At 39.6% G+C, this 72,089-nt stretch overlaps 1 protein-coding gene across 1 annotated transcript; it reads left to right on the forward strand.

The window, feature by feature from the left end:
- The first annotated feature begins 239 nt into the window (after positions 1–239).
- Positions 240–27,505, forward strand: TMEM182 (transmembrane protein 182). The gene is made up of 5 exons (XM_069876783.1): positions 240–587; positions 978–1,077; positions 2,377–2,475; positions 14,400–14,537; positions 26,333–27,505. The coding sequence occupies exons 1-5, from the start codon at positions 447–449 to the stop codon at positions 26,554–26,556; spliced, it is 702 nt and encodes a 233-aa protein (XP_069732884.1). The 5' UTR covers positions 240–446; the 3' UTR covers positions 26,557–27,505.
- The last annotated feature ends 44,584 nt before the right edge of the window (positions 27,506–72,089 follow it).

Below are 72,089 nucleotides of genomic sequence, written 5' to 3' on the forward strand. Positions count from 1 at the left end.
AGTGTGGTTTACGTAGATGGGCAGAGCTGTGGCATTGCATGCAACTCCATTGCCATCTCCACTGATGTTGATGCACCAGCTGCAATAATATTTCAAGTCAATCCCTGATTACTTAGGGAAGGTCAGCTATTTCTGACTGGCCTCGCCCAGACAGAGCAACAGAATGAACCTCTGCCATCAGTGTCCTAAAATAGAAGGTTCTTTTCATCTGTCAGTCTTGAATCAGCCACATGGAACACAAATTAGGAGACACAAGTCGACTCACAGGGCATTGGGAAATACAGGCAGAAAGTCAAAGGAAGAGAAACTTCTCCAGATATGAGCTGCATTCTCCAAACAGCTTTTTAGTCATTTTCCCCCCAAAATTATTTATTTTACTGGTTCTTAAGTAATTAAAAAAAAAGTGGTTCCTTTTCCTTTTTTTTTTCTTTTCAATAATTTCAATAATGAAACTGAGTGTGGGGATATTTTTTGGAGGCTTCTTTGCAGCTCTGGGAGTTTTTCTTTTTTTGCTGGCATTTGGAACTGATTATTGGCTTCTAGCTACAGAAATAGGAAGGTGTTCAAAAGCGCCTGAAGATGCTGGGGTTAGTACAGACATTTTTATTTATAATGAGAATTATATATGTAGGATTCTTGGATGTGTTTGTTTTCTAAGAACTTAATTCATATGGACTTTTGAATATGCTCATTTTGACCTTCTGGAGGCTTACAGGACTGCTTCAAAACCTCTTATAACCATTGTAATCAACTATAAAATTAATTCATATTTTGTGATGCTGTTGTTGAGAAATTACATTCTTTCAAAGAAAGTATAACTGTTCAGATATACTATAGCTAACGTAATATTCAGACAAGCTGTGCTTCATTATGATGATGGTGTGTTTTACCTCAACGTCTAATTTCAGTTAAAATTTATACTTTGAGCGGTTTAAAAATTGTAAGACAATGGCTTCTTCTTTATTTTTTCTCCATAGGGAGAACAGGCCACTTTCCATCATGAAGGTTTCTTTTGGAGGTGCTGGTTTAGTGGAAATGTAGGAGAGAATAATTCCAGCATGTGGAATTTCTGGTATAGTAAGTAACTTTTTCCTTTTATGTTATCTGTAGTAGTTCTTAAAAATGTTGTGGGTTTATTTTCTGTCTTATTCATCACTGGATTTCATATGACTTCTTTTGTGATCAGGTTCTTCAGCTACCCTAGAATAAATTCTTGACAAACCTTTTTGTAATCTGTACTAGAGGAAACCCTGGGACAAAGTCATATGTGTTTATCAGCTTACACTGTGAGTGTTATTGCTGTCCTGTTAACTTGAGTCCATTCGTCTCGGGACAATATTTTGCCACTTATTGTTAAACAAACTGTTTATTTCTGCAACATAAAGAAAAATAGCTTAATGGTTAGAATAGTCCATATATTTTTGCTAGGAGAGTTTCTCCAACTAGTGCTACAAGTAGGTTAAGGAGGCCGTGGGCAATTCCATCTCCAGAACAATTCCTCTACTAAATTCACAGATGACTCTTGGCTCTCTTTCACTATATGCCAGGATTCTGGAAGATCAGGTGGTATTTTACAACCAGAATCTTCCATGAAGATGATACCAAGCTTCTTTTCCTACCTCTGAGGTACAGAGCTTCCTCTCCTTAGTACAATATTTCTACAATTCTTGTGAAAAGCAGGTGCCATCATACAAATCTGACATCCATAGCCTATCTTTTACTAAAGATATTGTTTGGGCTCAGGAAGCAAATGTAATATTCACTGTAGTTAATTTCCCCTTGTTAATTTGTCTGGAGAATTCTGCTGCCAGGATTCTGAATTTAAATGTGGTTTAAGCTGTAGTCAGCCATTATCTTCTGCAAGGAAGAAGGTGATGGTTTATAAGCATTTAATATAAAAGATGAATTAACCCTTCTCTGGGGATATTGCTTTCATAGACTAAACTCATATTTGTGAGATTGTAAACTTTCTGAAGTAGCTTGATATTTTTTGTTGTTCTTTCACAAGGGAAAAAGTAATTTCCTAGGTTTGTTTTTTTTGCGGGACATGCAACAATGAGACGGGCATAATTAATCCTCACAAGAGAATGATATTTATGCCTATAAAAGCATCTGTATGCATTGCATATAAATTGCAATGTGCCTTCAGGAAGGCTGCTTTACTGTTCCTGTAGTACAAATCTGTGTTGCCCTTTAAGGAATATCCTTGGCTGGATATCAAGAATTGTATCTCTTACCAAACCAAATCTGCTGTCAGCTACAGCCTGGGAAAGAACCTGGAATCTTGACCTCAGTTTACCCATTTACAGAACAGGCTTAAAATATTTTATTGTTAAGGCAGTATAATATTAATCGTTAGCTTTCTTTCACTTTTAGCTAATCAGTCACCTTCTAAGAATTGTACACATGCTTACCTGTCGCCATTTCCTCTTATCCGAGATGAACACAATTCAACCTCCTATGACTCTGCGATCAGTAAGTATTTTTTTGTCTGGAAATGGATACATGCCTATAGTTTCAAGAAAATATTTTGGGTGCTTCAGGATAAAACAGCCTTAACTCTCCACACAGTATAATTTATAGAGTTTTGGTGCTTCATACTTCTCATAATTTTATAATATGCATATTTAAGCCACTGTTTAGAAAAGCACTTAAATAAGTGCTTGGCTTTAAGTACGATGGTGAAATGGCAGTAGTTTCTAAAGCAAGAACTGTTTCCTTTTTTTGTGCTTTTTTAACCAAACGAAAAGTGCCTTCCTTGGGTTGAATACATTAGACAAATACTTCTCATGTATTCTAGTAAAACTGTTTTTTTGTTAAATAAATAATCACATGTGGAGATATTTTGCATTTTTACTTTATGAGGAAGGCGGAAAAAGGTCTTGATACTGCCTAAGTTTATTCAACTAACTCAGATATGTTACATTGACCACTGTATGTGCCATCCTCTCTCCATTGTCCCTTTAGAGAGCTGAGGCTCTGCAATTACTCTAAACAATGTGTGCTGTACACAAATAATGTATCCTAAGATTGTAGCAATGGACAGTTTTGTTTTCTGAGCTAAGCTCTTTTAAAATATGTATTTTTCTCTATAATAGTTTAAAATAATTACTATGTTAAACTGCAATATTAACATTAAGCAACTCTGTGCAGTAACAGGGATAAATATGTATATATATTAAAGGTATGCAGTAATTGAAAATATTATGTTTGAATAATGCCTGGAAATCTGTTTTTATAACTCCACTTAAAAACATTGATCACATTTCGTTGGATCAAGGGCTTTATGCAAATATATTTGAAGTAAATCACTTCTGATACGTATTTCATATGACTCTAAATAACCAGCAATGCGTGGATGCTGCATATCTCTGAGCCTGCTGACTCAATGATTAAGTGATCCCTTCCTGTCCTGAAGCTATAATTATGCCTTTGCTAACTTTGAAGCATTTTCAGAATCCAATTTTTGTGATACAGATGTGAAAACAAAATTATTTGGACTGATAGTGTTTCTGTTAATCTTTAGAAATATTGAACTGTTTGTCCAGGCAGAATTCAGACCTCACCATTACAAGCTCTGATCTGTAACTTGACAGCACATCTAGAACAGTTTATCATTCCATTTGAAAGTGGAAGAGTCTCCAGCTCCTAATAATCTAGACAGAGTTTATATTCCACTGTTCACTCATACATTCACAAAGGATCTTTGAATTGTATTGCATGATTACACAGAAGTGGACAAATAAAGAATAAAGAAAGGAGAAGGAATATCATCAAAAGTTTAATTAATTTTAGTTAATGTTTGCTGAAAGAACCACTGCTCAAATATAATTTTCCTATCTATATTTCATATTAGGAGATTAAAAATAGACAGAACTGTGCTATAGATGCTGGCCCAGGTATAGCATATTCAGATCCATTCCTGCTATATAAATAGATACAGTTGGATTGCTTTTGAGCTCATTAAAACTGAAGAGGGTGTTTTTAAATGTCTCCAGTTCATTTTCAGCATCCAAGCTGAGTTATTTACTGGAGCAGGTATGCTTCTTCAAGCCTTTTTCACAACTTTTTTTGAAGGAGCTTATACCACGATCTCTTCTGTTAGTTGAAAACTCATTTCTCCTTCAGTCTAGTTTGAACCATGCCCATGATATTTGGCAAACAAGTTTTTAAAATCTTGCTGCAACTGCAGTTGCTAAATTAAGAAATACTAGAAGGTTATCCTCCTTTTCTTGATTCTCAATGGAGGAAATACTTCTATATAAAAAACAGTGACAAAAGCCCTAGGTTTGGCTTTATGAAGAACAAGATTTCATCAAAAATTTGAACATCCATTTGGCTACACCTAATACCTTACACCAACTAAAAGTAGAACAAATGGGCACCAGCAGAAGATTGATGTTATTGTCCCTTTTTTTGGTTCTGCTACTGTTTCTCGATACAATTTTACCATTTTCATGGCTCATACCTTTTTCAACATCTTTGCTTTTGAGGATTAAAAAAAGAAATCTTCCACACAGGTGTATGACTGTGTTTTTAGCGAGTCCTTCAGGTCCTATTTTAATTAGGAGTGGATAAGAAGAAATATTCTCTCATCTGAAAAACAGTTAGCTTGCTCTTTCATAGGAAATAAGCAGCTGAATAAAAAGATTTGAATTTCATTAGAAAAATAAAACGTGTGTACAACACATTTCTTTAACTTTCTGTTAACAGAACTGTTAGTTTTCGAACAAGCAAAACGACATGATTTCTTTTACAGAAGGGTTTAATAGACTTTGTGGCATTATCAGAGGAATTAGGATATAACTCCAGCCCCTGGTGGAAACACAAATGTGGTTTCTTGGTGGACTGCCATGTTACCATCCAGTTAGAAGGGCTCAGAAAAAGATAAGTTTCCTCAAGAACATAAAATATCTGATGATGATTTTTGAGTGCAGTTACTGGGCCAAATTACATGGTGATGTTACTCCTTTGGATTTAGTATCAGTAGGAATTTGGTTCAGAGCTTTTCTGAGACAGAATTCAAGAGAGGTTCAATTTATCCCCTCTTAGCTTATTTACATCTTTTTGTGAGTCTTCTGGTGTTTATGTGGTAGTTCACAAAAGACTCAAACAGTTATCTTCAAGTTTAGTGGTTTCGTGCACTTTCCAAAGTTTTAGACCAAAGGTTTCGTTCATCCTGCTGTGCAAACATAGACTATGAGCTCTTGATGTCAAGAATTACAGACTTACATGGAAATGTAAAGACAGAAAAGCCTACAGTGATGCTTATCTTTGGATCTGAATGCCTGTTTTAATGTCTCAGGTTTCTTTTCATCATTACTGTCAGGGTCATTAACAACTTCGTAGAACCAGACAGAACTGCTTTGAAATTACTGCTTTCTGTACCTTTTAATCACAATTATATTGGGTTTATTCATTCACTAATTCTTTTAAATATCTGGGCAGAGTGGGGTGGACTTCACTTCCCTGCAGCGTAAGGTGTGGTCAACAGCTCTGCTGACCATCATTTATGGGTCATGTGCGTAAAGAAATTTGCAGGCCACATTATTTATCTTAACCTGAAGCAGGTATCTGAATGAACTCAGGGAAAGCCTGTTCCTAGTGACTCTTTGTAATGGAACAGTGGTTTATAGTGACAGCTATTGTAGTATGCAGCTTATTAAGCAGACTTCAGCAGCCCCTCATTGTATTGCCAGCGCATTCATTTATATGATGATTCACAAACATATGTGCAACAAACTACAAGCTAGGAATAAAAAAAATGAAATGAGCCTATATAATAGAAGTGCCAGTGTAGTGCCTTCTACGTTCTAAAATAAACATACATTTGTATAATCAGATTGGTTATTTCATCAGGCTGTTTTGAAAAGATAATAGTATAGTACTTAAATAAAAATTCCTTGCTAGATAGATTAATGTATGCTGTCATATCATTAGGTCCTTTACACTGATATTCAAGGACTATCACAAATTTATAAAACTCTCTTTTACTATAGGACAATATTAGGCTTGTTTTTGAAAAAAAGGAACAAAGTCCTTACTCATATAAGTAGTCCCATTGGCTATAGTGAGATTATTCCTAAGAAAAAGAAGTGTAAGATCTAGCACTTACTGAAGTAATTAATTTTATTTTTGAGTTTCTTTTTTATCAACTTGATTTGGAAGTAAGCAATAGTTCCTTAACTGCTGTAAACTGCCCCAGCACCTTCTGAAGCTAAATTGGAAGCCATTTAATGGGGCCGCACTGACACAATAGTTTAATACTCTGACTTGTAGTTGCTGGTACCTCTGTTTTCAGTGGTCATCAGTATCTTATTTTGTCCAGTACTGGGCACAGTGCCAGCGTTTGATGTAGTGCCTAGTATAGAAAAGAGTACAGAATGTTTATGGGATTGGAGCAAAATTCTGGTTCAGCAACTATTACATCTTTAATGGTGTGATCAGATTTATTGGCAGGTTTGTTACTGGGTTGAAATTAACATAAAGTAATATTTTTTCTTCCCTCCTTCCAGTTATGGGTGGTGACATAGCACAGCTCAGATGGATCCAGTCAATTAATACATGGCTATGGCTCTGTCGCTGGTGCTACCACAATAACTTCGGGTTTTTTGATAACGGGATGGCCTACATGGCACTGGGACTACAGGCTTCAGAGAGATGGGAGCCACCTTTCTCGGAGGATGAGGAGGGTGTTTGCCTAGGAGCTTGCAGGGCTTGTAGATAGGGCTTTAAACTAGATACGAAGGGGGAGGGGGACAACATCAAGCTAGCCTGTAATGAGCAGTGGAAAGTCCGGTGTCAGGGATCAGATCTTAGGGAGGATACTTCTCTAAAACACCTTGTAGGTAACCAGGGATCCACTGGGAAGATGATGCAACCAGCAGCCCAACTGAAGTGCCTTTACACTAACTACGAAGTTTGGGTAACAAGCAGGAGAAGCTGGAAGCTACCATGCTACTAGAATGTGATGATCTAGTTGCCATCACAGAAGCATGGTGGGATGAATCCCATGACTGGAGTGCGGCTTTTGACAGCTACAGGCTGTTCAGAAGAGACAGACCTGGAAGGAGGGGTGAAGGTTTGCTCTCTATCTCAGGAAAGGGATAGAATGTGAAGAGCTGTCATTGAAGAGTAGCCACAAACAGGTTGAGAACTTGTGGGTCAAAATTAAGGGCAGAAGAACCAATGGGAACCCTCTGGTTGGTGTATACTACAGGCCACCCGATCAAGGAGAACCAACTGATGAAATCTTCTTCCTCCAGCTACAGGCGGCTTCACACTCGCAAGCTCTCATCGTACTCGGGGACTTTAACCACCCAGACATATGCTGGAAAAGTAGCTCAGCAAGCTGTAGGCAATCCAGGAGACTCCTGGAGTGCACTGAGGATAACTTCTTAGTCCAGCTGATAGAGACCCCCACTTGAGGAGATGCAATACTGGACCTTATGGTCACCAATACAAGTGCACTCATCAGTGATATTAGGATTGGAGGCAGCCTGGGCTGCAGTGATCATGCACTGGTGGAGTTCAAGGTCCAGAGGGATATGGGACAGGTGAGGAGTATAGTCAGGACACTAAATTTCAGGAAAGCAGACTTCCATCTCCTCAAGGAATTACTTGGTAGGATCCTCTGGGACGTGGTCCTCTGAGACAAGGGAGTGGAACGGAGCTGGAAAATATTAAAGGATGATTTCCATAAAGGGCAAGAGCACTTAGTCCCTGTACGCAGAAAATCAGGCAGGAAAGGACAGAGAATGGTGTGGCTGAATTGAGACCTGCTGGTTAAACTAAATAAGAAGAGGGAACTGCACAGGCAGTGCAAGTAGGGACAGGTAACCTGGGACGTGTATAGGGATGCTGCCTGGTTGTGTGAGGATAAGGTCAGGAAGACCAAAGCACAGCTGGAACTAAACTTGGCAAGGGAAGTAAACACTGCCAAGAAGGGCTTCTACAGGTACGTCATCAAAAGAGGAAGGTCAAAGAGAACATACCCCCACTGATGGTTGGAAATGGTGATCATGTACCAACAGATGAGGAGAAGGCTGAGGTACTTAAGATCTTTTTTTGCCTCAGTCTTCATTTATAACTGCTCTCCTCACCCCTCCTGGGTCGTGGGACAGCAAGATGGTGACCAGGGGGATAAACTCCCTCCCCCTGAAGAGGAGGATCAGGTTCATGACCGCCTGAGAAACCTGAACATTTTTAAGTGTATGGGACTTGATGAGATGCATCCCAGAGTCCTGAAGGAATTGGCAGATGTGGTTGCCAAACCACTCTCTACGATATTTGAAAAGTCATGGCAATCAGAAGAAGTCCCTGGTGACTGGAAGAAGGGTAACATTCTGCCCATATTTAAAAAGGGTAGAAAAGACAACCCTGAGAACTACTGACCTGTCAGCCTCACTTCTGTGCCTGGGAAGATCATGGAATAGATCCTCCTAGAAGACATGCTAAACCACATGGAGAATGGGGAGATGAGCAGCACGGCTTCACTAAGGGCAAATTTTGTATGACCAACTTAATGGCTTTCTATGATGGGGTAACCACATCAGTGGGCACAGGTGAACTGATGGATGCAATCTATCTAGCCTTCTGTAAAGCCTTTGACATGGTCCCCCACAACATCGTCCTCTCTAAATTAGACAGATATGGATTTGATGGGTGGACAGTATGGTGGATAAGAGACTGGTTGGATGATTGTGTTCAAAGAGTAGTGGTCAATGGCTCAAAGTCCACATGGAGATCTGTGACAAGTGGTGTCCTTCAGTGGTCTGTACTGGGACCAGTGCTGTTTAATGTCTTCATCAAGGATATAGACATTGAGATCAAGTGCTCCCTTAGCAAATCTGCAGATGACACCAATCTGAGTGGTGTAGTTGCCACGCTGGAAGGATGGGTTGTCATCCAGAGGGACTTGGTCAGGCTGGAGAAGTGGGCCTGTAAGAAACTCATGAGGTTCAAGAGGACCAAGTGCAAGGTCCTGCACCTGGGTCAGGGCAATCCCTGTTATCAGTACACGATGGGGGATGATGTGGTTGAAGAGCTGCCCTGCAGAGAAGGATTTGGGGGTGCTGGTTGATGAGAAGCTTGACATGAGCCAGCAGGGTGTGCTTGCAGCCCACAAGGCCAACCGTATCCTGGGCTGCATCAAAAAAAGCGTGGCCAGCAGGGTGAGGGAAGTGATTCTGCCCCTCTATCCCTCTCTTGTGAGACCTCATCTGCAGTACCATGTCCAGTTCTGGAATCCTCAACGTAAGAAGGATATGGAGCTTTTGGACTGCGTCCAGAGGAGGGCTACAAAGATGATCCGAGGGTTGGAGCACCTTCCCTATGAGGACAGACTGAGTGAGTTGGGGTTGTACAGCCTGGAGAAGAGAAGGCTCTGAGGAGATCTTACAGTGACCTTCCAGTACCTGAAGGGAACCTACAGGAAAGCTGAAGACGGACTATTCATAAAGGCTTGTGGTGATAGGACAAGGGGGAACGGGTATAAACTGGAAAGGGGCAGATTTAGACTAGACATAAGAAAGAATTTCTTCTCTATGAGCGTGGTGAGACACTGGAACAGGTTGTGAAGGGAAGTTGTGGATGCCCCATCCCTGGAGGTGTTCAAGGCCAGGTTGGATGGGGCCTTGGGTAACCTGGTCTAGTGGGATGTCCCTGCCCATGGCAGGGGTTTGGAATTAGGCGATCTTTAAGTCCCCTTCCAACCCTAACTATTCTGTGATTCTATGATTCTGTGATTCTGTGATTCTGTGATTCTGTGATTCTATGATTCTAATCTAGAAAATATCAGCAATGAAATCTGAAAAAAAATATTGTACAGTGAAATGTTAGCAGTAGCCTATTTCTAGGGTAAAAAAATGCTCTTATGTAATACAGTCACATAATTGTCCATGAGAGATTGTAAAACAGTATGTTTACTATGGGAGAACTCACCAGACACCAAGCAGTCATAAAGGAAGAAGTATTTAAAAAGCGATATATTCATGCTGTGAATATTGTATTTGTTTTACTGTTAAGGTTATTAAAGAAAAATTATTACTACTAAGGAGTAGTAAAGGGTACTGAGTGAAATGGAGAGAAGATTTGTAAGGTTTACTGTTTTGCCAGGTGTACATTCTACACTGCTGCTGAAATTCTGTGATCTTATTTACACTTGTTTATCTTCAGAGTAGATTTAGGGGAGTTCAGGCACTTGACCTTTCATTGTGTTTTATATTGTGTCTGGCATTTTGATACCTCTTGTCAAAAGCATTTTTATATCTCTTACATTAAATAGAGAGGTAAAAAATGACATGTTCAAGAAACAATCCTCAATCAAATCACAGGAAGTGTTCACTTTAGGATGTGAGCGTGTGGGTTAAAATTCAAGGCAACTTTTCCAAGTCATTTTGCCTCTCCTTAGTCATGTTTGTGCAGCATTGTATTCACATATACTTCAAAAAGTTTTTCAGCTTTGTAGTGCTTAATAATTTGTATTTGGTATTGAATTCAATATTGAGTAGCTATGGGGTTTTTTTGATAGGCCATAGAAAATGTATGGGCTGAGATTTTAAAACACTTGAAGTTGACAAGAACAATAAAAGGTGTGGTTTGGTTCCATGAGCTTGGCGTCAGCATCTACAGTTGTAGGTGGTTGTTGTATTGTGTCATTAGCTAACTTCTTCCTCAATAACCCGTTATGGAGCTTCTGAGGTGTGCAACAGAGCAAGCATACATCGCAGATGACACAGCTGTTTGACTTTGGCAAATATATTATTGCTTCTCTTTCATATCACGCACCAGTAACATCTTAAAATATGAAACTGTGGCTTCATTTTATAATAAATTCTGGGATCTATTATACTAGAAAAAGGAGCTTTTGATAGTTTCCATCCATATCTCCCAAATGTGATTACTTACTCAAACCTAGATACTTCTAGTTTTCAGATGATGTGGAAGTCTCCAGATGAATCTAAATGAGAATCTTAAAGGAGGAAAACAAGTAGCAATACAAAATTACAGGTCATTCTGTTTTGGAGGAATACACTCCAGCTATAATATTCCCACAATATACAGGCTGAACAGTGCAGAGCTCCAAGACAAGCATATCATGTGTACTCCTGTTTTCGTCTGTGTACTATCTTATTTTTAAACTTGCCTGTCACTGCCAAGGCAAATGTCCCCATGAAGGAACAGCTTACCAAGACAAGTTACAGAACCTTCTGTTTAGCATTCTTGCAACAGAGAGTAATGGTATCTAATGGTACAGAGAGGTTTACCTCAGACTATTTGGTAGCACATTTTTTTTTTTTTCTAGTGTAGGGAATACTTGGAATAATGCATGTACTTGTGGTAGCTAACTCAAATATATCTGTGAGGTACCATGCAGAAGCAAGGATACTCCTTGTGACCTGGACCAGAACATGGGCTATGTTATGGACAGCCTTAGTGAGACTTGAAATGGTGCAAACTTGTCTTAGCACCTTGTATAGATACACTCAACTATTATTTCTTGAAACAGACTGCTTGAATCCCCTTTTCATAGAATATAAAGAAGCATAATTCAAAGCAGCATCTCCTGTTAGTTTTTTTCTGTCTTGGATCACCTTGTTCCCAGAACAGCAAAGTCTTCAACTTGAAGAGTGAGCCCATTCTTAGGAAGTGTTAATTTCAACCAGCTCTTTTGTGTTCATCTTTTGATTCCAGATAAAGCTAAATTATAACAGTAGGGCTGCATAGTAATTTTGAATGATTAGCTATGCAGGAACTGATCTTGCCCATTTAGGCAGAGGAGATGGGAAATGTGGTCTGAGGAAAAAGGGTCTGAATATGATATAAGTCAAGCCTTCTTTGCAGAAAAATGGTTGCTTTGTAACTCCCTTACTAAAGAAAAAGTCTGAATGCTCTTAGGATGTTTCCTCAGATCTGTGCCACAAATGACTTTAATGACTTACTGTCTTGAAGATTAGAGATAGTCTTTTACTTGAAAAGTGGAAGATCTGGGATCATTGCAGACTTTTTACCTGTCAACTCAACTGTATTTTCAAATTGATGTTTAATGGCAGACTTAGCTGGCTAAACACATATTAGGATCATCAGAATTTATGATTCTTTAGAACAAATATTTTTTTCTAGAGAAATAAAATGGAATCTATTTCAGGTGATAGTTCAAATCAGTATTTCACATAGAGTACATAAAATAGTTATTCTGTTGGAGAACAGAAACAGCTTTTCTCTTGTATAGTTACAGAGAGGTTTTAAAAAAAATTCATCAGTTACATTTGTACTCTTTTTGTGTTCAGTTTCCAGGAATATTTGAAGAAATCAAGCTTTTCAGACAAAATTTCACTAAAAGCAGACTTCAAATCTTCCTATATAAAAAGCAGATAATGAAACTGTATACTAATTTTGTAATGCTGGAGAAGCTTGTTTCCTCAACCATTCAGAAAATAGAAACACTGCTGTATGACTTAGGTGACTGACCATAATGATATGAACAAAGCTTTTTCAAGGTTCATTTTGGTCAATGTGTCCTATTATGTAGCATGACTTTGAAGTACCTTGGGCCATCCATGTAAAAGAGCTGGGTGGTTATAGACTGATTTAGCAGTATTAGGTTTTAAATGAGGAAGTAATGTCCCATGGACTTGGGGACTGCAATGAAGCTTAGCAAAGTAGCCCCATGAGTAAAATTACATGAAATTGCTTTAGAGACCCAAGACTGAAGGACTTGGAGATTTACCTTTCTAGGTCTCCATTCACTGCCCATTTGCATGAAGTGAATCACCTAAGTCTGTGTTTACTTTTAAAAAAGGTGCCTAAATCCCTTAAGAAGTAGAGTACTTAAAGCAGATCACACACATAACTGCTTTGCTGAACCACAGGCTGATTTCTGACCTACTATTTCCATGTTTGTTTTTTTTATATGTGACAAGAAGACTTGTATTAAAAAAAACAAAAAACAAAAAACCTATCTGCCAGTTACTTTCGGATACACTGATCCTTCCAATACCCAAATCTGCCGTTATGTGTGACACAAAATTATGTCTATGAATGTTTGCCTGGATTAAAAAGGGTATTATTTAAAAAGTGTGGCTAATGTCATGTGGTGAAAATAATCTAGCTGATACATTTACAAGGCTGATAGAAGGAAGATAGCGTATACTTTAACATAGATTAAGGTGGTCAAGTTAAAAACTATAGATTTTTGGAACACATTAGTGGGAAGCACAAGCTGATAATATCTAGTGCACCTTCAGATTTCAGATGAGAGCAAACCCGAATTATTCTGGAATAGCTGGCTGCATGAATTTGAAATTTTCAGGATATGAATGAATATAATAGTTGCTAGTTGTGTTATGCCATAACAGTGAGTAGGTGCTGTCAAACGATAAGTGGCAGTTTCTTTTGTGATTCACTTTTCCTGGCTTGCCAGCTGGCTTATATGCTTTCCCTCAGTTGGGTGGAAATGTTTTTCACTGACTGAATTGTCAGTGCTTCAAGATTTTCAGATCTGATGATGGAAATCTTTGCAACTCATAATTTTACTAATGGGTTGTGTTAATGTACCAATTTTTAAATTCATGGGAGAAAATTTATGTCACTTTTGTAGCATTTGTAAAATGATGACTTTGTTAAATGGATGTGCAATTAGCCAGCTAAAAAATAATTGTTAGAAAGACTCTTTTGGCCAGAGTATGTCACAAAACTCTCGGCTCATTTATCACCAGCTGCATCCATTAATTCAGCACTGTTTGGCACTGTCTAACATAGGCTTCTGAGACATCACATTTTAAGTTTGATAAAATACAAAGAGCTTTAGAGCAGGAATAGTCTGTTTAAAATACTTAACTTTTTCAGAAACCTGGGGTTTTTTTGAGTTGTCCTCCCTCCTGCTTTAGATGTCCATCTTTTGAATATGATTATGTGCAAGGAGAATTATCCAGTTGTAAATTGCAGAGAACTTACAGATTGCTGTTGGTGATATGGTCTGAGCACTGAGAATGTCAAGATGTTGCAGGTCTCTGCTTCTCCCCCACAACTTCGGTAAAACAATTGTATCCTGTCAGTCCAATCATTTATCCCAAAGAATCATTGCTACAGGTTTTATGTACCATTTTCTAAGGAGTATAATTTTGGTCAAGTCACTATCTTACAAGTCACTGCTAAATATTAAGCAGACTTAATTCATGGTAATCTCTTTTCCATGATTATCAGATATGGACTGGCATTCAAACCTAATTTGGTCCACATGATATATAATGTATATGCACAATAGAATGAATGTGTAATTTGTTAATAAGGCAAGTGAGAAGACAAGAGGAAAAGAAAAATCTTTGTCAGCCAAATATGTCACTTGTTTAAAGTCTACAAACTTTTGTATTCTTTTTTTCCTTCTTCCCTTTCTCTAGTTTATCGAGGTTTCTGGGCAGTTCTTATGCTCCTGGGAGTGCTCACTGTTGTGATGGCTAGTTTCATCATCATCTGTGCAGCTCCTTTTGCAAGCCACATTCTGTACAAAGCAGGAGGAGGCTTTCTCATCATTGCTGGTGGGTATACTGTTTGCTCAGTCAATTAAATAATGGAAAGGATGAGATATATCTTCCATTTTCCTTGACTGAAAACTGTATTAACCATGGTTAAAAGAAAGAAGACACATATGCTTCTACCCTTTGGCTTGTGGAGTGCCTGCCTTGGAGACGATTCTTTCCACACTTATTTAGTCATGAAACTATTCTAAAAGCTACTTCGGGGTAAGATAAAAGCAATCCAGGACAAGTCATGGAATTACACTGCAATTCCAGTCTACATTTTTAGCAGGAAAAAGAATGCTGTCATATAGGATCCTCACAGAGCTATAGCTAAGGAGCGAGTTTTTTTAATCAGTGACACAAAAGATGATTATGGTGGGCACAAAAGAAGTTGGAAGACAGAGCACATTTGCATGACCAATATAGAAGAAATTGTTTGGATGTGATCGAAGTGCACAGAATAGTTGTCACATAGTAAGTGGGAGCTCTAAACCTCTGTGAAAGAAAGATAACTAACTGAATTCCCTCCATCCCCGTAACCCACATGTACTATGGCTATGGAGGATGCACTCTCCCAGGATTTGGCTGTTAGAAGTATCTCTCTGGAACACTGTTCTATTAACCTTGGAAAGTCTGGGAAGGCTTCACACCGGTGTGTAAGATACAGTTGCGTGTGATGTAAAAGGTAGTATGTGCTCAATCAGATTTCTTTGGATAAAGTCTGGTGAGAGGCAGCCCTGTGAAAGTGGTGGTTTTTTTACAGGGTAGAGCCACTCCTATCAGAACCAGAAGGCCTGTGCTTTCTTTCTGGTTTTGTTACTGACCTTTTGACCTTGCCTACCCACTTTAGTCACAGCTCTTCATGCGCAGCTAGTGATCATTATTGCCTTTTTAAAAGACCCTCAGTGAAGTGTAGGAAGTATTTTATATTTTTTTCTGAAAAAAAAATCCTGCATACTTGCGTTTGATCCCTTGAGAATTGCTGCTCCACACTTTAAAAAGTCATAAAAATATATTCATAGTCTAATGGAAATCCTAAGATATTTCAGTGCTTTTTGTCACTAATTTGCAGGGTAAGAGCCCATGCGAGTTGTGCTCTGTTTCTGCATTTGTAATCTGTGCAAAAACCGCTCAGCTGCCATGAGAAAGCAGCAGAGGCTGTCAGAGAGGAAAAGGGCACTTGAAAGACACCAGGAACTGATGTGCAGGGGATGCGAAGTGACATGTGTGTTCACTGAGTCAGTTCATCTGCCCTCATTTAAGCAGGAGAAAGTTAGAGGCCCAAGTCTGCACTAGTCTCCCTTGGCTTCCTTAGGAGGCCTGTAGGAGGCAATAACATTCATTGGCAGTCAAAACAGTAGGTATGTAAGAAGTTCCCCCAGCTGGGGATTCATTTCATCCTGAAAGAGGGGCCTAATTGGATCAGATGAATGTGCTATGGAAGAAACCTACCCCTCTCTTTCCTTTACTGAGAGAATCCAGAGAGACTAGTTTTTTATGTGTGTGAAGTTAAATGTGCTTTATTATCCTAGTGTGTAACCTTGGGCCCATCTCTTTACCCCTTTCACCTTTTGAACCTATAGAGCAGATTTTCTTCGAGGGAAGACCTGATGTTTTACTGTCTATACATGTACTATCTTCCAACTTCAAGACTGTTCTCAGTCAGGGCTTCAGAGGACATTTGTGTTATTTTTACTTTTACTATTATTGGTGTTGAAAAGCATAGATATTTAGCGAAATTTTGCTATGATTTGCCAGAATGTAGTAGTGTTAGCAGAGTATAGGACCCTGGAGCAATTAGGCTTCCACAAGACATTTTGGCTTGAGCAGGGGGAGATGGTTCCTGACCAAGCTCTTCCGTACCTACTTCCAGGCTCATCAATAGGGCAGGTCTGCTTGGTGAAGGTACTTACTATAAATATCATTATCTGATCCAACACTTCAGATCACCCTCAAAAACGTTAAAAATGTTTGTTGCTCTAAGCTATTCTCACAAGTACTCCTGTAGCCAATGTGAGGTTTTAATTATATCATGAATTAAATTCATGCTGGTGGGGATGACCATACTGACATATGGAAGACCTTATAAATACTTGGCGTTGTCAGTATTTAAAGCTATATACTGTGGGATGTCTTGAATGGCAAGACATCCTGTGGTGTTACTGATCAACAGCCCATCGTGTTAAACAAAGAGTAGAAGTGGTTCTTAGCCCCAAGGATTTAATAGCCTGGAATTGCTCTCCTTCTTTCAACAGAAGTTCCTCACAATAGTTAATATCCTAAATCTAGGGTAACTTAGGGGCAGAGCAAGATAAGGCACAACCTGATGCAGAAGAGGAGTGTTTTAGCCTGCCTCTAGGAGGCAAGGTGGTGTGCTCTACTGTGTTGCCTGCTGCCTTGACCCTTTCCTTTATTCATCTCCTCTAAGACTATCAAGCCTGTTAGTTTACTGCCTTCCAAAGATAAACAGGGTATCAAAAGGGAGAGCAATGAGAAGTAGTACATATTTACCACTCATACCAATGTGTAGTCAGGATGCAGCCAGGATGTGCATCTGTTTAAACACAAACCTAATGGGAAAATTTAAAGTTGTGATGTGACATGGATCACAGGTGAGGTTAAGAGTTCTTGTAAGACAGAAACCAGCATATTGAAGTAAGAAAGGAATTATATACATTGTTTTGAAAGGGCCTGGATGCTGTCTTACCACAAAGTTCAAGTATCACAGAATCACAGAATCACAGAATAACCAGGTTGGAAGAGACCCACCGGATCATCGAGTCCAACCGTTCCCATCAAACACTAAACCATATCCCTCAGCATCTCATCCACCCATGCCTTAAACACCTCCAGGGAAGGTGACTCAACCACCCCCCTGGGCAGCCTGTTCCAGTGCCCAATGACCCTTTCTGTAAAGAATTTTTTCCTAATGTCCAGCCTAAACCTCCCCTGGCGGAGCTTGAGGCCATTCCCTCTTGTCCTGTCCCCTGTCACTTGGGAGAAGAGGCCAGCACCCTCCTCTCTACAACCTCCTTTCAGGTAGTTGTAGAGAGCAATGAGGTCTCCCCTCAGCCTCCTCTTCTCCAGGCTAAACAACCCCAGCTCTCTCAGCCACTCCTCATAAGGCCTGTTCTCCAGCCCTTTCACCAGCTTTGTTGCTCTTCTCTGGACTCGCTCCAGAGCCTCAACATCCTTCTTGTGGTGAGGGGCCCAGAACTGAACACAGTATTCGAGGAGCGGTCTCACCAGTGCCGAGTACAGAGGGAGGGTAACCTCCCTGGACCTGCTGGCCACGCCGTTTCTGATACAAGCCAAGATGCCATTGGCCTTCTTGGCCACCTGGGCACACTGCTGGCTCATATTCAGTCGGCTGTCAACCAACACCCGCAGGTCCCTCTCCTCCAGGCAGCTTTCTAGACAGACTTCTCCTAGTCTGTAGCACTGCATAGGGTTGTTGTGCCTCAAGTGCAGGACCTGGCATTTGGCCTTGTTAAACCTCATCCCCTTGGACTCTGCCCAGCGGTCCAGCCTGTTCAGATCCCTTTGCAGAGCCTCCCGACCCTCCAGCAGATCGACACTTCCACCCAACTTAGTGTCGTCCGCAAACTTGCTCAGGGTGCACTCGATGCCTTCATCCAGATCATTGATGAAGACATTGAACAGGGCTGGACCCAGCACTGAGCCCTGGGGAACCCCACTTGTCACTGGCCTCCAGCTGGATTTCACACCATTTACCACCACTCTCTGTAGAGTAGTAGCTGTTATACTGCAAGATATAGTAAACTTCTGAGAAAGTAGTAAGACAAGGTGGTTGTTTTGTGGAAGATTGGAAAAAAAATAGGAAGGTCAGTCACTTTCCTCCTTACATATATCTTTAGAGAAAAATATTAGATGAAGCAGTTTTACTGTCTGCTATTGGACTGAAGTATCTGTATCTTCTTGCAACCTTAACTGATAAATTATATAGCAGATAAAAGTTTTGCTTCAGCTAAAGAAAACAGCTTGTAGAATGGTCTGCTGTGCCATCCTAGGGTTCAGAGAGCAGCAGAAGAAATTCTTGTAACTGGGATTCATGCCAACCATTTAGCCATCCAAAAACTAAGTGTATGAACCAACTAGTTAAACTTCTAGTGTCAGTTTTAAGAAACACACTTTCAGAGGGACAATTCACCTTACCTGTGCTAAGGCAGGTAGACTTGACTTCTGGAGGAGCAATGGAAGGACCCTAAACAGAGAACCTGAGTGACATAGAATAAGATTAGGTTGGAAAGGACCTCTTGTGGCCATCAAGTCTGACCTAGCTTTCCAGGCAGGGCTGGCTTCCAAGTTAGATCAGGCAGCTCAGAGCCTTATCCAGTCAAGTTTCAAAAATCTCCAATAATTGATATTCCACAGCATATTTGAGAACTTGTCCCATTTTGACCAGCTTCATTGTGAAAAATGTTTCTTTAACTTCTATCCACCTGAAGTTGCCTTGTTGCAGCTTGTAACCTCTGTATCTCATTCTTCTGGTATGCACGTCTCTAAAGAGTCTATACATATTGTCTCTGTCACTCCATTTAGAAAGATGGAGACTGTTTTCTGCAGACTGTAAGTCCCAGGCTCGGTTAGCCTCTTCTTACCAACCATTCCCCTAACCATCTTGATAGTCACAACCTTACTATTGCTATCTCTCTTTCACTGGGGGACCTCAAAGTGGACATAATATTCCAGACATGATGCCAAAAGTTCTGAGTAAAAGGAGATAATATTATTTCCAAATTGCTGATGCAGCTCTGTATGAGCTTAACTTTCTTTTCTGCTAGACCTGCTTGAACTCTTTCACACTGAGAGGGACCATTCTTGTGCTTTAAGGAAGTTTCCTGTGAGTAATGAACAGTCTTCCTGGGACCCTTTGCCCTTCAAGGCATCCCTTGTTCTTCAGGGCAGCCTTTGCCCTTCAAGGCAGCGTCCTTTGGGATCCTGCCTACCACTTCTCTCTGAACAGGCTGAATTCTGTTCTGCTGAAGTTCCAGGTTTTTATAATCTCCTACTCACCTTCCATATTCCTCCTAGGATACCAAACTTTGCTACTTCAGGGGTATTATAATCACAGCATGAACTTGAATTCTTCCTGTGTCATTCCTGCACTGAATTAATTAATTCATGCATTTAGACGGGCTTTCAGTTGTGCTTCTTTCTCAATGTAAGTGAACTAGCCTCTCTCATTGATCTGTCCTATGCATATGCTCTCCATTCCCTTCCCCCTGCTTACATGGAAGCTCAGATGTCCATCTGATAGACCTTGCCTCTCCCTAGAAGTCCTTCTACCTCAAAGAGGGTCCCATGGTCACAGAAGCCAAAGCCCTGCTCTCCACACTAACAACCAAGCTAGGAGCTGATGCAAGTTTAAACGAACTTTTGTACAGTTATCCTTTGAGCAGCAGGTTTGAGACCATCATCACCTGGACCCCCATGTCCTTACCTCTCACTCTCAGAGCCCTGTAATTATCAAATCAAGAAGTCAAAGTCTCTCTGCCAGCATCGCTGATGCCCATGTGGATGAACTGCAGAGAGTCTCCAAGGGCCAAAGGGAGCCTCAGAAGCCTCTACACAGTGTTGCATATCTGGGGCCCAGAATAGCAGTGAACCTACCTACAGGCCAGTTCTGATGTCTGGTCTGTGGCTGAGTCACACACTTTTCTTTTCTTCTTCCAGCCTTAAGAAAGGCTGTTCACTTCTCTTGAGTGATGTAGCTGAACTATCGCAAATGGAGGGGTACAGACAATTGTTAGTATTAGTGGCAGCTTACTGACTAGTAGCTTCCTTTATGACACTATGTAATCACATTAACTACCTGAGGCTGCAGGTAAAACTACAGATGCTACATCTGTGGGGAAGAAGTGCATTATCAGTTCAACGATAACACAGTCAGTGACTTGAGTGCTGTGGTTGCAGCCTCACCTCATTGCCTACAGTATCAGGTGATGGACCAAAAGTAGCTACAGTAGTGCAGGTGGTAAGAAGCCTTATAGTTGCTTCAAAGGTCATAGGAAAAGAAGGGAAAACTGCCATAAAATAATTACATAGTGCAGCCTTCAATAAAGTCCATAATTGCATTGGGCTTTCTGCCTGAATAGTGGGAAAAGCTGTCCTCTTGTACTCATGTCAAACAAGTAAGCCTCCAGGATTTGCACAGAGCATTACAGAATCACACCCTAGTGAAGAACCAAGATTTGAAGAACAAGTATGACTGCTGCTTCCTGCCAAAAGAGTGAAAAAAGCTGATATTTTATTTCCAGCTCCTAAATGAGGACAAAAGCTTGTCTTCAGAACTATATGCCAAGTCCCATAACTCTTAAGTGGGATCCTCGGCATGAACTTCAGAGTGGAATGTCAACCATGCTTTTTAAATAAAGGTCATGAGAGGCCAAGGTAGGTAGTAGAATCTGTAATAAGGACAGAAAAATGCAGTTGAAAAAAGAAAATACACACACATAACATATTTTCCTCAAGTGAGATAAAGAGTTCTAAACTTCTAGGCACAAGTAAAAAGCTCACATCATTCTTTCCAGCACCTGTTGTCTTGGTGTCTGCATAGTGAAAGATTCATGACATAAACAACCATTCACCACTGACAAGTGAAAGGCATTTCTACGTGGGAAGAATAAGTACTAAAGGCCAGCAAACTGCTTCTTGAATTCGTAGACATTTCTAAAGGTTCTGTATTCTTTCCCTCTGCAATATGCACAAGTATTTGTTTGAAAGAAATTCAAAAGGATAAATGGAAAAGACAGAAAAGAGTGACCTCAGAGAAGTCCATGTCTTATCACACTGCACAGAGCTGTGTATCAAACATGTGTGTTCTTAAAAAAATCCAAAATGGGAAAAAAAAAAGAAAAAGGAGGAGGAGGGAAGTATTTATTTGTCTTAATCTCTCTCAGACATATTTCATGTTCTAGGAATAATTTCCCCAGTCATTCCCGATTCATGCAACTGTTGTTTTATCTTCTGTTCACTAAAAGGCAAGGGCAAATGGACGCTCGTACACTATGCAAAAGGTCTAAGTGCTGAAAATGTAGAAATACATCATAGCACACATTATTCCTAAAAATATTTGCTTCATGAAATTGTGAAGGTTTTTTTCATCCTCAGTAATTTTGCCTTGGAGCTTGGCTGTGGGAGTTCACGACATTCAAAACAGTCAGTGCAAGACTGCAGGAACAGATTTCCCAGAATAATTATATATTTGTTCTAGTATATTTTCCTCCATAATGAACAGGCATTCCTGTTATACTTGTAATGAATGCTTTCACAGCTTTTACTGGCATGACTAATATTCTGAAGGAAAGAGACAAGCTAGTGAGGCAAACTTATGGATACAGAAGTAGAATGGAACAGCAGTAGTGTAGTTATATGAATAGAGGAATACTCCCCATTGTCTTCAATAGGCAGCTTAACTTTATCTAAGAAAATACTCTCCAGTGGTTAAAGAGTCTTGATTCTGACCTCTCTTCAGTTTTCCATGGGCTCTGTCGATGGTTCTGAGTTACTAGTGTTCCAGAGACTGTACAACATTCTTCAGAATCAAGTCCAAATCTTGTGATTGAGGATGAGGTAAAGAAATAGGCTAATCTGAAACTTTTTGCAGTATACTATTTTCTTCAAAAACAACATATTCCCTATATAGAAATGGAGGAAATGAGATTTCACAGTGATGGGAGCTAGCTTAAAACACTTGGGCAAACCAAGATAGATGATTGCTTAGTAAGATTTTGTATTGCCTTCGGTTCAATGCCTTCCCTTTTTTTTAAGTACGCTTCACTGAATGGTACTTCACTGACTGGTATAAATAACCAAGACAGAATGTTGCAGAAGTAGTGTAGATTTATGCACAAAGTAGAAGGATGGCAAGGCAGAAGACTTTTATTTATTAGCAAGTCTGTTACGGTATGTGTTATGTGCTAAGCAAGCTAGCCTTGGCTTTTAGGAGCAAAACACCTTTGAAACCCAGAGCCAAGAGCAAAGCTTGGACACTTAGAACCTCTGAATATCAGGTTACTTGTTTCTGTGTCTCATTTTTCTTTCTACAAAATGGAGATAAAGCCATCTTTTGTTCTGTATTTTTGTAAAAACCGTATTAAGTGCTAGCCGTATTAAGTGCTGATTGTTATTTGACATGACTGTTACAGCTCATAATACATAAGACTAAATTGATATCTTGAGGCCAAAATATTTCGCATGTTATGTGTAGAATGTGAATTTCACATGCTTCGCAGTCCACTGAACAGATTGTACTCTGTTCTTGATACTGCTTTCTGTTCAAACCTTTCTTGAACCTTTACAATTCCTCCATTTTGTTAAAATAAGGTGCACGAACATGAAGCCATATAATCTGAAAATAAACAGTACTCTTTTGGAATCTAACAACCAGATAAATATTTAAGCTCCAGTAACCATTCATTAAGCTCATAAGTTGCCTTTGAATCAAGTATTTTGATTCAGTGTGGCTGCCAAGAGGAAAAACCTTTCAGTCAAAGAGACTTGCACACATGCTTGAATTTAAGCACAATCTGAAGTTCTTAAATGGATAGGAAGGAACTAATGCCTTTGGCCCTAAACATCAAACATTTTAAATAGGTGCATTAGTGATCATAGAAGTACAAGACCTGCTTCCCTGCTCTCATTGCTTCTAATGTACTCTAGCATCTTAGGAAACAAGACCAAAGAGACAAAACAGAGGGTCTGTTAAGAAATGCTTCTGTTTTCCTTTTCTTGTCTGTAAGCATTTGTAACATAGAGGATCTTCAGTAAACTCCTGTGAAAGTGCTTAAGTCCCATGAAATTGTAAGTATGTGAAAATTAAAGAAAAGGAGCACTAATGAATGAAATGCTGTTGGGAGACAAAAGGGCATGGTTAGTTTTTACTTAGCCTGATTCTACCGTTCAAGACATTTCTTGAATACACTAAGCAATATACCTACTAATTAGCCTCCATTAGCAGATAGTGAGAACCTTTAAATACTCCTTTAGTGCCTTAATTAACAAAGAAGGTTTACATATTCTCCCTTTCTTTTTCTTCTCGTTTAAAGAAGGACATTTATCTCTGCTTGACATGCATTTCTTCAGCAAATTTCCATACCCAACAATTTGCCACACGCAGGTATTAATAGCTTGTTGAGAAATCACGCAATGGATTTTAGCACCCCTGAAGTTGTTTTACTGCTGGCAGGACTGGCTTGCAATTTTGCACCTAGGTGGAGTTTGCTCTAGTTTAACTAGCTAGAAGATGTTTCTTGAGACTGCCCAAAGAGCAAGGGGTGCCCATTTTGAGATTAAAGCCTTTCTGACAGAGTCTTGGTTTAATGGCAGATGCTTCTGACTAACTGGGCTCCATAACTTTGTGTCTGCCCAGGGAGTCAGAGGTCAAAAGCATTCCAGATGTGCAAGGCCTGATTACACTCACCTGCCACTACAGTAAGGGAATAGACATCAGTACTTTTTGTGATTATTATTGGTTTGGACTAAGTTTGCCCAGATGCAGAGACTAGATAGAAGACTACAGATATTTGAAGATGTACATGCACAGCTATCTGAAGAGGTAAATTCCAATGCTCCACATAGATTTTGCCATTTTATCAATGTATCTTTCCAAATCCTTGGGCTATATTTTTTTTATTTTAATTTTGAAACCCTGAACAAACTCCATGTCTTTAATAACTCCATTTATAAATTTTCCCTTGAATATTTTTACATCAAAAGTTACTACCTCTGTTTGGTTCTAATTTTGCTGTGTTGGCCATGTTATCTGTAGTCCTTAGATATTCTGTCATAGGAATCTTCTGCTCAATTTGACTTATATTTGGAGAGTCTTCAATTTAATTTTTCATTCTTTATGTCTAACTCTAAAGTGACCCTTCTCTCTAATTGTTTAACCAGTTGTATATTGAATACAATTGCATGCACTAAATTCAATCAAAACTGAGTTTTACTTAAGCAAAATACTTTCAAAATAGAATTTATGCCTTCTAGAATTGTGTTGGGTTTTTTTTAAGCTTTGCTATAAATTTGGGCCCTAGCAAAAAATGTAGTCCTGGAAGAATGTTTCATAGACAAGAAATGTGTCTGTGTCCTTCTTTATTTAGTTCTTCTCCATTCTTTCAGCCTCATAAAAAATTGCAGGTCCTTTGGGATTTTCAGTCACATTTTGATTATGCCTCAGGTTAACTGCTCCAGCTCATTTTTGTTGGGCTTGAAAAGGTAGTGCTCATAAGCATTGCACTGTGAGCTCTTATCTGTCAGATGTTCAGGATGCCCAGAATGTAAAGCTATTACATTTTGACAATAAAGTACCAACAAGAATGTCACTAGATCACCAATTTAAACTGCTGCAGCTAACCTTTCTGATTTTTCCTGAAGCAAATGAGGAGTGATGACAAGAGTTGCTCCTTGCTAAGTGAGTAGGAAGGGCAGGGGAAGGAGGTGGTGAGGCAGCATCTCAAGGTGGGGATGGGAAACGGTAACCATGAAAGATTACCAGGACAGTTGGGTCTGGAAGCAAATGCCTGTCCATGGGTGCTTACAAAGTGCATTTGTGGGTTTGGCCATAAGGGCTGCACTGCAAGTATTTAGGAGGATGAGGAAGCCACCAAAAATACCTTTTACTATGTGGCTCTACAACATCTAGACTCAAGTTTGGTAAAAAGTATTCCCAGGAGTATACACTCACTTGTGGTTTTAATGAGACACCTAAACATCCTGGGATAAAAACATGATAGGGTGGTGTCCCCTAAATATTTTAATGTTGGAATAGATAGTCCCGCTGCTGTAACTGCTGTGACAGCTGGAGCTTAGGGAATAAGTGGGTACAGGCTGGAGCATGCAAAAAATTCAGACTTGTGCCCTCAGTTTTCTAGCATATCTTCTGCTGGAGCATCTGTGCTGCAGGCTTGCATTTCTCAAGTGTTCACATTCCTCTAAAGTGAAATGAAATATTAGGAATACAACTGATGCTTTGGAAAGTACTTTCTTCTTATATCTCCTTCTGGCGTATAGTAACAAAAGATTAACAAAGTTTACAGGGATATGCGCTGCTATTACTATCATGTATAAACTTTCCAAAGGCCTTTCAGAGGAGTGGTTGAGGAAAGGCTGTGAATTATGTGGTGGATTAATTCCAGGAAACTGTTGTATCCAATCTGAGGTTGATACTAATAGCCTCCTTCATAGCTATTATTTCATTGTTATTGGATTTTGTTCCTATACCAGGAACTTCTTTTCTAATGTGGATGATTTTGCACTAAATACATCTGAATTTTTCTGCAAAACATTTGAGTAGAATACTCTGAAGGCAGTATGGTCCAAACAAAGCCCTTTTCATAAGAAAAAAGAAGTAAATATAGAGAGGTGAGTATGACAGAAAGATTTTCCACCTCTTTCCATCCAAACAAACCATGATAGAAACAAAGTCAGAGTCTGGGAAACAAAGCTAGATAATTTTTTCCAGGTTGTTCAGTCCTGACTCCCGTCCTTCACGCTCCCTTGCTTCCTGGATTCAAAACAATAAACACCTGCCTGAATTTTGTCCTTAAACACACCTGTGTTTCAGTCTACCTACTAAACCCAGATATATCCTTTTTAGTGGGAGTACACCTTTCAGTGCCAATCAGAAGCAAGATGTAGGTAGTGCTTGTTAGAAGATGCTAAAGGCAAAAAGTAGCCAGTGATGCATTGTACATGGGGCCTCAGGCACTGATGGGTTTCTAGGTATTACAATAAATGCACCCAGCCTTTGTCTCACTCTCTGATGTTAAAAAACACTGTTTCTTTTTCAGGTGTCTTGTTTTCACTGGTAGTCGTGATGTATGTCATCTGGGTCCAGGCGATGGCTGATCTGGAAAACTACACGAACATGAAAAGAATGGATTGCCCAGACTTTACTGTTTATGTACGTTATGGCTGGTCTTTTATGGTGGCTCCTATAGGAGTATTTTTTGCTTTATTAGCAGGAATGTTGTTCTTGTTGGTAGGGCGTGCCATTTATTTACACTCAGACTAGTCATATACTGCTGAAGGAAATAGAGGAATCCTAGTGAAACTTCACGGCTGTTGTTAACTGGAACACAATTTTGTACATTATTACCATTATGTTAATCCTAAGTGTGCAGGAAGACTTCTGGAAGTTCTTCTGTTACTTGTTTAAGGGTAAAGGACACAAAAAACAATACATAAAGAAACCACCTGGAGTCCCAACTAGATGTTTTTAATTCTTTAGAAAATACACACACAGTTCTCCGTATTGTACTATTAGCAGTGTTTTTGCAGTTTTGCAGGCAGGGGAAGGCAAAAATTTTCTGCAGCCAAAAGCCCAGCATCAAGTGGGCCAAATCAACAATTTATGCATTTTCCTTTTAGCGTTTACTTTGTGCTTCTGCTTGTGGAGAATGGTACAAAGTGGAGGAGAAAACGAATATTCAATCTACCCCCTCTCCTGTTTTCCACTATTTGCCTTAGCTTTAATACATGCAAACATGTCTACACTTTATAAAAATAGAGTGCAGTTGTTCGTGCAGCACCCATGGAGAAAAGATGTGAGAGAAGACAATTGCTGTGAACAGTGACCTGGTGCTAGTCCATACGTGTAGCAGCTTGACTGTTCCTGTTACCTGTTTCTCCTTTCTGTATGCATTTGAAAGCTGTATATTCTGTATTCTGAAATCTGTGTTTGTTGCATGATTCTGTAAGCCAAAATGCTGTAGTTAAATCACTAACTGAAGTTATGCCAAAATGGTACTTTGAATTCTAGCATTAATATTTTAATCAAGTTTTAACCCTTTTATTTTTTGATGGAATAACTGCCTCCTCCAACAAACATTTTCCTGGTTGTGTAAAATGACTTGTTTATTAAAAAAAAGGTTTATTATGAAGGCCACATCTAGGACATAAAAATGTATGTTTTATATAGCCTTGATTTGCCCAAATATTAAAAATCTGCTTTATAGTCCAAATCCAACTTGCCTACTAGTCATCCCAGGGAAAGCAATGAGCCTAGCTAAAACAACAAGGGAGATGGACTTGGTTCTGTATTATAGGAGTGGCTGCTTCTCTGTGCATATGTGTGTGTGCACAGGTTTGGAAGATGGGGTGAGGGTGGGACTCTATGCATGGTATGGAAAAGATGGGATGGAGTTTTAGCAGTGGGGAAACTTTTTCTGGCATTGGGCCCAAGCTGAAATTAAATCCATCTGAGGGTGAGTTGGTTTGCACTTTGTAACTCAATGCAGAATAGTTTGGGAGTGCATGTTGGTTTCTTTTTGTTCATAATCCTTAATGTCACAGCTGTTATGAATACTGAAAGCATCCCTAAGAGCAGGAAAGGAGTGCCCACCTAGAAGATGTGGTGGGCCATTTCAGGAGCTTTTGTGATTGGAAGCTTTCCAGCCTTCCTTGCTACTTATTTATTTTTTCATCATCAAGATTAGTTTTATACATAATAGAACGGGAAGACAACAAGTTTGGGGGGTAAGGGAGATGGGACTGTGAGGTTTGGAATAATTACCAAATCACAAGAGTATTTTTATTGGCAGCTAACATGGTGGTTTTAATTACTGTGTTAGAGTATAAAATGGACGAATTTTAGCCAAATATCCATAAGCACACATATGAACTCCATATAAATTATATCCATCCGGAGAGCATTATGGTTACACCATAATGCCCTTGTTAGTCAGGAAATGCTGAAATTAACCCTGCCCCTTGTGCATATGGTATTATATTGCTGCCCTTAATTACACAATCACACACTGTTTCTCAAATAATAAAATCTGTTGGTATTTACCCCCTTTACGGTCTAGCATACCCACTGGTAATTGTGGAGGTAAATTCAATAATCAAGAGTTATTTGACTAAGTACCCCTCCAAAACTCTGTCTGCTTCTCTGCAGGGGAAGAGTCCTCCACAAGAACTTAGATGGGGGCAATGCACTTGAGCCACTTTCTTGAAACTTTTAGAATCTGGAGGAATTGGGAGGTGCCTCAGAGCTGGACTTCTTCCAGCAAACCTAACCATGTGTGCAGCAGCAACTAATATACTCTGCAAGGAATGAGCCAAGGGCTCCCGTGGAGCCCTTAATACAGCCCATGTGCATCTTCAGAACTCTCTCCATTATGCAGCTAAATTAGTTACACTCCTGTGTGCAAGGCAGCCTCTCTTGAAGGCAACGTTTGGAAGAGATTGTGGATGTAATGGCTGTTGAAGATCCAAGGTGTTTCTGAGGGTTCCCTTAGAAATTTCAGGAAATCTTTCTTGCATCAGTAGAAATTGTGTGAACACTCATAAATTCTTCACTTAAATTCACAGTTTTTGCAATAGTCTGTAGCTCTATCAGTTTGCTTTAATTGGATGCAACCACCTTCTCCTAATGGCAGAGCTGAGAGTCAGATTCCTTCTGAAAGGATGGGGACAGGTTGCTTGCTCCCTCCAAAACATGCATGTAGGTAAGCACACGATGTGTAATAACTACTGCAAACCAAGGAATGGTGCTGAGGGTGGTGGGGAGGCATTTCTATACGGATGTTACATAAAAGCACAGTCTAATTCTTGTTCTGCTTTCGTTAAAAGAACTATGTGCAGGGGAATGGGTTTGTAAGAACTTGGGGAAGACAAGCCAGCTAAAGAGAGTCACTCCATGGCATTGTTCCAGACACGCTTTTGTCTAGAAAATCCTTGGTGGCAATACAGGGATTTTCATGATTAGAGCTAAGCACAAGATTGTAAAGGGGATTAAATACTGTAATCAAAATATTCTGTGAAATTGGTCATAGAACTGTGTTTCACAGAAATCTGTAGGGTTTGGGGTTTTCTTTTTTTTTTATTGCCCATGGTCAGATTGAAAGAGAAGAGGTTTTTTGTTGGGTTTTTTTTTGTTTGTTTGTTTGTTTGTTTTTAAGTAACGTGTTTGGAAAAGTGATGGTGAAAGGAACAGCTATCTAAAACACATTTTCTGATTACTTTCAACCTGACAATCATCCACTTGGCCAGTGCAGACATGGTAAGGACTGTGACTGCCCATAAAGGAAATAGTAAGAAAATGAGTGGCTGGAAGTGAGGAAGGAGAGAGACAAAAGAGGGTGAGCATCTCTTTGTGATGCCCTCTGCCAGCCCGCTGTGCAGCTGTTGTGGATTCCTGGGGGACGCATTGACACAATGTGGCAAAGGCAGCTGCAGAGAAAAACAGTCAGAAAGAGGTTTGCCCCTGTTTATCCTTGTTACTCATTTGGGTGGCTGCTGGAGGTTTCACTGGAGCTGACCGGCGTGAAATATGTGGCTGTTTATTGACATTTACATCAGTGAGGTAAAGCAATGTTCTCCTTTGAGAAAATGCAAAATAAAGCCTGCTTTATTTCTCTGCAGGGTGCTTACCTGCTGCAACTGAGACTGTACTCTATAGTGTGTTAGTAAACTGCTAGTAGGACAATGCTAAGTAGTGCCTGCATTGCTATCCTCATTCTTGCAAAATCCTAACTGCAGTCTATTGTGCTTATTATCTTTTAAGAAGTCACATTGAACCTCTTAAATGAGCTATTTACTTTCTGATGCAGCAGCTGGGTTTTACTCTGGCTATCTTGTTCATATCTGTCATTTTGGCAGTGTGATTTCTGATGCAGTGGAGACTAGATGAAGTATGTTCACATGAAATTCTGCTGTGTTAACTTTGAGAAGTCTGGATTAATGCTGCTGAAGTCGTTGGAGACACTGAAATTGAAAACAGAAGTCGGTCATCTGTAATCAAAAGTGACAGAAGAGATGAAGAATCACAAGTATCTACAGCGCCACTTTTCCTCCATGTCTCTTACTCATGTTACCAATTTAAACTGGTCTGCCTTTCCAGTTCACAGTGTAGCTCATCTACCCAAGAGACACGTTGACAATAGGGGTCAGGGGAGACATTTGACATGCAGGTAAGAAGGAATGTTTGGCTGGCAGCGTCTCCTGCATTACACAACTCCAGAGTCTGCACCTAATTTTACCCTACATCCCGAAGAGCCCAGAGCATCCTCATGGAGTGCTGCAAGGCTCCACATTTTGCTGTGAGCATAAGGAGGCCTGGAGCAGAAGTCACCCCAGGTTATTTGCCATAGGTCTGTTCCTTATCTGTTCCCAAAAACTGCCAAGGGTGTGCTTACTACAAACTAGGGGCATCCCCTGCAAAGAGAAAGTGCCTTTCACACCTGGAGATAGCCACTCTGAACTGGGTTGCAGCAAGGGGATGGTCTCAGCAGTGGTACTTCACATTTGGCACACATTTCTCCTCTGCCCCTGTGCCCGGGTGCCCAAGGAGATGTTTTCCAGAGTGACCTGCACATGATTCAGGTTTTAAACAGATTAAGAAAATGACCTTAAGTTAATTCATCTTTAAGATGGAAACGCATCTAAAACAGAAAGAAACCCAGACAGATAATGAAAAATGTTCCCCTCTCCCTTTCTATACCACATCAGATTGACTTATCCTCTGTTATGTGGCTTTACTTTGAAACAGATCACTTTCGTTGCAACACGTTTAATGCTGCCAGCCACCACATGGTTATTTGGCAGCTATTTAAAGCTCAGATCATATTACTCTGTCGCAGTGCTAGGCACCCATGTTCCAACTGGTATACAACTGATCTAAAGAGAAATCAGCTTCAGGTTTTGTTCTCTGAAATTAAATGTGACAGCATGATCTCCATGATCCTTTTTTGCCCCCTTTTCTCTTTTTTTTTTGGTATGCATTATTACTTTTTGGAACAGCGTTTTACTAGCACCACAGGGGAAATTCAGTTAGGTTGTCAGCCTGATATAGTGTATTATCAGACGCGTTAGCTTTTCTTCCCTCTTACATTTGCTTAAGAGCTTATAAACCACAGAGAATAAAAAGTGCTCAATAGAATGAAATGACCTGTCAAGGGTAGATATAGTATTTGTGAATGACTTAAAAAAAACTCCACCAGATTCATGCACTCCAATCTCACTCACTATCTGTGCTGTCTTAAAATTTGGCCTCTTTCTTTTTCCCCCCAAGTAAAGAGCTTTGATGGTCATTGATCTTTGATGATTGCTTCTTGAAAAGGGCTAATTTTGTCTTCCCATATTCAGTCCAGGATGAGATTTTGCAGCAGGAGAGGATGCCATTATGATATTTGAAATAGGTTTGAATCCTGCTCTTAATATAATGAACCTAATCTTGCATTTTACAAAACATTGAACAAAGTCAAGACAAGTGACTCCCAAGAAGAATTAACCAAGAAATACTTTACACTGTGGGGGATTTAATTATTTTATTAATGGAGAATAGGAGAATTTTCTGTAGGAAATAAAGTAACTAATCTCATACCCAGGTCACTGTTAACCTTGATAGATGTATGAAATTGAGGACCTGGGGAGATCAGCTTCCCTTTAACCTCTCTCAGGAAATATGGGATAGTGCTATAACCAGAAGCTCCAGTAAGTATTGATTAGGAAACTGAAGTTCCATATGTAATCCTTCTTTCACTTTTTTTTTGAAAATCCTGTCCATGTCTTGCCCCACCACTCTCCATCAAATATGTCAAAAACCTTTTCAGGTTTTAAAGCTTTGCCCTGAACTTTAAATAGCAATTTTCTAGCAAAGCAATATGAACAGAATATTCCTATATGCTCCAGGACTAGTGCTAAGGTTAGAATGTAACTTGTTTCTTTGGCATGTACATCACATAATCTGGTACAAGAGCACCACTTTCAGCGTTCCCTGAGAACAGGCTTTAGGGAGGGAATTGTTAAAGCTCTCTTGGAGCACTGCATGCCTTGCAGTGCTTGTGTGCTGCTACCATGCACACAACAGTCCTGGACGTGCTTGGCACTGATACAAGCCTGCACAGCTGCATGAGCTGTTCAAGACCCACACCAGGCTCCAGACATGAGAGGATACAGCCTAAAATGTAGTCTTCAGAGATGTTTATGTAGCAATGTAGCGTGGACACACCAATTAGCTCCAAAAAGTTAGAGTACTGGACTCTGCCAGCTGATGGTGGCCATACTGTGGTGTGCAAGACAGTGTTGGTTAAAGAGAGAGGAGAATCTATAACCTGGACTTCCCTACCTACAGAAACAAGACCCAGTGTGCCAGTACTGTGCTTGTTTTGTTCTTGAAACTGCACAATACACCACCCATCTTTTAAAGACCTCCAAGGATGGTGACTCAACCACCTCCCTGGGCAGCCTGTTCCAGTGCCCAATGACCCTTTCTGTGAAAAATTTTTTTCTGATGTCCAGCCTGACCTCCACTGGTGGAGCTTGAGGCCATTCCCTGTTGTCCTGTCCCCTGTCACTTGGGAGAAGAGGCCAGCTCCCTCCTCTCTACAACCTCCTTTCAGGCAGTTCTAGAGAGCAATAAGGTCTCCCCTCAGTCTTCTCTTTGCTAGGCTAAGATGTCAGCTATGTCTGAGGAAATTAGACTGGTGGGATTCAGAACAGACGTGGTATGTGTAGGTTGTGGCTCTTCAGCTGGACTGATACACTACTGTACAGAAGCTGTGCAGAGCTTCGTATTTCCTTGGAAGACTTTTCTGATAGACCACAAACTATGTTTCTTTCTACAGAGAATGCAATTCACAGGAGGTACTTACTTCTAGTTGCTGTCAGAAAGAAAAAAACTGCAGCCTGATCGAGAAAACTCCTACTCCTGTCAGCTTTGTTTTTCCAGCCCAAGGAAAACCTAGTAGTAGTACCTTACAGTACAAACAGTCTGTAGAAATCAGTGTCACAAGGCAATGACGTACATGCTCAAAGACAGGACAGTGACAGGTGGTTCTAGTACATAAGACCCTCTCATAAGTCTAACTTGTGATTCATCCGATAGGAAAATATTTGGATAACCTTTTTGCAGTAAGTAGCGTTGCTTTATAATTCAGATGTATGGGAATATCAAGTAATCACATTCCAATTATTAATCACTGTAAAAAGGCATGTGTGACATTTTTTCTCTGTAGAAAAGAACTCCGACAAATTCTATGCATATTTCAATGTCAGGGAAATACCCTTCAGATTGCCCTTGGTAATCTGTGCCCATATCTCCACTGCTCCAGTGAAATAAGCACATGCCTTGACGACTCTGCATGAATCAACAGTGGGTTCTTTAATTTAATAAGGAGCTTCTGCAGACAGAGAGGAAATTCATGGACTGAGGAGACCAAAGCAGAAGCCCCAGTTCGAAGCTAAAGCCCTACATCTTGGTGTCTGAAACTCTTTGATCAGTCATAGGCTTAGGTCATTTGGCCAGGACCTTATTCCAGCACAGACACACTGCCTGTTCAGTTATTGCCTCTACATCTAGACTTAGGGATACCTTTAGATGCAAAAGTGTCTAAAATCTGCTCAATAATAGAAAAAAGACAGGGCTCTAAAAGAGGGATCTAACAACATTTGGACCATGCTATCTTTTCAGTGTAGCGGAGCTGTGCTGATGAGGAATGCCAAAGGCATGGCTTTAAGTGGGAAAACGACACTTATACTACATGAGCTTCTGAACTACCTGTTCTTCCAGCGTAAGACCAACAGTTGGCATTAACAAACTCTCACTTAATGAGACAGGGATGCCCGACAACTTCTTTCTCTGTGAAAGAACAACAACCTGCATCGTATTTATGGAGATCTCTATTTGCCGTTCAGCTTAAGAGGGAACATAAGTTATATCCACATCAGCCCTGTGCAAGCCATAACCCATACGTTGTCCGCAGGATGGAAATCCTGCCAGCCGATCCCTACATCTGTCCGCCTGCTGCTGACTATTTTTTTTTTTTTTTCGTAAAAGCGGGCTGGAGGAAGACGAGAATGAGATTTTTGGAGAGGGGTCGGGGGGCTGTGCGGCTGTGGCGAGGTCTGCCCTGCCCGGGCCGCGACAAACCAGCTGAGAAGGGGGTCGAAGATGAGGAGCCCGGAGAGATGCCGGGATGCGCGGGGACGGGCGGGGGCTGCAAAGCAGCCGGCGGCCACCGGGGGGCTTCATCGCCCCTCGAAAAGAGCTCAGCCAGGAGCTGCTTCCACAGAAAGCGGCTTGTTAGAGCTAATGAGAGCCTGGCTTTTCTCCTCCCGTCGAGGAACATTTGCTGTTAGCTTAGGGTTTATCCATTTAAAGATGTCTCAGCCTTTCTGATTAAGTTGGGGGTTTCAAGTCTGTCGGCTTTTGCAGAATTGAGGGTAATACACTTAAGCGAGTTTTACCCTTCACGTGAGTCTAGTGTTACCTTAATATCAGCAAAGGCCTTTTCTGGGGCAGAAGAGCCCCAAATGTTGTGCTAAAAGCTCCTTAAAACCTACCAGCCTCCCATTCCCCCAGTTCTATTCTTTTTTTTTTCCTATCAACAATTTCTTGCTTAAATAATTAGCAGTGAGAGCAATACATATTAACAATACATTTATTTTTTTAAAAAACCCACTTATATTCATTCATAAGATCTCAAAGTGCTTTTTAAGTGAGGTCAGCACAATTAACCCTATCAAACCACTGCTGTGAAGAATTTCCAGTTGTGCTCATAGCTGATGCTGTCACTGTGCATCAACCGAGCCAATGGTCCCTTTTCTAACACCTTTAAGCCAAGGCTGGAACCAAAACCAAAGCAGCAGGAAGCCTCCGTATTAGATAAGGGTTCTGGTCACAGAAGCTGCTGCTGCCTTGCAGGGAGGAAGAAAACAGCCTGGAAGCATTTGGAAACTGCCCCGCTGTGGCTAAAATTGTTGGGGATCACTGAAGAGCTGAAATAAGGAGAAGCAGCAGTTGGCAAAAACTGGAAGAGGTAGCAGTGAGAAGGAGAGCAAAGTTTCTTGAGTAACATGTAGCTTAGAGAGCTGTCACAGTTTTTGAGATAGGTTCCTGCCCTTCCTTGGAGAAAAACGTTCCCAGTGATCTGGAAGAGTGAGGGGGCTAAAGCCGTAAAAGGAGGCCTCCAATTTTAGAAATGTCTCTCCTCTCCATAATCCCTCCACTTTTATAACATATTCTAGGTATGACATTATACAAACTGTGTAACTGACAAATCCTCCGTTTGCATTAGATTTAAGTGGCTTCCCTCCCATCACTCCTCACTGTTAAAAATACATTACAGAAATTACTATCCTGCCTAGGAAAATGTGTGATGACTCTGGTGTCTGTCATTTATTTCTAAAACATTTTGGCACTTTTCCTGCAGGGTTGTCTTTTCCCTTCAGCTTTGAGTGGAGGAAGGGAAAGTACAAGGTTAGGGCAATTTTTTTTCAATTTCCCTGGTTATTGCATGCATGCATTGCAGCCCACGTGCCAGGCATGACGGGACTTAAATGCTGAGCAGGAGCTGTGAATTCCTCAGGAGGAAAGGAGAATAGAAGGCACAGATAAACCACAGTTGGGCTGCTGTCCGAATGGCTGTATCTTATTGGACCAAAGGCCCAGGATCCTGTCTTTCTGCGGTGACCAGTATTTACAGAAAAACTGTCAGCAAAGAGCAAGTGTTAACATGACCTTTCCTACGACGTGACCTTCAGCTTCTTGCAAAGGGGACAAATTCACCCCTCTTTTCATTGCCTTGCCCTCTGCATCCAAACAACCCTCGGATCTCCTCCGTGCCCTTCTCCTGCAGTCCTCTGACAGATGCTCCAGCGCCACTTCTCGGGGGGTTGCTCACGCAGGGCGTTTCTAAGCATTAATCATGCCACAGAGATCCGTTTTCCCCTCTGATAAGAGCCCAGCTCAATCTGCAAGGAAAGGAAGAGGATCAATCTGCCTGATTGCCGCAGCCCCTTCATTTTTGCACTCTGCAGCCCCTCGCCATGCAGAGCAGCGGGGGAGTCTCCGCTCAGTCGCTCCCAGCAGGTGTCACTGTGGAATGGGGAAATGCAATTCCAGGGCCGGAAAAAAAAGAGCCTGGCTGCAGACAGAGCATCCTTTGACACTGTCGCCGAGGTAGCGTGCGGTTACGTCCGGGAAACTTTCATAATTAGATCTGAAACAGATGTCCTGCAGCCCTCTACTTGCCCCCCTTTTTCTTCTCCATCGCAGCAACCCTAAAAGCGGCTTGCAGAAGTTTTCTGATTATTTTTTTTTTTACACATTGCTTAACAGTGAATGAAGAGACACTTGTCTTCATGGATCACTACCCTGTATAGTAACACAGCACAATAACGTGTAAAGTTTCCAGAATTGTTAGTAATTACTGATAAGCCCAGTTCAGCTCTCAGTTACATACAAAGCTGGGTAAACAATGGGAGGAAAAAATTAATTAGAGCCCGTGTTTGCTAAAGCTGGCTAGCGATTCCATCTGATCACGTTCCTGCTCCTTTTATTGCCTTTGCACAAACATTTGGGTGGTCAGGTTTTGCTGGCACCTAGGTGTGCAGGAGGAGCTTTTATCTGTGCAAATAGTACATTTCTCCCAGGGCATGGGCCCTTCTGGTGAGCGCTTGCCCGTGCTTTGCCCTTGTGTTTGCAGCTCAGAAGGTGTTTGGAGGCCTGGGGAGGTGGAGGTTAAATAGTTGCTTCTCCCATGAAGTATTGTGAGTCCGTACATCAGCAAGAGCTACAGGGAAAGACAGAGGAGAGGAAAACCAGGAATGGGAGACAGTGTGAAGGATGCTTAGCTGGAGACATTTTACATGTGTTTTGACCCCAGAGTACTCTTGTGCAGTATGTCTTCTATGACAGTAAGCATAGCCGACGTGAATGGGCAGAGGGGAATTCAGCATCTCACAGAAAGCTTTTCTTAGGCATGCTCTGGACACACTGTTGAAATGAACTAAAGGCTTGGCTTGGGTTGCCTTGCTTTCTGGGAAAACTAGGGTGGGCCCTGTTCTTAGAGTTTTGTCCCAGCCACATGTTGAGGCTTGATGAGTGCTACATATCAGATTGAACACTGCCTGGGCTGCTTGTCCCTCCCTGGTTCCTCATCAGGGGCTCAGGCAACTTCTTTCTATTGCAGGGAACTGAGAGGTGTCAGAGGTTGTTGCCAGGGCTCTAAAGAACATTTTCTCCTTCATGACTGATTGAACTCCCTCACTACACTAGGTCTCATTTGCTTATATCAAAACTAGCTCAGTCTTGAAAAGGTGGTCAGACCAGATGACCTACAAATATTCCTCACAACAAAAATAACTCCATAATTCTATGAATACAGGGTCACATTTACTTAACATGTCCTTGAGCAGTGCCCTTATGTTTTCTGCATACCAGTTACCAGTGGCAATGCCTGTTCTTCCACTCTGCCATTCTCAGAGGTTAAAAAGGCAGAATATGACATATCCTCAACTGAAAAAAAAAAATATATATACTCAGTGTACATTCTTTCCTTTACCTTCATTCCGGGAAAAACTAGGATAACTCTGCAGGTGAGAACCATTACTGGTCAAGAGTGAACAGGGAAAGGATTTCAAGTACCCTCAGCATCATGTCTTGCCAGGCTCCGTAACCTGAAGGCCTCCCTCAGGGCCTCGGTGATTTCTTCAGGTTCAGCTCCAAAATTTAGAAACCAGGTCAGGCAATCATGGAGATGTCTTGATGTTTTGCTGGCAAGGAACTGTTTAGTGATAGCTGGCATTCACTCAGACTCATAATGTGTTTCCTGTATTGTGAAGAAATGCTTGGTAGATGGATCCATGAAATCCTGCCTGTAAGTGTACCCCCTTTATTGATGTTATTCTTACCCTGGTACACAAAGCTTTGTTTTATGGGGTGATGTGAAAAGCCCAGATCAAAGCTAATATGATTTAGCCATTTGCCTTCAGCAAGGAGTTCAAAAAGGTAGGAAATCATCTATGAAGATAATCAGGCTTCACATATACTTTCGTGTACTTTATGCAGAGTTGGGACCACAAAAAGAAATGTTCTGGGCAGAGGGCTAGTATCAATCCATCCCTTTTGCTACCAGCACATTGGACAACTTGCACCCTATCTAACATAGCCTGTGGGGTCTCCCCTTGGCCTCCAAACACAAGCATCTGCCCTGGCAGGGTGCTTCTAGAATAAACTTGGATGACTGTATGGGTGCAATTAAATTCTCCCCTCTTCCTATTTGAACTACCATTAGGGAAAAAAAAGAAAAGATCCCTATGCTCTAATTTTTGTTTATTCTGAACACAGTTGCTGGATGTAAGCCATTCTAATTAAACGGCAAACTTGTTTTGTAGAGAGCTCAGATGTTACTGAAATCGATGTCAAGTGACACACAAGTCTGTATCATGTGTGCTGATCTTTCTAAGCTCTGCTGGCATAGAGAAGGAGCAGCAACCCCCCCACCCCAACTCCATAAACAAACCCCAAGCCCCTAGACCTATTTACTGTTGCATTTTGGCTGTCCCTGGGGTCTTCATGGAATATGCAAAACTAGGAGCAGATCTTGAGGCAGGAAGTCAGCTGGCAAATGTGGGTGGTACTTGGGTGTCAGATAAAAATTAATTTAGAAATGCAGCTGAGGAGAAGAAAACTTCCTTCTGTACCCAGCGCTGCCCTTGCAAATCAGGGCTCAAATTTGGTGAGCACTTGCTCTGCAAGTTGTTACCCACGCGTAGGTTACAGAGGTGATGCTATTTTAACCTGCGTGTTTGTACCAGGTGTCCCACAGAAGACCCTGAGACACTTCACTACCAGTGCGGGAGGGTCTGGGACATCAGCCAGCCAAGCTGCATACACTTGCTCATACTCAATTAGCAGGTTCAGGCTGCGTATGTAATCCACACTGCCTACAGTGCCAAGCTGCCAGTTGCCCTCAGCTAATAATATAGAACTGCAAAGTACAGTTAATTAAGTACGTACCGTTTATTCCATAGTATGTTCCCTATGTGCAAAATTGTGTGTAGTTTTCTACTAGTGATGGAGGATGTTGCTCCCAGAGTTGTCCCTTGTCATGCTGGTTTCAGGTGCTCATTCCTTCTCGCATGCTCTGTGCAGGATTGTGGCCTGAACTGGGGATGTGGAGGCCATGACTGTCACCAAAAATATTAAGTTTTCTTTTGTCTTGCCTAGTCTTTTGGCTGGACTTGTGATGATTCTTCTTTGGCTGTATTTGCTACCTCTTACCTTCTAAACTAGGATCCAAGAGAAGATCTATGGCTGTAGTTCTTTGCTGTTGGAAAATAACAGCATGGAGGGTGGGGGACAGTATCATGAAAGGTCACTCTTCTAGGCTAGCATCAGGATATCTGTGGAAGCTTCATGCCAGTTGCTCATGGTTGTCTCCACAAGTGTTCCCTCAATGCAATGCAACAGTGTACAGTAGTCTAATGCGGGGATACTGGATCAGCTTCAGTTGTGCACAGAGGCAGAGTGCTATGTCTTATATATACAGAGGATGTATGGGTAATGCTTTGCAAACAGAAAAAGTCTTGTTTTACAAGCTGCCTGAGAGTCCTGTTTGAGAGACAAACACTTCAGTCTGCATATCATGTTATTTGGAGGCAGCTTTGTGACAAGTGTGTTGTTAGTTACGGGGTGTAGAAGGATGCACTGCAACTTTAAAAGGACACTTAAAGTCATTAAAGAAAAATCAAAACCAAAACAACACAGGAGTTATTTATGAACGATTGAGAGTAATCTGAGGGCTATTGTATGAATGAAAGCTTACTTTCTCCTCTGTCCCTGCTTGCTACAGTGAGAGTTTGGCAGAATCTGTCATTTGTCTGAGTCAAGGTGAAATAGCAATTTGGTTTTTAGGAGGAATCAAGCAGCTTTATGGCACATCTCATCTTATTTAATGTGCTATTCTTGGAAGACAAAGAAAGCTTTGCTACCACAATGTAAATGAGGCATAAGTCCACAGAAATAAACTCATACCAACCTAAGCAGAGACCAGAAAACAGTACCATGTGTTTCTTTTTAAAAAAAAAGAAAGAAAGAAAGAAAGAAAGAAAAAAAATCAACAAACAAACCAAACAACAAAAAAGCTGGAAGAGACAGTGAAAGATAAAGATGTATTTGAATGATCTGGTAATTATATGTACACCAAGACCCATTCATTCATTTATCTATTCTTCCTCTGCCAGCATTGGCGAGCAAGCAGAAATGAGACTCTTCCAACCTTGTCTTTTATTTGCTGCTTCTTTCATCTGCTTTCCAGTTTTGAAATCAAACACATAACTTTCCCTCTGCTATGGAGATTTGTAAGGTTTTTGGTGGTGTTTCCTTCCTTGAGCTGGCTTCCAGTTCACACAGCAGTAGACAGGCCCAATATGAAAGGTTAAATTATTAGTTCATAAAACTGAATTATTACTTTCAGGAGAAAATAGGCAGCCATGGATCCTGAATGCTGGGAATGTCATTCACAGTGATGAGGAAGACGTTTAGGAGTTAGGGAGGGTTGATGGACATGTAATGGACACAGCAGTGTGCCACTTCTCTGCCACTGATATAGAGATAACTACCCTGCACGCACATTTCAGATATAAGAGAAGGTAAAGTGTCTGCCCGTAACAGTCTAACTTAGAAGAAAATGCAACAACAGTTAGGAGGGGTAAGAGCAAGAATTAGGAGAATAGTTATAAGATCACACAGGATCACACTGTCAGTAACTGCCTACATGCACAATTAGACAGTTCTAAGCCATTCTAAAGTGGAGTTGTGTGAATAATTGATTTTTCAGTTCACTGGTCAATCTGAAGAAAAAATACATTCGCTTTGGATTGATCTGAAACATAAAATTTTATGGGCTATTTTAGCAAAATAAAAAAAAAAGTTTTAAAAAGTGATTTGGGGTTGAAGTCAAAGTTAATGATTCATTTAGTTGGGGTTATTGAAATGGTCGTTAAGAGTATTTTTAATTTAGAGAAGTTTAAAAATAACAACTTTTGAATAAAATGTTGAAATAACTGTGAAAATAGAGAAATAGTTTCCCTTATTTATAAATAATCTTATTTTTAGGCAAAATTGTTAGCCAAATCAAGCCAAAGTCAGGGACGAGTTTGACCTGATCTGTTTGCTTAGTACTTACTGACACTGGTTCCCTCTGTCATTCCACCTTGCTTTCAGAGGATAGTGCATGTCTTGGAAGAACAGAGGAAAACAACTTCTGAGGAAATTATTTCATTTTTAAAAGATTTAATTTTTAACTCACTTCTCTTGGAGATGAAAGACATAATTCTAAAGCCATTCCTCTGTTATAAAGCTAAGATTACAGAGAAAATATTCAAGCAAAGTGATTCTGCAGGGTTTATCTTAAAGTAATATGTAAATAAGTAAATAATATCTAACAAATGAAGAAAGTAGTTATTCTTAAGCAGTCTATCCAAAACACTACTGGTAAATTTTCTAATTACTAATCATAAGATGTAAACCAGAATAAGATAAGGTATGTTGTCAGAGTAATCAGGTAAATGTCACAGATTTGCACTGGAGTTACATTCCTGCAGCAAAGTGGTGGTGACCAGGAGTGCAGAGGGCCACTCACAGGTCTCGTGTGGAGCAGAGGATGATCAAGATGACTGTCTAGTCATCCTGGCTACCTGGATGTCAGCTCCTAAGGCTGGATCTCCTATTTTCACTTACTTGGGAAATGCTGGTGTGCCTCCTCTGGGCTGTACTTTCAAGCTTGTACTTCCTGCAGCTGTTCAAAGATTAAAGAAGGTTCATAGGCTATTTCCCAGGATCCCCAAAGATACCCATTGCAAGGGAGCTGCCGGAAGTGCCTGGCAGAAGAACAGGATTTAGTGATCCTTTTTGACAGTAGTTGGTTCTTTCCTCCCAGTCTCTTAATTCTCCTTACAGTGAAAATATTTTGTCTCTAATAAATACCTGCTGTTTTTTAGTCCTCTGTCTCAAGAAGTGTGCTTTATTTCTGCACGTCATTCTTTATATGCACTTAAAAGATCCTGAATGGGTTTCTTCTTTTTGCATTAGTTGAGTAACTCTGAGCAAGAAAAGAGAAGAGATCATCTAACATGACCACCCTTCCCACACCCATCTCTCAGCATCCCCAACCTGGTGTATTTGGTACACAGGATCTCTGCCTGAGTTGCGGGAGGGAAGAGATCTTTGCCTGCAGGGGTCTGTATCAACCTCTCCTCATGTGGGCTCAGCACAAGAGTACAGTTATTTATGGGTCTGAGGTCTAAGCAGTTATTCAAAATGATGACACTGTGATCCAGTTAGGTTATAGAAAATAATGGGCACTATACATGCACTTTGATACATTTGCTTTCTTTTGATTTGGCTGAAAGCCTCTCGCTCTCTGTCTTTCCTCTTTTCTCTGTCATTTCCCTTTTTCTCTTTCCGTCTCCATTTCAAACCTGACTTGAAGAGTTTATGAAGGAAAACCAGGTCCCAGCACAGCCACTGATCTTAAGGGGAGAATATTCCTGCCTGTATCTGTTTGTGCTTTGGGTGCTGCTGAAGCAATAAAACAATTTATTTATTTTATGTTAAAACTTTATTAGGGGCAAGCAGTCTTGTTTCTCTTTATGCATTTCTTTATTTGCTTCTGCAGAAAAGTGAAAAGAAATAGTCACACAAAGATGTACTCATAGAGCAATTAATACTGATAAAAATAACATCATCACTGTCATTAATGGCCACAGTCTGATACTGCTTTTCAGTCAATAGATCGCCTTATCATGACTTCTGTGGGTCTCTGTGCAAAAGAGAAAAAAAAAAGCAACCTTCTCATGGTGCATAAAGAAACTGAAACCTGTTTATTTATGACTGGATAAGAATGAGCTGCCTCATTAATGTGGTATAAAATGGGTATAATTCAGCATTCCATACAATCCTCCGTGACGTGTTGACAGGTGCTGTCATGCACTATCACTTTTAGGTTATTGCACTCTAATAGACTACAATTATAGCTCATTTAATATGATATGACAGTGGGGAAGCATGTGCGAGGTTACAAGCAGTTACACTTGCAGAACAAGCCGGTGGCAATGAGTGCAGCTACAGGTAAATATTGCAGGGGGCAAATCCCTTTTCCACCACCACAAGGCCCAGATCTCTAGCTACGGGTCTTATACATACAGTTCCTGCAATAAAACATTAGTATCTAGCCACTTCCTCACATTTTCTTTTATTCTCCCCACAAATGCCAATATTACTGCTTTCAGTTGTGCCTCCTAAATTTGCGCCAACAGTCGAAACCACAGCAGGGGGTGGAGTAGGCTTGAAGAAAAGCTGAAGCTGTAAGTAGCACAAGATTTATAACAGCTGGCAGCCCAACATCTCATCTCATACAAACAACTCGGTTTCTTTTTGGTGGCCTGCTGTGCCACTAACAAGGCAGGCTACAAAATTCACCCACTGGGTGATAGGGAAAGGCAATGCAAAGCACGCACCGGCATTGTTTTCATATGGTAGGAGAGTGGCAGAAAAGTTGGGTCCTGTGCTTTGGTTTCACTCCTTAAAGGGATAAAATGCAGAACTGATGCTGGATAGAAATCTTTTTAACCAGCTGAAAAAAGAAGTCCCCTCAGGGAGGTTAAAGGTTTCTCAACAGCATTTGCAACCCAAGAGCTGTAGGGTTTTGTTAGGGCAAGATTTACACTGTGGCCATATAGGTTATAAACCAAGAAGATGCCAGCTAGTCTGTATTTTTGTTTAAGCCATACGCTAAAGTGAGTGGATTTGCTACTTTCTAGCTTAAAATGTATTTCATATATTTTTCTAAATGCTGAAGTTGTAGCTGCGCTTGCATGCAGAGCAACTGTAAGATACTTAAATTCAAGAGTTTAAATATAAAAGCCTAGAAGCTGACCCTATGTGATGTTTTCAGAAAACCAGCTTTCTGGCCCATGCAATCATGGTGCATTGACAGCTGGGTCACACCGTATGGGTCAGGATGCCACCTCTCCATTTCATGCATCCACAGAGCCAGAGTAAAGCTCCTCAACTGATTCGCAATGAAACATCTCCTTTGCATTACAAAGAATGCACTTTTTTGCTGAAACTCTTTCCCCATCAGCAGCAATCGTATGCTTGACATAGCTACTGGAAGACTGCACACGCAGACTCCTCTGCTTCTCTTCATCAGCGCAGAAGCTCAGCCTGGTGAACCATTGCCTTCCTCCCTCCCATCCTGAGCAGCTGCTTCTCTCCTTCATAATCCAGTTTTCCCTGCAAAGTAGCTGTGTCAAATCTCAGCCCCCACTCGTCCTAGCAGCAGCTAGCTCTGAAAAGTCATTGACCCACTGTCAAGGGAACGGAGTAACCTGCTCAAGGTCTATGACCAGGCTACTGTTCCTCTGACAGTGGGTAATGATTTTCAGCCAGCCTTGTGTGCCTGACAGAAGTGGGGTATTCTGACCACAGCTACTTTGCAGGGAAGACGTCTATGCGCACTTGAGCTTGGTAATCCCAAGTCATTGCTAAGTCCTGTGGACTTGCCCAAAGGGCGCATACTAGAGTAATTGTCATATACAAACCCTGTTAAACTAACTGTGCCCTCTGGTTCTTAAGGAGATTGCAGTGCTCTAGAAAACAGCACAAATAATGCTCCCTGCTAACCATAATAGCATGGTATTTTGCGTCTTTTCATGCTGTTTTATGCCTCCATCCCAAGGGCAGAATTGAATACTGGGGTGCTGTAGAGAAAATAAGAGACGTTCTGGTCTTTAATATTAGTGCTAATTTGAGGTAGGACTCTGAAAAGCTCCTGCTGCTTTTTGGGGAAGAACTTCCTCTGCAGGACAGTGGCACCTGGGATACCAGTCCCTTGATTCCTTCTGACAATCTCCCACTTAATTCACTATTGTTTCTAAATTTTCCTACAATAAAGAAAAAATTGTGACTATTAAGATAAACAGGAATACTCTGTTTGCTTTTTGGATTTTGGCAATTAATTAAACCAAATAATAACTAAATATTTTGACTACATTTATTAGCAATTAATGCTTTTTTTAAAACGTTGATCTCATGCCACAGCTCTCAGCCACTGCATTGTTGTGACAAATCTCAAATCTGATAGTCTTTTCTTATTTGTAAAAGCTTTCTTTAGTCTACCAGTAATGTCACATTGTTAAAGTCCACTAAGAAAGTGTGAGGGCTAACAGTGTCACAGCAAAGTAAGCTGCTATCTCGCAGACTTAATACTACAAACTAGCATCTAGAGGCACCAAGCAATGCCTATCACTACCAAAAAAAGAAAAAATCCCCAAGGAAAGAGGTAATAAAATTGAAGCTGGAGAAGCACAAGGCAGAAACCTTCACTTCTGAATTTTCTGGGTTTTTTTCCTGTTTGAAATGAAAAGCTGTCTCTGTAAACTGAAGGGCAGTTGGAACCAAAGCTTCTGCCCCTGATCAGTTTTTGGTTGACAGGAACTGTGTTCTCTTTGGGATTTGTTGGATTTTTGTCCATACCTGAGTAAAGACTTTATTGCTGGGTTGAGAGGTTAGGAAAGGGAATAAGAGTTAACGCTGCTTGAAATAAAAATCCAAGTGAATTTCTATGATGACCATCCTGGGGTCTCCCAAGTGATGCTGCAGATGGCATGTAGCCCTCCTGCCTTGGACTGCACCCAGCAGGCACCTGTGGATGGGGCAGGGGAGCAAAAGGAATGGCACCAGGGAAAGCATTAGACACAAAAGTTTTCTTTTCCTAAAAACAGCACCAGCAACAGAGTAAAAATTTCCCTGTTGCAAGCTTTTTTTTATCACATCTTCGAATACTTTGTGCTTTTAATAATGTCCTTTCATCCCACTTCTCATTCTCACTTTCATAGTCCTGGGAAAGCCATTTATTTATCCCTCTTTGCTGTGTACAGAAACTTCAGTTATGACTGTATGGTTTAAGTCAAGTTTTCAGGAGTGAAACAGTATTTCACCCTGCTACTATACAGTGATTTCTAACACAGTTCATAAATTTCATTCTGAAAAATAATGTTAAGTAGAGAATTAAAAATCCTCTTTTTAGTGTCTGCCTTCATGAACTGCTCACAGTCATAATGCCATAACCCCTACTGGTAACATGGAGTATTATCAAAGCCAGGCATTCACAAATCAGCAGGGAGGTAAAGACCTGAAAGGTTTTTTGTTTTGTTTATTTAGTTTAATATAAAGATGGTCAGATCTTTGCAGGTATCTCTTGTTTTTATGCTCTGGTTTTTGCTTGAATAAACCAATGCACGAGCATTATCTCTTCATTCTTAGTTCAGAAGAATTTCCACCTGTATTTTTATATGAATCAAATATTCAGACCCAGGTATGTGGGGAAAAAAATAAAGTCTGGCACAGTAGTGGTGTTTTTTAGACTACATGTAGAATTCCTTTGTTTTGTCCTTACATAAGGAATACTATGGTGGTGAAGTAACCTCCTTCCTTCCTTTCTTCCTACTTCCTTTCCTTCCTTCTTATCTTTCTGTCCTCCCTTTCCCTTTCCCTTTCCCTTTCCCTTTCCCTTTCCCTTTCCCTTTCCCTTTCCCTTTCCCTTTCCCTTTCCCTTTCCCTTTCCCTTTCCCTTTCCCTTTCCCTTTCCCTTTCCCTTTCCCTTTCCCTTTCCCTTTCCCTTTCCCTTTCCCTTTCCTCCTCCCTTCTTTCCTTTTCCCTCTCCATTCTTTCCTTTTCCCTTTCCCAATCCTTTCCCCTTCCCTCTCCGTCTCCGTCTCCCTCTCCCCCTCCCTCTCCCTCTCCCTTCTTTCCTTTTCCCTCTCCATTCTTTCCTTTTCCCTTTCCCATTCCTTTCCCTCCCTCTTCCCCTTTCTCTCTCCTTCTCCTTCTCCCTCCCTTTTCTCTTTCTCTCTCCCTCTCCTTCAGCTATTTTCAAGATAAATCCTATCTTTGCAAACTCATAACTGGCAGAGCTGACAACTAGAATATTTACTGGAAAAACAAGGATGCACAGCAAGACTTCATGATTCTCTCTCTCATATGTATTTCTTTATAGGGTGCATTCTGCAGTATTTGGTGCATGTGTCAGTGGAGATGAAAAGATACTTTACAGGGAAACTGAAATCTATTTCCAATAACATTACTATAGCACAGAATGGAATACTATGAATGACAGTCACTCAGATTTCCATAAATGCAGCTCCTCTATAAGCGATATTCTGAAATGATTTTTATTTCTAATGTCACCCTTGGAGACTCTGCAATGTCATCCTCATTTTTGTCAGAATAATTATATTTAATTTGGGGGTTTGGTCTATCAGAGGTCCACAAATTTGTTTCATCAGTTAATACTGCTCATTTGTCAAAAACAGGCAAAAAAGCAATGATTTCTCTGTTTCATCTCTATACTATATGGGCATTCTTTAATGATTAAAATGTTATCAGTAGGAGAGGAAGCATCTTTCATAAATCTTCCCCAGTGAACACAACAGTCTTTTGTCTGTCTAGTGTAGCAGACCAGTTGAACCCTGTGTCGCATGAAGACCTGAATACTTCCCAGTCAAAAAGGAGCAGTTTCCCTGCTAAGAGTACAGTAGTCTTGTAAATCTGAAGTGTCTGTGCACGTGTGTGAAGCTGGATTTAGGGAATTTTCTTTAGCTGCAGTTTATATAGAGTTTCAGAATAGAATCTGTGAAGTCAAATCAACCTTCCAAGTCCATTTCAGGCTTTCTTTTTATTATTTTTTCTTTCTTTGGACATAAAACACTTCAAATAAAAGTTCTATTAATAAAGCTCTAACCACAGATTAAATATTTCTGCTGACATTATTTGACTGATAATATCAATTTCAAAGTTCAAATTTTAATAAGGTATTACAAAGCATAGGAAGAAACAAGCTAATCAAGCCAAGTTTCATATTTCTCCTCTTTGTATAAAATGATAAGTGAATTTAAAGCTATGCTTTGTCTCTTTAATATCTGCTAAATATGGATGAATTACTGAATATATATTTATTCTTAGCCTCATTTGAAGGCAAATATTTACAAGGCTTTTCTCTTGTAATCTGATTTTAATATCTCAACTGAAAATGATTCATAACATGTGGCTTCAAATACCCTGTAGTTAAAGAGGCCAAAAATTAATTAGCTGATTCTAGGAAGGTTTTCTTGGAACTGACCTTGAAATTAAAAAAAAAAAAAAAAAGCAGTACTGTTTATCAGCTCTTTGTACATTGTTGTTGCTTATGCTAAGAATGTCAGGAGTAAGCAGCAGAGACTGGCAATAACTTGTGTCTGATCCTTGGTGCTGATGTACGTGTACATCCTTTGGTTTTCTGTGGCTCTTCTAGCAGGGCTTCAGGGCCAAGTATCTTCTGTCCTTTTGGTGTGGAAATTGTTCAGACAGGCATTAGTATATGAAGCTGGATAGCAACTGTTATGCAAGGAATGGGAAGCACCTCCCTTTAATCCCTTGTCCAGATTAAAATGCAGTGAGCGCGGAAATACTTGCAGGTCCTTTTTTTGCATCTTATAAATACACTCAGGAAGCCATCTGGGAACAGAAATACTCCCTGAGTACCACTGACCTGATACGCAAGTGTCTTTGTAAAGTCAGTTTCTCTTCTTCCTTTGAAAGACAATCTTGCTGATGCTGACTGCTAAAAATAAGGACACAAAATCTTTTCCAGCATCTGGAGTTTTCTGTGCTTTAATCCGTTCATTTCCTTATGTATTGTTATATAGGTATTTCTGGGCACACTCTGATTAATGTACAAATATATATTTTACTCAGTAGGATTAGAGTCAAGTGGGCCTGATTCTCCACTTCCTTGCATCCTGCATTGTTAGCTATAAGTGTAGGTACAGCCCTCTTAAGAACTGTCATTTTATAAGGAGCTTTAGAGAACTAGATTAACTCTTGCTTTGCCACTTTAAAAACAGTTTCCATCTATTGTGAGCTGAAACCAAATCTTTCCTCTGCCTTTTTTTTTTTTTTTATTTTTGTCTGTATGCTTTTTTTAGAAACCTGAGATGGAGGTTATATTCTGTCCCATTAAACACCTGTTTCCAAAGGTTACCATATGGTCCAAAACTTCCTTAGGGCAAGCGTATCCCAGTAAGTTTGTAGAGGTATGCATTTGAGTATTAGATAGGTATTTACACTGTCTAATTGCCAGCCATAAATGTGCAAATAAGCAGTTTAACAGCCCTTCCACGAAGCACCTCAGAAAACTCCTCTTCAGTTCCTGTCGTGAGTGGTTTGCCCTGTATTTTGGGAGGTCTCCGAATTAGGAGGGTACGTTGACCATCTTTGTATTTTTTGTGTGTGTTCATTGTGGACAATGGTTCACTCAGCTTTGCAGTAAATCACAAATTTGCTTTTCTAATGTCTATTCTACTTCCCTCTTACTGGGTTTCATGGTAGGTGTGATGTCCTTGGTTGCTGCAACAACCTTATCTCAATAATATTGTGTCAATGGCAAATGCTGTGATAATAGGTACAGTCATGTAATTCTGTATTGGAGCTTAAATCTATATCATCTGCATATTTCTGATACTCCCACTTGCATATTAGGTCAGCATTAATCATCCTTAGAGGAGTCAAAAAGTAAAAAATGTTTGAAATAATTTCTCCAACGGTGATGAGCCTTGGTTTGCCATGAAAAAAAAAGATTTTCCCATCATTCTGAGTATGGCACAAAGCTGGTACTAGAATAATGATGTAGCTGTAATTTCACAAATGTGAACTGAGTCAGGAAGACTTTCAGGATTTCAGTTTTTCACAGAAAGGAAAATGGAACAAGATTTGTACACTTAACCAAAGAAGAGTGTAGCCTCAGCTCCCAGGTTTGGTCTTCTCAGTAACTTAGCATCTCCTTTTGTTTTCACAACATTAATTCCCTTAAAAAAAAAATGCACTGGAATTTACTCAACAGTAAGCCTAAAGCATGTGAATTGCATATGTATTGTGTGGGATTTTGTCTTTCTCCATAGGTTTGTATGTGTATGTGTGTTGTGTGCCTCAAACAGCCCCGAATGTCCATCTGCAAGCTGGTAAGAAGGTGTGCCAAGGATGCAGTGATGCTGATGAAGCTAGGGTGATATGCACACTCCTGGTATCTATCCCCATGTGTCGTGCTTCCTTTGTTTCAGTGCTGCACTGTTATTCCCGGAATGAATACATTTAACAGACCTTCTTCTGGAAATGATGGAAAAAGTCAGAAACTTGCTGGTGCCCCTGACTTATTGAAGGTTTTTTATTTCAAGAAACATGAGTGATTTTAAACCCAAACTTAGCAGTTTGGATCAAGTTCCATCTAACATGAGTAACTGCATTTTTATCAATGAATGGGTTCACTTTAAATAGTTTTTCCTCCTTCCTCAAGGTTAGGGGTTTTTTTTGGTGCAATTGGTAACTTTTCCTTTTCTCTTAATCAAAAAAATTTCTGGAAATGCAGGATACATTTTGCTTGAGGATGAAGTTGAGGCACGGTTTTAGGCAATCTCATATAGTGAGTTAAAGGTGGTGCAATTTGCTGTTTAAAAGCTTCTAGTGTATACAGCTCCATAGCTTGCATTTTATCAGTGTGGTGCAATCTAACAGGCACAGGAAAGACAGAATATCCTGAGTAACCGGCAACTGCTACAGGGCATTATGATTTGGCAGAATTCTAGTTGTAATTGCCAATCTTAAGCTGAGGAAATATGGATAGAATAAAATAAATACAAATTTTTTTGTGCAATTTTTTTTTTTTGTAAAAATGTCAGGCATTGAGGGTGAAGTCAGAATTCTTAATTTTTCACTTCTACTTTTACAAAAACAAAGAAAGCAATGTTTTGAGTGATCCTTTCTGTGTAAATACTATGTCGTTTTGATATAGTCTCCTCATTATCGTAGCCACATCCTTCCTTCTCATAATAGTTCTTTTACTCTTATCCGTAGTGCCACTACTTATTTCCTCCCTTTCCATTATCTCGTGTAGTGGACTTGTAAAGATTCATTCTTTACTATACAGCTAGATGACCTAGGGCTCGCAATAAAAAGCATGTGCTATGGGAAAACCAGAGAGCTTGCTGTGATCTTTGACCAATATTTTGCAGGCATTTGCTGCTGTATAGTTCCCTTTTCCATAACACCTTCCTGCCTACTGCCTTTATCACAATCATAAAAAAAAAAAAAAAAAAGTAACTATTTAATTGCAATGCTTTGAAAATCAAGTTTAGAAGCTAAGGATGTAGACATTAGATGGTTAAAATATTTTGACAAACATAGGTCCAGGGAGCTCGTTAAATACACTACTGAATTACAAAATTAATCCAAAGAACTTGCATAAAGACTGCTGGTTTATGGTTTCTTGAATACTCTTAGTCATCAGGTATTAGCAAGTTATGCTACAGAGCTTACAGCACAGCATATAAACTCCATGGCGTGCTATAGCCATAATCCATATTTTAATGCTTTATGTCAGGCATCCCTGCTGCCCTCTAACCATTCTTTAATAATCAGACAAAAGTGATATTTTAGGGTAACAGTTAATAAATAACGTGACTTATCCAATCACACCTTTCACTAAAATATTATTATCTTTTGACAGGTTCATTACTGTAGAGACATCGGGGACTGATGAAACATTGTCTAATTCAACCACTAGTACATTTTCTGTAGTTGTCTTTCTTTTAATTTAATTCTCCTACTCTGAAAGCATACTGTCCATTGCAATTATTGAATGAGCATTTAATCTAGCATAACTAAGGCATTTTAATCTTTTCTTATGGAAAAACGATTAAATGGTCATAACATTGCTATGATGTGCACTCATCTACTCCTGACTTAGAGAATCAAAGTTTTCTCTTTTCTCATGGCCAAACCTCAAGTAAGATTTTAACTTTAGTGCAGCGCATTGACTGCCTGAGCAAAAAGAGGACTACCATTTATTTCATGATATTGCAGAGTCGGAACAATAAATTGTGGTTATCACTCACTTCTGGTCAGATTGTTTCTGGGAAAATTGTGCGTATGCCAGTGACTTTCGCTGGGTAACCTTATTTAGAAATTATTATTTCTTGAATTGGAAATATATGAATAGTACAAACCCCAAATACGACAGATTGAAAAAAAACAAAAGGCAAAGAAGTATGCCAAAGCAACTTCCTGCATACTAATGTGATCACGTACCAAGAAACCCATTTCTTGCTGTCTGGGGTGTCCTTTTTATCTGACATTACATGTACAAATTTAATGGGAAGTGAACTTGAAATATCAGAAACACACATGCAGGAAATAAAATACTGTTTTTTCAAGTTTGCCTGTAAAATTTGGCTACAGGCAAAGCCCATCCCTACCAAAAACATGACTAAATAAGAAACACAAATTAATCATCCCAGAGAAAACCAAAAGGTCTCAACTTTTTTTTTACCAAGATCCAGTTGCTGTCTCTGTAGGACAGCAGTTCTTGTTGATGACATGGAATGGGGCAGTAACTTCATTGCTCTTTCAGAACATGTTCTAATCTTTAGAGTCCCCTGGAGAACGTGTATCAGATAGCCACAGAAGTCTGCTTCAAATCAATTCATGTGCTTTAAAAGATACTTTAATAATGGGAGGATTGTGAAAAAGAATGCTAAATTTATCAGATGATAGATTTATAGCTCACGCCAGTACCCTAGCCAACTGTTTTTTAATGCCTCATTATTTTACTCTTAAATAATTAAATCTGTACCTATTATAATAAAGAATTTTATGCAGTTTCTAACCTTCTACCTACATAACAAACAAAAACTTAGGTAATGAGTCACTGTTTTTGAACAAAACCATAAGTCATACTTCTAAATTCAAGGAGAAAGTGCTGGTATGTCTGTATACCCTGTGGTGTGCTTTAGCACATACTAAAAGTATGACCTGACCAGGCTGCCATTTATATTGTTACCATTCAGTAGCTCTCTATCCTGAGGAAAGATGAAAAACACTGCCCCCATAGGAAAATACAACTGTCAAGAAAACCCCAAACCATCTAATATTAAAGTTTTTTTTCTAGTTACTGAAAATTTTTATTTGGAAATGTCAATGGAGGACCTCATAAACTCCTATATCAATGGGAACTGGGTACCTTATAGCCCCAGGGTCTTCTGTCTCCTGGCTATTTCCTCTTTTCCCTGACTCACCATCTTCATACTTCTCATGGAGCTGAAGTGTTGCACGGAGAGAGATTGTGGCTTTAATGAACCGTGGTGTAGGTCTCCAGTGGGCAATGGCCAATGTGAGACAAATAACTGGACTAGAAAGAGACCAGCTGCCCATTTGGTGAACACTACCATGCAAGTAGCAAACTGACTCTGATACAAGAGCATCACTAGAGATGATGATGCTCCAAAATCCAACAGAGGTAGTAATGGCCAAATTGCATCAGTTCCTACCTCCCAGAAGTCTCTTTAAATTTCTCCCTTTAGCTTGTGATCTGGAAGGACAAAGGTCTTTTTTTCCTAAAACATGCTTCCCAAGCACATTTCCTACCATTCTAGGCAGAAAAAGAGGGTCAATTCTTGTTTGCCATTGAAGGATTAATATAATATTTATCTTCCCAGAAAATACTGATGGAACTGCTGGTCCTAAACAGAGTAACTTTCTGTGAGGGCAGCCACATGGTGAAACTAGATAAATCTATCTTTAGCAGCAGCTGTAGAAAAGCTCTTGACTAACTTTAAGGTAAATAATCATGGACATCGTCTTCCATGCTGATAGCATAAGGTATGGAAGACTCCTCTATTCCTACTAGCAACGAATGGAAAAGACCAATTTTGTTTAGTTTTGAACCAGCTCAGTCATTAGGGGTTTGCAAGTTCAATTCAGATTTAAAGGTTATAGTGCCTGCATGCTACTGGAAAAAGATCAAGGCAAGGAAAGGAACAAACACCTAAGTCATGTCACAGAAGAGGGACACTACACAGGCTTGGCCATTTACTGTGGTATTAGTTCACACTTCTGATCTTTTAAAGAAAAGGATGGATGACCTTTAAAAATATCAGGGAAAACATGCATTAACTTTGCATTAACTGGGTTCTTCAAACTTAAAATTATTATGAAATATGAAAAAGAAGAATTTTGCAGAGAATATGTCTGCTTTTAGTTCGGTAATGGTTTTGAACAGGATAAGGTCTCTTCCCAAGTTATCTAAAGACAATTCAAGAATGGGAAAACTTGCTAAAAAAAGAGCAGATCCTCTCTGCCCCTTCAGTTGTGGCAAGGTGAGTGTCCCAGAAGTCTTCTTTCTTATCACGGAATAACCTTGTTTTGGAATATGTGACTGAGAAAAGTGTTCACAGTGTTTGGTCATGTAGATGGGGAATGTGCTTCCTAGCCATGGGCACCGAAGGGCAGGACTGCTTGCCCCCGAAAATATGGTAGAGAACCAGCATTTCTGCCTTGCAATGTGGTGGAGATCATTCCCACACTTTTTTCTGTCTTCACTCTCCAGGTTATCAGTGGTCTTGATCTTTATTTCATGCCTGTGATCAAGGGAAAGATGAAGGATCACTTATGTTATTGTTATGCGAGCTTTATATTGGTGGGAAAATGCTAAAAGGCAGTTGCCACTGATCCATGTAGCTGTGCACCATTTCTCCCTCTAGTTGGGAAGCTATTTCAGAGGAAGGATGCTCTGACTGGCTCCATTCTTCTGTACAAAGCTACCCAAGGATTTAGTATATTTGCATTTTTTTTTTTTTTCAGCTCAAGAATGTGCTGTTGAAGCAAATCTGCCCTTGGCTCTTCTTACCAGTTTGGTTCACATCATGACGCAGTCTCAGGGTGTGTGAAACCGACCCTTTCGATTAAAACTAAACCAGGAGATGCACTCCAAGAATGCACTCAGTGTACTATATTTGGTAATGGCTGTTGAAACCACAGGCCATGTGTAATGTTCTCTCATGACCATAAGCTTTCATCAGTCCTTCTTGACTCAAATCCAAAATAAGGGCAGCAATTTGCCTCAGTCATAGCTAGGTTAATGACAAAGTGAGGACCATACATTTTCTTCCTTGCTACAGGTGAAATCACAGTCCTTAACAAAGCTCCTTTTCTTTTGTTTTCTGTGCTTCACCATTTGCCATTTATTTGCTTATTTTCCTTACTTCTTCCTGTGTCCTGTTCTATGCCTGGTTTGAAACCTCTGATTATAAAACCTATTTGTGTGCCTTCCCTCTCCCATTTTCACATTTCTCTAAGTCACTTCCTGTAGTAAAACAAAGCTTATTGTTTTTCCTTCAAACTACAAAGCATACATTATGTTTATTTGGAGATGACTGGAAAAAATGTTTAACTTAAATACTATTTGCTAAATATTCTGATTCATTCAAACTCAGACTTTTCAAAATCTTGATAAATTATCATTCTATTCTGACCTTCTCTGTATAAAATTCCCGATTTCTAGCTCAAAATAACTGATTGCTTTGTGAGCTAGGCTAATTATGCCATAAACTTTTGTAAAAGGAAAAAGAAAATATTTTAACTGCTTTGATACAATTTTTTCCCCTGATTCTTAATGTGGGAAAAATTTCAAAATGCTGACATTTGTCCCAGCTTGAGGATGAAAAAAATAGAAATCTAGAAATATTTTGCTTAGCAATAAAGCCATATGGTTAAGAGGAGCAAAGCGCACATATGGCAACAAGATCATCTCCTGTAATTCAGCCCATTAGTAGAAGAAATTTGTTCAGACAGGTATGGAGTTTAATTCTCATTTATGTTACTGCCACCTCATTCTTATCTGACTATAAAAAAGGCCCTGAAATTCTAATGGTAAATATAGCATATACTCCCACTAAAAGGTGTAAAAATCTTCTTGCTTCCTTACACCAAATTAGGCAATAGTGTGTGTATGTAATGTATGTGTGCTTGGTAAAAAATCGTGGGTTTTTTTGCTACTATTTTCCTTGGTCTGAAATTAAACAAATGCAAAAGAGCCACTTGAGGTTTGCAATATTTTTACAGAATGAAAATAAATGTGTTCTCTAACTTGTGCATACTTCCTTTTCCTACTGGGCAATCCCTCTTTTGACAATTCCTTGTTGTGCAAAGAGTTGACCCTACTGTCTGTGGAGACACTTCTTTGTGATAAAGCATAAGCACAACCACAGATTAATATCCTTAGTTTCAAAGGGGTTTATGGTAAGGGTGCTCAATGATCAGTAAAACAAGCAAAAAATATATAATTATCCTGTATATCTAACTCCCATTGCTGGCTTTGGGGACATTTCTGTAGCTTCGTCATCATTCTGCGCATGTTTATCCCAGTTTCCTGGAATACTGCTGACAGTTTACTTGGACAAAGCTGAAAGCCTTGCTAATTCAACTGTCAGGTTGCTGAATACTGTGCACAGGGAAGATGTATGACTGAAGAATTAGGAAACAGTATGCTTCTTGTCCAATGAGGGGTCTCAGGTAAGTCTCTTAACCTCTCTGTGCTTCAGATACAGTGGTACCGTCTGCCTCTCTAAAGCACTTAGGCAGACGTGATATAAAGCCATGGTTATTGAAGATGGCAGCAACACATTTTAACACAGCACTATTATTCCACAAAGCGCATTTTCAAACAAAGTCGTCCTGACTTCTATTTTGTTTTAAATGCTTCTTGGTTACTTCAGGAAATATTTATCTCCAAGAAAACTCCTGTAGATGGTAGCTGCTACATAATCTGCCAAGCTTCTACAAAGCCCTGTCTTCCAGCCTCCGCAAAGCCAAGTTAAATTGATCTTTTGCTGTTTAAAGTATAATAGTAGCATGTATAAGCTAACTTTTTACAGAGAAGGCAAATGGAAGAAGGTAGAGCACTTGACAAAGTCAGATACGGAGAGTACAAGTTGTACATGATGCTACCAACAAACAATGTTTATTATTATTATATCAAAAATATCCAAATTCATAAATTATGTTAAAATTCAATAGCAGTTATAATCCTTTAATGCTGTGGGGCAGACTGGACTGGCAAGTGAACAGGTGGTTAGTTCTAGTGACTGTGAATCTTCATGTATTTAGATCCAGACTAAGCCCACTTCTGACTTTATGTTCTCTATAATAAACTTCCCAGCCACTGCAAAATGAAAGGCTGAGCTGAAAATAATACAGCTTTCTAAGCTCTTGCTGAGAAAATTCTCTAACATAGTCATTTTATTTAAAAAATAGCTGTGAAAATCAAAACAAAGGCATTTAAACACACTGCCAAATTGTTTCATAGATATATCTCATTTTCCTTTTGTTTGTTATTTATTTTCATGTTCAACAGCTTATTACTATCATTCAGTCTTTGCCCTCAGGTTTGTTTGGGAACAAGGATTAAGAAGACTGTCCCAGGAGTAGATTTTACTGTCAAAACCATCAGGGGCTGTGTAAATCCATCGTGTATGTTTCAGGGGGAAAATTAACAATAGTATCTAAGTCTTTTGATAATGCAGTAGCTAGCAGGTATGCAGAAAGAAGACTAAAACCAGTATCTGACATTATTCGCTGTCAGGAAATGGCTGTTTAAACATGAGAAAATGATCCCAAAGTCTAGCTGATTTTAAACACCTAAGTCCACAAGACAGCTGAGAGACCGAGTGAAATTTTTCACAGGATGAGAAAATTTTTCTGGACAAGAGGCTAGAGTAAAGAAATACATTTATTTTCTGTGATGGTAAAATATTTTAACTAAGAGAAGTAATGTAGATTACTTCTACCACACATATGTTTCAATCTCTATTTTTGTTCTAATGCAGTGTTAGGGTCGCTATGTGCCTTAAGATGCCAGAAGGTTGCAAAAAGACTCCCCACCAAAATACTTTCAAACATATTCACCACATGCAATCAAGTAAACAAGAGAAAATGACCATAGGAACATTCAATATTTAGCCTAATTTTGATTCTTCTGCAAATAAAAACCCTTCTGACTAAGAATGTCAAGAAATGTCGCCCTTGTTTCTATCATAAGTCACTGTGAAGGTATTTCTGTAACACAGGTCTCTGACTCCTGCTGTAGCCTCTGGACCATGGCAATTCAATGTTGTTCTGCTTTCTCCTGTTGTTTCCAGAGAGCACCAACTGTGTTTTGGCTTTCTTCCCAGAAAATGTTGTTCCAGAGCAGAGATTTTGACCCTCAGTAGAGACAAAGATATACGAATTAAAATTAAATAAAAAAAAAAATAAAAAAAAGAGGTAGCAAACAAAGCAGTGGGTCTCTAGGCATGTGAAGAAAATCATAAGCAGTTTGAGTGATAGACCTTACTATTAGTGTGATCTGTAAACATAGGTCAGACTTGTACACCTCTAAACTTCTATTTGCTTTCCAGGGCCTGTAGTTACCCTTGGAATGTTTTGGCTTTGCATACCATATATTCTTGAAAGACAAAAATCTTTTCCAGCTTCCCAGGAATGGTCACTTGGATTAAATATAAAGGCACCTATTAAACATAGATTAGGGGAACTGTGATGGGTCTACTGTGTCTAGCCTAGCTGGACCTAACTTAATCATGTACGTATCTATGTATTCAAGTGCCTACTTTTGGAAAGGCATTTTGTCAGGTGTTTGGGATGCTTTCCAGTTCAAGCTGTAAAGTGTTTGGATTTACCTGCCTGGAAGCCTAAGAGTCTGGGAATGTGGTGGAAGTTAAGTGCATTTCACCTACCACTGCTGGTCTAAATTATATGGTTTTCTAAAGGATTGTGTCCTATTTATATCATGAAGTAACAAAGGAGAGCCCAGTTCAATGAAAAATGTTGACTAAGCAGCCCTTCAGACAAGAAAGGTCAGTATAATTGTTGTGAGGGATCGTCTTTCAATGACTTTTAATGGCAGCCATAGCTGATCCCAATACTCAGTTTAACAAAGCACAACATGAAACATTTTCTTAACCTATCAAAGTACTGTATATATGTGCCTCTCTATTAATTGCCATCTTCATCAAAAGATGCCTGCTATCACTGCTAACATCCTGAAGCATGTATGTAGAGATTAGAGAATTCTAGGGATTTACTCTTTGCTTGTATATCACTGATATTAGTATTAGTAGTATGAGAGAATAGGTTGGTGTAGAAAAGTACAGTATATGGGTGACTCAAGAACACATTCTGGCTCTTAACATTTGCATTGGTTCTGGAAGACCGGAGTCAGACTAGGATTCCTAAATTTCTAATTGCTGGATATCAGTATGGCATGGAAAGGCATTCAATGTCCTGTCATTGTTTCCTCATTAGGGAATAGCCTGTTATATTGAAGTGGATATAAGTAGACCACATGCTGTGAAATTGGTCCCTTTTATAGGGTAGGCAAAGGCCTTTGGTTAAAAGAGGACAACCAGCGACTGGAGGATGGTCTGACTGAGGAGTATAGCGCTGTTGGTTTTACTCTTCACAAACCATGCTGTCAGCCCTTCATTTTCCACCTGTCCCTTTTTGTTCATTCCAGTTGTCTAATTTTTCCCTTCCTCGGTGTCTTGAGTCAAGCACGTCAGTTCCTTTTTGCAGCCTTTTGTGTTCATTGATCGGATGCTGTCATCTCCTTGACTCTCCTTATCTGCAACAGAACCCTCCAAACCTGCGCCTCTCTGCCTGCCTGCTCCACCAGCCCCTCGCTACCCCTTACCCTGGGCTGTCGCCATAATGAAGGCTTGATTTCAATACTTCCCCTCATTTCTCTGTTCACTGCTCTGCAGGTTAATGCAGATTCCAAACTTCAACAAGGAGCTGTTAAACATGTCATTAACACTGCTTCGGCTGCAAATGAAACTCTGCTATTGGGATTATTCTGGGAGCTATAGTTTTGTGATGAGCTTTGTCAATCACAGCTGACCTGCTGTGTACAGAATGAAACTCAGATTATCTTCTTTCTTCCTCAGACTCTTGTCATTTTTTCACAAAGAATTACTATTCTACTCCCCGAAAGATTGATTACTTGCACAAATAAGAGAGTCGGAGACATTAATACAAAATTCACAGGCTTTTCTTTATCTCAAACCTGCAACTCCCTCTACATTTCCTCCTGGTAATTATATTAGAATTGTGTACACTAGGAATTGCCATCTGATTATTATGAAACTAGTTTTGTCATGACAAAAATGAGCTTAAGTCTTGTTTTTTTGGAAAATGATCAGTACAGTGCACTGGATGAGAGAGAAGGAGATTAAATCCAACTTGCTTTCATCCATGAATGCTTTCATCTCTTTTTCAAACACAGGAAATGATTACCACTGCTATAAGCTGCAGTTCATATGAGTGAAAAAGGATAAGAAAATATTGAAAATTCTGTAACCAACAGTAGGATATAATATAGGTCCCTGGTACCCACTGAGAGACATGTACTTTATTTTTCTGTGCTGGCAATGTCAAGGGTTTCACATTTTAAGAGTTCCCTTCTACTGAGGTGTCATTAAGTACTGGAGAATATGTTAATTAATTTGCCATTTCTGCAGGTTAGGATTTTCTTTTTATTGTAAGAAAGCAAAATATGCTAAAAAATTTTCACTCAAATAGCCTGTCCTCATCAGTCACCTAATGAACCTTAGTGCCATTTCTTCCAGTAATTCTGGAATTATTGAATAGCCCAAAACTGAACCCAGGCTGTCCTTTGTTCATAATACTTGGAGTATATTCAAAATGAAGTAGGAAACATTTAGCACTGGTCTGGCAGGCTGACTTCAGTTCTTTCATGTTCTATTTTAATACAACGATATAAATGCTGGTTTGCTTTGGTTTTAAGTTGAGGAAATTGCTTGACCTCTTGCACAGTACTTTTTCTTTTACTGAAACATCAATCCCAATGAGCTCTGCCTTTCTGTGATACAAAATTCAATATTTGGAATCAGACGCACTATTGGGCAGAGGATATATTTAAATTTGAGCTCACCTCCTCTAATACTGCAATACAGTAAATAAAACCTTTTCATTGTCCTTGCCCAACAGGTTTTCCCTTTACAAGGCCTGTTGAATTTGTGCTGAAAACAAGTCCTGGTAACATTTCTTCCAAATCACCATTGGAAGACTTTGGGTTTGTTAAATGATGTGCCCAAGTCAGTAAGAAATTCAAACTCTCCCAGGCACCTAAGCCAATAGAGATGTTGAATGTATAAAGCCAATGTTTAAAGTCAAATCATCACCTCATGAATCATGATCATACTGAACAAGTGAGAAAGAAAGACTGAGAGGAGAGGGAGCATGTTTCAGAGCAAAAAGGGAGAATTAAGTTAGCAAGCAGCAAGTATTAGGTTTGAATCAAAGGGAGAGACCAGGATGATGAAGAGCGAAAGGTTGGGAAAATGTGGATGCCTCTTCACCTCTGGAGCCAAGCTGCTAATTTTCTTCTCTTTTAACCCTTCTGTCTAGCAAAGAAAGAAAGAAGAAGGGTGTGAAGTGTGGAGTGAGTGACAAAATGCTCACCAAACAAAAACCTCACAATTATTAGTAATTGAATATTTCATATTTTGAGTCATTCAAGCTCTATGAGCCCCAAATAGCACTTTTAAGTATTCAATTTTTTTCTCCATTGACTTTAATTAAGCTTGCCCCAGGCTGGCAATCCTGATGAACATGGAAAAGGTTTTTCATAAAGAAATAAGCTTTCTACCAGTGCAGATATTTTTTTTCTTCCCGAAATCATCCAGCTGTTATTAAAACTCAAACTCTTATTATGCCATCAGGTACAGTCTTAGAAATATAAAATACAGATCTATTAAACTGCTGCACCATAAATATTTTCCACTTGGTGACTGTGAAAATTACCATATTATTTCCTGATTCAGACATGCCTGACGAAACCTAGTATTAGTGATAAGTGACTGTATGTATAGCAACTTCCATGTAAGGACTAGCATAAAATGCTTTAATGGTGGGATTCACCTACATACCTGCATTAATGCACATGTTCTCACATTTTCTGCTTTTCTGTCATTTGACCAATACTACAGCCTTAACAGCAAAATGTCCAAAATGACGATAGGGTAAGATCATTTGGAAGCAACTTTTCCCTGTTATCAGTGATACGCTTTTGCTTGAATACAGTGAATTTACTGTGTTCAGAAATTGTTGAACTCTCTGACTAAACTGCTCTTGATGATAATGCACTGGTGTCACAGAAGCCATACAGATCCATACTCGCTGCAATTATCCCCCTATCTGTCACTGAGATACAACCAGTTTGGTAACTATGATCTGTTCTCTGAGATGTTAGCTATTCTGGTGTTAAAGCATGATGTTTTCTTAGAGCACATAGAAGTCTTACGGAAGCAGTGACACAGAGATATTGAAAAAAGCACTTTCTTCATGTCAGTAAGTTGGATTTACTGTCTAGATACTCTGCCAATATTACTTGCTCTAACTTGTTGACTTCAGTCTAGCTATATTGATTTATACTTGTGGTGAGTTAAGATTTAGAAAGCACAGTGATCTGGAATGCTAACAAACTACAATTATGACAGAGTGAGACATCAAGGGGGAAATAATCCTTGTAGTCATGCAAAGCTCAGTGCAGAGATCAAGGGCAGGCTGTCATGCAGTTGCTGAGACAGTTCTAAGCCCAGTGCTTGTTAGGCAAAAAGGTGAACTGTCTTTGGGGCTTCTAGAAAACCCAAGCTCCCCATGAGATAAATGGTAATAATGTTGAGATATATGTTAGAAACCAAGTCTTTGGATGCTTGAGAAACTCAAGAGACAATGTAACCTGATGAAGACTTCAAATGTGGTGGTGGTGACAGCTTATTCTGATGGCTGTTCTGTAATGGGCTCTCCAAGTAAGCCTCAGCATTCTGGAGCACAGAAGTCTTACTATGAAGAACTGTTTTCCCTTATAGCCTCCAGAATTATCCTTGTTTTACCTAATGTTATGTTGAGATAGCTCCTATTGTACCACAGCAAATAAAAAAAATATTCTAGCCTTTTCCTGGGATTCTTGAGCACTACATTAAATCTAAGAACAACTCTGTCTCTTTATTCTTTTCTGTCTCAGTTTATCTGCTCCAGACTTTAATCTCTCTCCAGTTAAACGGCATGACATGTCAGCAACCAGTTCCTCTGGAGATCAACCTCAAACCAAACTAGCTTCATTTGTGACCATATTGAATAGTTTCCTTGTCGGCCTCTGAGGCTGTGGCTGTTTTCTTGCACTGAATTTACAAAACAAGACTTGCCTTTGCTATCTTTCAGCAAAACTATTTTGGCCAAATTTATGTGTGACTATATCCAGGCACTAACCCAGAAGTGGAAATATAGATTTGCACATAACCTAGCAGGACTGTCTGTGATAGAGCTACTCACTAAAAGGGTCCTCCTCCAGCAATCACCAAAGTTTTTGCAGCCAGAGCTTTGTTACGATGGGCTTGGCAATAAGTGATAGGGTATTTGGCTTCTGAAATGTGGGCTACATTGGCTGATTTAGCAAAAGTTGCTTTGTGCACAATTTTACATGAATATTTCTCATGCTCATTTGGAAGTAATCACAGTATAGAGGCTGTGCAAGGGGCTTCTGCTATTAATATTGCCTGGTGCTGATGCTGCATTAGTAGGATACAGTATTATTAGCGGTCAAATACCAAAGCAACTTTGAGTGCATGGTTGTGTAACTCATTCTTATGAACTAATTTTCATTTGTATATCAAAGTCATTATTCATGTTGTAGTTTATGCTAATTAATTTTTGTAGCAGGAAAAGGGGTAAAACCAAGCTGCCTTGTTTTATGGTTGTCTGTGCAAGTACATAGGTGTTTTGCTCAGACTTACAGTCCTTGACCATGAAGTGTAGAAGGTGACTATAAAAGGTGAGTATGAAAGTCTCACTTACTATATATTTCTGAACATTTTTTACAGACTTTATTAATGGAAATGGGGCTCGTTTCTTTCCTGCAGCTAAAATAAGAAGAGTGGGTGATACCCCAATCCTTCTTACCCCTTTTCTGAAGCGTACAGGAGCCTGAACACTCAATCTCTCATCTTCGCCAACTTGTAAACTTTTGAGATTGACTGGCACAGTCAGCAGCAACACAACTTATCTCCTGTATACTGGGGGGGAGGCCAACATAAGGCACTGAATTTCTGTTGAACAAGCAGAATTTAAATGGCCCTGCCCAGGCTGCAGACAAAAATGGATACAAATAAATTCAACATTGAAAACTGTGGGTTTTTTTGTTTGTTTGTTTTTTCTGTTGCCTCTGTGCTAGTTTTGGAATATTTGGGTTTACACACATTACAGATCTCATCCTGCCAAAATTATAAAATATAAATTTTTTTGACTATTTTCTGTGTCAAAAGGGCAACGTATTAAAAACAAGTCACAGACAATTCTTTTCCTGTAAAGGTTAGAGATTCTCAATGTACATTCAGAGCCATACACACAAGTGCAAATAAGTCAACTACCACAGCTATTTAATCAGGAGCGTTTGTTGATTTGAGCAGAGCCCCTATGCTGTGAAATGAAAAAAGAAAACCAAATTTTCTTGAGCAATCTTGCTGTTCCTGCTTCAGGTGCTAGGCCATTTCACTAAAGCAGCTCAGACGAGAATGTCATTAGTTCTTAAGCCCCAGGTGAATTTGCCACTGTTCCACATGATTAAGCCAGATAATTGTGTGTTGATAGCGAATGTGGTTGGTGAAATACAATTTCTAGGACCTTCCTAAACAAACACAATGTAGAAGTGAGTCAAAGTGCTGTCATTTCAGTCCTTTGTCACAGGCTTTGCACTTGCAGACATCTCTGGTGAGGACTGGCGAATCATTCTGTGGCATGTCACTGCGCTCTTAAAGGTGACCTGGCTCAGAAAGTGGATCATGCATCTTTTGGCATGAAGTTTAGGGGGGTGGGAGGGGTTGGGATAGGCCTAGTTAATGTGCTCATGAACAATGCAGGCTTGCAATGTTAGCCCATTTTAAACTATGCATACTGGACATTGCTTTGTCTTTGAGTAACTTTACCATTCTAGACAGTATTTTCAGAAGTGATTAAAATGCTGCAATTAATGTGCAATTGTATATCCTGAGAAGCAAGTCACTGAAAACTTTTTAAGATCTGTTTTAAACAGGGTTTCTCTATCAGGTCAATGCAGGCCAAGCAAGCAGATTTCTGGGGCTGTATCCTGTCTCTGCTGACTTTTTCTGTGACCTTGAGCGGGTAACTAAAGATTTGACTTTTGATCCTGAGCTAAGAAGAGGTAGGACCCTAGATCTAGTTTTATTTTTAGATTACAAGCAGGTATTCCACGGCAGCGATAGTTTCAGCAGGCATAGAACTGCCCTTCTGTTCTCCTGGCCACTTGTTTCTGTGCTGTACTGGCACAAACATATATTTGGTTAGTTATATCTGGGGAATGACTTGGCTGAAAATAGTCTCTTCTGCCCTCCAAAAAAGGTATATTTCTCAGCATATTTTGTTCTCTGATCCTGCCTACCATATGGCTCACCAACATTTGTGCTGGGCCAGTACAAGATGTAGAGGTGGGAATAAGCAAATATGCTTAGGACCTTGGAAAGGGAGAAGGGGAAAGCAAGCACATTGATTATATTGGTGTTGCTGCCAAAAATCAGTTGTGATTCTACTCGTAAAAAAAAAAACCAGCTGCTAATACTCAGGCTGGCATTGTGGGGATTATATATTGTAGTAGCATCCTCTGAGATGTTTTGATACAAGTCACAGCGGAAACAGAGGACATTAGTGGACCCATTCTACTTACTTAACTCTGGTCATAAGATGTGTAAGTGGTTAATCATTGATGAAGGCGACTATTTTTACAAAGGCAAACAAACAGAAAGAAAGGCACATAAGAGAAGCTGATTTTCCCGATTTACCTACATTACATCAGCTCTATGTGGCAGTAGCAGGAAAATAAGTCCTTTGATTTTTCAGCTCTACTTTTTTTTCTGAGTTAACATGTTTGTTGGAAGCTGGAAAGGTGGAATAGTTCCTGGGACACAGTAGTACCTCCAAAACACACAGCAAATGCATGTTTATTGTGGAGTTGCATGTTATGAGTCCACAAGACTTTGCACAGCAGCTTTTAAAACAAATGTCAAGTTAAAACGTGTGTGTGTGTGTGTGTGTACTGTGTGCATGCACACACTTGTGTCTGTATCTTGCCTATAAAGCTGTGTTTATCACCCAAAATAAGGAGAATATGAACAGGCAGGAAAAGGGCTGGAGGTGCAGGAAAAGAAGAATGCTCCTTGGTTTTTTGAGTAATTTAAAAATATTTATCAGATTATTATTTTTTACTCTCTCATTTCATTCAATAAGCAAGCATTTATTATGAACAATCAGTATCCTTTAGAATTATCTGGCAGTCCTTCTACCAGATGAGAAAAGAAGTTTTGTCTCATGATTTATAATGCCATTAGTTGTTGATTGTTTATCTGTGCAAGCTAAACACATCCAGTGTGCATTCTTCATTCCTGTGCCTGTCTTCCCCATCCCTTTTCCAACGGACATACTTTCTTAAATCACACTGACCATGTATCTCCCAATATACTGAAGTAGGACTCCCTTGAAAGACCATTTCAGTTTCATTTCACAGACTGGATGGGGTCTCTGGGTAGTAGGACTATCGTTTTATCTTCTGAAAGTATTTTTCACCAAAAGCTGAAGCACTGACTGAGAAAACAGTTCTCACCTGCCTCCTGGTAGTTTATTAATACTCAAAGATGAGTGAAGAAGCCAGAATGTGTGTACCTTTAGCAAGCAGGTACAACTTTATCTAGAATAAGACAAACTGATTACATTGACAGTATGGCAAGCTGGTTTAAAGCAAGTGCTTTCAATTAATTTTAATTAGAGTGGAGTAAAAGGAAATTTTAATTTTGATGCATATTGCAGGTCTGAATCACAGAGGAGTAATAGAAACTTTGTTCTTTGTATGTTTAACTGTGTTTTCTGATTCAGGGCATGCAGGATTTGGAGGAAAATATTACCATATAGGTTTCTTTCTGGGAAGGTGCTCAGAACTGTCATAGGGATGGATAAGCCCTATAAAACATTAATATAATATAATATAATATAATATAATATAATATAATATAATATAATATAATATAATATAATATAATATAATATAATATAATATAATATAATATAATATAATATAATATAATATAATATAATATACAGCAAACTGAGCATATTCTTAATTAATTTGGGAGGGGAGGAGTTAGTTTTTACCATGATCTAAACTTCGTGATCATCCCTCCTGCTGAGGAGAAAAAAAATCTTACTAATATCAAGTCTTCTTAAAAATGGCTTTTTGGTTGGTAAGAGTTTAGTCATCTGTGTCAAAAGACAAATAATTATCTGTTTCTTCATAAATTAGTACTAATAACTTCTGTTGCTCAAGGAAACAAGACAGCTGTGGATCCAAGTGGCCAGAGTATTGTCCTTAAAGTAACTTCCAAACAATGTCAAGAAAAAAAGGGAGAAAAAAAAATTCATTGTCTACACTTCAGCTAGAGTTGCCCTAATGTCATCACAACGTGCATTTTAGAAAAAGCAGAGGCAGTTTTTAACAATTTCAAATAATTGTGTGAAAATAGCCTTGATCTCTCCTTAAACTACTAAATCTTTTTAATGCCTCTCAAAAAAAAAAAGGGCTCCAAATGGATTTAAACAGCTTTGATGAATGTGAAACTTATCTCTCTGCTTGTAATATTTCCAGAAATAGTGCTATTAAGTTGATTTGTGCATGGACACAAATCATTTGCAAATTGGACCCTTCACGTTAAAAAGATTTTAGTCAGTGTTTAACTCTTTGGATGAAAACCATGTTCAAAACAGGCTTTTATAGTGTAAACCTTGAGTTCTGTAAAATGGGGCATTGATCTTTCTTACCCTTAATATTCAGTGTCATGGGCATTGCACGTCAGAAACTATGTTGGTCACTGACACAAAGTTGCCTTCTGCTTATGCCTGAAGGCAGTTAGCATCAGACTGCTGAACAATCTTCTGACACCTCCTGAGGCAGAGAGGACTTTTTCATCTCTCCCTGGCAGTCTTTTCCACTTACTGGAGGCAATTATATTCCTTGAATTACATGGGAACCAACCGTTGGACCATCCACAGGTACGATACACAAGCCCACAGATCCGATCCCCAGACACAATTCAGAGGAGCCTTCTAGTCCCCTTCGCTCTTGTCTTTTTTTTAGTGAGACAGTTTTAAATTTGGGTACTCTGAAACCTACTTTTCCCCTTCTGTGCCTGTTTTTTTGAAATCCCAGAAGATGGGCTATTATTTCCATACCCATCCCTATCTAGGGACTAGAGAATAATACAGTCCACAGCTGCCATACCATTCCTTTCTATTCCTGTTTAATTATTCACTGTTTTTTTTTTTTCCTCCTTAAGAAAAACAATTGCTTGGCTTTCATAATATTTCAACAGTGTTCCGTACTAAAGACTAACGTCACAGTTTCTTGAATGCAAACTAAATGAGCTAGAGCCACAGATCTAGTTCACTACCTTTTTGTCTAGCAGATTCAGACAGATGGTACCAACCAGTTGGAACACTCTTAGTTATAAGCCATTAAGATGAGCAGCGGGTCAGAGCCTTAAAAAATAGGTAAGTATGTATTTGCTTATAAAATGAGTTTCTAACTACTGAACAGTATAATTTAGTAAAATGGAGGCAAACCAATTTCTGTTATGAAACTGTTGGAATACCAATTTCGGACTCTGGTGATCAGAACTATTCTCATTTTCACTTAGCTTTATTGTAAAAGTGAGCGAATTAGCAGAGAACGCCTCCTTTAATTTACAGTAAGATATTGCTCAGACATCTGAATAACTGGATTTCCACTTTTAAAAGCATACTCCAAAACTTCCACAGATTTCAAAAGGTTTTGATTGTGCCTTTAAATGCCCATCCATACTGCAGGTTTTCTTGAGTTTGAGTGAAAAGCTGAAAGAAGAGACTCTCGCAAGCAAAGAGCAATTTTGCTAAGCTGTGTTTTCCTTTAGATCTATATTATTTTAATTCAAGCTCTTCAGGACAAAGACTATCTCCTCTTATCTGTCTGCAATGTGCATACAAAAAATGAAGTCCCGTGCTTGACTATATCTCCAGCTTCTGTCATAAGGCAAATAATGAATCCTACTTGTTTTAGATTTCTAACGCATCTTGACTTTCTTGTTCTTGCCCTTTCTAACTGCAGGACCCTTGAGGCAAGTGCTGACTTTATTGATGATAGACAACATGATGTAAGCTGTTGGAGATTTATTATAAAAAGAAACCCAAAATACAACAAACCACTCCATAATAAGGAGACAATTCTATGGGAAATTTTGCAACAATTTTAAATGCTATATGGTATTACCAGTAGTAACAGCTTTATTAGATCCTTGTATTTACAAGTCTTAGTACAGTATATTAGTAGCATCTGGCTCTGCATTAATTATCTACTAGTTTAAATATGACAGCGATATGTATTTATAGCGGTCAGAAAATTTGTCATTATCCTAGCTAACTTTGCCTCAGTAAAGTAACTCCAAGTGTTGTAAACTGTAATGATAAATTGGCATGGCTCATCAGTATAACTACCCAGTACTGCATTTTATTTTACCTCAATCAAGTCCAGAATAACTTTAAGAATGACCACTATACAGATATATGTCCTTCAACATGACATCAAACAATTACAATGCCAGTCTTTAGAAATCTGGAAGACTGTCTCGATGGGGTTGAAACAACCCAACACAAAAAACACGTTTAGCTTCTCGAACAAAACTAAATATTTTGTTTCAGATCTGCTCAACATTTGTCTGTGTTGCCCTGCAGTATCTTTGTGCCTGACATCCCAGGGACCAAGATCTATACAGAAACGACTCCTTAGCTGGTTTACATTTCACAATTCACAACTGGATGTCTTTTTTTGGGCAAACCTTGGGATTTGTATGGTTATGTACCTTGTGGCACACAGAGAAAATATGTCTGTAGCAAAAAATTAATGCAAGGCATCTATACTCCAGCTCTTGTAAGGTATCAAGATCATTTCAGGGGGACTTACGTTGGTATTGAACTGAGATAAAATGTAATGCTTTGGTTTCATTCAAAAAGAGTTATTCAGTGTTGCAGTTTTGTAACATTCAGCATTTCCTTTAGATCAGAAACACTAAATTGGCATGTTTTGACATTTCTGAACTTTGTGATTTTCAGAAGTTTCAGTAGTCAATGTTTGACTTTCTGTTCCAAATTGGGATAAAAGCAAATATGAAGACAGTGAAATTTTCAGTGGGACTGAAAACATATGTTCTTTCAGCCCTAGCTGTATCCTCAATCCACATAAAAAGAGTTACAGATATTTGCCAGGGATACTGAATTTTGACTAGTTTCACTTTATTTCCTTACAATATAAAACAGTGAGGATGCAACATTTGTATAACTGTAATAGGTGACTTTGCTTATTAGCTAGCCTTCTTGGAAGTGAAAATTTTAGCATGAGAAAAGGAAAATTCATCATAGTTTGAGGTTTTCTGAATACGTATAAACATGAGAGTTTCTTCTTGCAATGATTCTGTCTCATTTTCTCCAGGGGATTCAGTGTTTCTGCCTGATGTGCCTGTACCCCTGTGCACTTCTTAAGCAGGAAAAAAGGAAATGGAGATGACACTTCTGTCGGGAATACCTATGCCATGTGGGGATATACCAGCTCCAGGCCTCTTTCTTGACAACATCCTTGGGAAAGGTTCAGACACAAGGATTCCCACAGAGACTCAGGCAATTGAAAATCACTTTCTGATATGTCTTTAGGGTCTCTGTCATGCCTAAGTGCAGTGTATAATCTGGTCTTCAGTGTCTTCTACCATTCTAAAAACATGTATACTGGGAAAAGGTGGAGGTTAAATATCTGCCCTATGTCATAAGTGAATAGCAAAAGGAATTAACCCATTGTAGCCTACCTGGTGTGTCCCATCCATGTATATGAAGAGGCACATGTGCAGTCAAGACATTGATCTAAGTGAGAATTAGCTTCTTCCCATGCCTGCTCAAAAGGCTGGAACCTTTATCTTGCTCCTGTAGAAAGAAAGGTGAGCACAATGTATTTAATTCCATTGAGGTGTTACCCGTAACATCCTCCATATTCTGTCACCACAATACTGAAAAACAGTATCACCTCTCTAAAAACTCCCACCTCTTAAGGTTTCAAGATACACCAAGTTATTTTTTATCTCACACTTCTTACAGAGTCTCAAAGTGCCAACGAATGTACAACAACGCATGTGTGCTGGAGAAACTTGTGTGATTTGGTCTGCGGGGTTTAAAAACCTCATTTTCCCCTGAGGATTTGCTATTTGGGAACAATTAAAACTCACTGCAGCAGGAGAGGAGACTTCCCCTCTCCAATGCAGACGATTTCTCATCCATGTCGGTCTTTGTCACATTTTAGTCACCTCTTCAGCACGACAGGTAGACTACATATGTGAAGATGGCTCTCGGGCTGCAGTAACTGGGGGCACATGGGACAGTCTAAGGGATAAGCCAACTAAAGCAAAATATGAAGCATGTATAATGAGTCTACTCAGATGATGAGATGCCTTTACCTTTGAAAAGCTGGAACAATGCTTTCTCAGAAGAACAGGGAAGGTCCAAACAGTTTTGGGCTGTGTTAGCCCTGATGTGACTAGTGTGCTTTCTGTATCACTCACCTCTTACCTCTGTGGTGAGGCTGAGGATCGTGGGAGAAAGCCCTGTAACACAAACAAGCTGTACATGCACAGCTGAGAACATCCTTTAGTCACCCAGTGCTTTTTGTGTTCATTTCTTCATTGTTTTTTTCAATACAGAGGTATATACAGGATCAATGTGTACAGATAAAAATAAAATTCTGA

The sequence above is a fragment of the Phaenicophaeus curvirostris genome, chromosome 1, assembly GCF_032191515.1.
Source record: "Phaenicophaeus curvirostris isolate KB17595 chromosome 1, BPBGC_Pcur_1.0, whole genome shotgun sequence".
In the NCBI taxonomy this organism is placed as follows: domain Eukaryota; kingdom Metazoa; phylum Chordata; class Aves; order Cuculiformes; family Cuculidae; genus Phaenicophaeus; species Phaenicophaeus curvirostris.

Bases quoted from the DNA above. Each gene is read 5' to 3' on its own strand.
- TMEM182 (XM_069876783.1), top strand. From the start codon at position 447: ATGAAACTGAGTGTGGGGATATTTTTTGGAGGCTTCTTTGCAGCTCTG. The intron at 588-977 runs GTTAGTACAGAC...TTTTCTCCATAG, and splicing joins AAGCGCCTGAAGATGCTGGG to GGAGAACAGGCCACTTTCCA. The intron at 2,476-14,399 runs GTAAGTATTTTT...CCCTTTCTCTAG, and splicing joins CTCCTATGACTCTGCGATCA to TTTATCGAGGTTTCTGGGCA.